The 72089-nt window shown below is 34.5% G+C and overlaps 4 protein-coding genes and 1 pseudogene across 4 annotated transcripts; 2 read left to right on the top strand and 3 right to left on the bottom strand.

Moving 5' to 3' along the window:
- Positions 1-19142: 19142 nt before the first annotated feature.
- LOC106983072 (olfactory receptor 14K1) lies at positions 19143-20087 on the top strand. The gene has a single exon (XM_015081233.3). The coding sequence runs from the start codon at positions 19143-19145 to the stop codon at positions 20085-20087; it is 945 nt and encodes a 314-aa protein (XP_014936719.3).
- Positions 20088-34233: 14146 nt separating this feature from the next.
- Positions 34234-35294, bottom strand: LOC106983068 (guanine nucleotide-binding protein G(i) subunit alpha-2-like; annotated as a pseudogene).
- Positions 35295-36902: 1608 nt separating this feature from the next.
- LOC113596275 (olfactory receptor 14K1-like) lies at positions 36903-37853 on the bottom strand. The gene has a single exon (XM_027048799.1). The coding sequence runs from the start codon at positions 37851-37853 to the stop codon at positions 36903-36905; it is 951 nt and encodes a 316-aa protein (XP_026904600.1).
- A 9315-nt stretch (positions 37854-47168) lies between these two features.
- LOC113596274 (olfactory receptor 14A16-like) lies at positions 47169-48116 on the bottom strand. The gene has a single exon (XM_027048798.1). The coding sequence runs from the start codon at positions 48114-48116 to the stop codon at positions 47169-47171; it is 948 nt and encodes a 315-aa protein (XP_026904599.1).
- An 18696-nt stretch (positions 48117-66812) lies between these two features.
- On the top strand, positions 66813-67743 carry LOC113596273 (olfactory receptor 14A16-like). The gene is given in 2 exon segments (XM_027048797.1): positions 66813-66974; positions 66976-67743. Coding segments are annotated over 2 exon segments (930 nt in total).
- Positions 67744-72089: the final 4346 nt, after the last annotated feature.

Below are 72089 nucleotides of genomic sequence, written 5' to 3'. Positions count from 1 at the left end.
CTGTATGTTTTATGCTTTTAGTGATGTCTCTGGTACTTTGTCTCACAGGATCCCCCTTAGGATCTCTTATAGGGCTGGTTTAGTGGTGACAAATTCCTTCAGTTTTTGTTTGTTTGGGAAGACCTTTATCTCTCCTTCTATTCTAAATGACAGACTTGCTGGATAAAGGATTCTCCGCTGCATATTTTTTCTGTCTAGCACACTGAAAATCTCATGCCAATTCTTTCTGGTCTGCCAAGTTTCAAAAGAGAGATCAGTCACGAGTCTTATAGGTCTCCCTTTATATGTGAGGGCACGTTTACCCCTTGCTGCTTTCAGAATTTTCTCTTTATCCTTGTATTTTGCCAGTTTCACTATGATATGTTGTGCAGAAGATCGATTCAAGTTACGTCTGAAGGGAGCTCTCTGTGCCTCTTGGAGTTCAATGCCTTTTTCCTTCCCTAGTTCAGGGAAGTTCTCAGCTATTATTTCTTCAAGTACCCCTTCAGCACCTTTCCCTCTCTCTTCCTCCTCTGGGATAACAATTATGCATATATTATTTCTTTTTAGTGTATCACTTAGTTCTCTAATTTTCCCCTCATACTCCTGGATTTTTTTATCTCTCTTTTTCTCAGCTTCCTCTTTTTCCATAACTTTATCTTCTAGTTCAGTTATTCTCTCCTCTGCCTCTTCAATCCGAGCCGTGGTGGTTTCCATTTTGTTATGCATTTCGTTTAAAGCGTTTTTCAGCTCCTCGTGACTGTTCCTTAGTCCCTTGATCTCTGTAGCAAGAGATTCTCTGCTGTCCTCTATACTGTTTTCAAGCCCAGTGATTAATTTTATGACTATTATTCTAAATTCACTTTCTGTTATATTATTTAAATCCTTTTTGATCAGCTCATTGGCTGTTGTTATTTCTTGGAGATTCTTCTGAGGGGAATTCTTCCGCTTGGTCATTTTGGATAGTCCCTGGTGTGGTGAGGACCTGCAGGGCACTTCCCCTGTGCTGTGGTGTATAACTGGAGTTGGTGGGCGGAGCCGCAGTCAGACCTGATGTCTGCCCCCAGCCCACCGCTGGGGCCACAGTCAGACTGGTGTGTGCCTTCTCTTCCCCTCTCCTAGGGGCGGGATTCACTGTGGGGTGGCGTGGCCTGTCTGAGCTACTTGCACACTGCCAGGCTTGTGATGCTGAGGATCTGGCGTATTAGCTGGGGTGGGTAGGCAAGGTGCACAGGGGCAGGAGGGGCAGGCTTAGCTAGCTTCTCCTTAGAGAGAAGGAGGGAGGGAGGGAGTCAGATCTGCTGCCGGAGGTTTGGCTCCGCAGAAGCGCAGAGTTGGGTGTTTGCGCTGAGCGAGAAAGTTCCCTGGCAGGAACTGGTCTCTTTGGGATTTTGGCTGGGGGATGGGCGGGGGAGATGGCGCTGGCGAGCGCCTTTGTTCCCCACCAAACTGAGCTCTGTCATCCGGGGGCTCAGCAGCTCTCCCTCCCTTTGTCCTCCAGCCTTCCGGCTTTCTGAGCAGAGCTGTTAACTTATGACCTCCCAGACACTAAGTCACGCTTGCTATCGGAACACAGTCCGTCCGTCCCCTCCGCTTTTGCAAGCCAGACTCGGGGGCTCTGCTTGGCCGGTGAGCCGCCCCTCTGCCCCGGCTCCCTCTTGCCAGTCCGTGGAGTGCGCACCGCCTCTCCGCCCTTCCTACTCTCTTCAGTGGGCCTCTCGTCTGCGCTTGGCTCCGGCGACTCCGTTCTGCTAATCCTCTGGCGTTTTTCTGGGTTATTTAGGTAGGTGTAGGTGGAATCTAAGTGATCAGCAGGAAGCGCGGTGAGCCCAGTGTCCTCCTATGCCGCCATCTTCCCTCCTCCTTCCTTTACATTTCTGTGGGTCCACTAACATATATCAGTTCTTCAGTGATGTGCCTGCCTTACTAAATCTGACTTGTTCTGAGGAGCATGCAACTATTAATTTCAGTGTGGCCATTGATGTCTGTTATGCATTTTCATTTTTAGTGTGCATTGTGGTCTCTTATGTATATATTTTTTACACTGTGTTAAAGATTCCAACCAGACAGAAGCAGTCCAAAACCTTTTCACCTGCTTGCCTCATCTCATTGTGGTGAGTGCATTCCTTCTAACAAGCTCTATTTGCTTATTTAAAGCCAGCCTCTAGTCAGCATGCTCTTCTGGACTTGTTTGTGTCTGTGTTCTTTTCTGTAATAGAACAAGTCCCCTAACCTTGAGGCCTGTTACCTACTATCTGAGGATCAAAGGTATTACATCACCTCTTGGTAAAGTCCTATGAAAGGCTGAAAGGAGTAGAATAATGGAAAGATAACTAAAGCTGAAGTGATGAGTAGGATTATTTATTTTGTGCCACAATTAGCTAGCTTTTGGAATTATTTGAATCACAGATGAATATATCATGGCGACTTGTTGGTAATTATCTTGGATTGTCAGTTTTAATATAAATTAATTTCTCTTATACTCCTTCACTTTCTGTTTTAATTATATAGGAATTATGAAGTTTTCCTCTTACAACTTTGATGATTTGAACTTCTGTACTGAGCTCCATATACATGAGATTTTATGATTTTTATTCTTCTGAAATTATCATGTTCCATTATAGTTTATTTATTTTGTATGTTAATCTTAGATTTTGCAGCCATATTTTATTTATTCCAGCTATACCTTTTACTTTTCGGTATCTTATGGAAATTTGATTTTAATTTAAAATGATTGGGGCACCTGGGTGGCTCAGTAAGTCAAGCGTCCAGCTTGATTTTGGCTCAGGTCATGATCTCATAGTTTTTGAGTTTGAACCCTGCATCAGGTTCCATACTGACATCGCAGAGCCTCCTTGGGGTTCTCTCTCTTTTTTTTTTTCTCTCCCTCTCTCTGCCTCTCCTATGCTTACTCTCTCTCTCACTCGCTCTCTTAACATAAATAAATAAACTTAAACAATTAAAAATAATTTTGGGGCACCTGGCTGGTTCCATCAGTAGAACATGCAATTCTGACTCACTTGGTAGAGCATGTGACTCTTGAACTCTGGGTTGTAGGTTCAAGGCCCAAGTTGGGTGTAGAGACTACTTAAAAGTAAAATATTTCAAAAAAATAAATAAAATGATTTAGCTAAGCTTTGCAGTTTAATAAAATACTTGATTTTTTCACAAGCTTCAGTAATTTGACTAATATATGTTTGATGATGGATTTTATACAATTACTCATACATTGAAGAATATGATTCTCTCACATCTTTGTTCCTTTTGATGAAATCATATTTTTTGGAATGAGATATTTTCCTCATTATAAAATAACTCCCAACAAACAAAAGTCCAGGACTAGATGACTTCACAGGGGGATTTCAGCAAACATTTAAAAAATAGTTAATAAATATTCTTTCCAAACTATCCTAAAACATAGAAGAGGAAGGAAAACTTCCAAGTTCATTCTATGAGACCAGCATTACCTTAATAATAAAGCTAGATAAAGGTATCTAACAAACTCAATTAAGACACCACACACAAAAAGAAGACCACGGGGCAATAACTCTGATGAACATAAATGCAAAATCCTCAACAAAACACTAGCAAATCAAATTAAACAACACATTTAAAAAGAAAATCTTCACCATGATTATGTAGGATTTATTCCCAGGATGCTAGTGTGGTTCAATATTTGCAACCACTCAACATAATACATCACATAAATAAAAGATATAAAGCATATAATCATTTCAATAGATGAAGAAAAAGCATTTGCCAAAGTTATTACATTTATGATAAAACCCCCAACATAGTAAGTTTAAAGGGAACATGTCTCAACAAATTAAAGACCTTATATAAAAAACCCACAGTGATATCATACTAAATAAAGAGCAACTGGAAGTTTTTCCTCTAAGGTCAGGAATAAGACAAAGATGTGCACTCTCAACATTTTTGTTGAACATAGTACTGGAAGTCATAGCCACAGAAATCACCAAAAACAAAAACAAAAACAAACACAAAAATGAAGAAATGAAAGGCTTCTGAATTCATAAGGAAGAATTAAAATTTTCACTATTTGCAGATTACATGATACTATATAGAGAAAATCCTAAAGACTCCACCAAAAAAACCCAAAAAAACAAAAACAAAAACAAAAAACAAAACAAAACCTCTACTAGAACGGATAAATAAATTCAATTTAGTCACAGGATACAAAATCAATGTACAGAAATGTGTTGACTTTTTATATACTAATAGTGAAAGTGTAGAAAGTGAAGTTAAGAAAACAATCTTATTTTTTAAATTGTATTATTTATTTTTTTGTGTTAAACTCTATAAGTTCTTTATATATTTTGGATACTAACCTTTTATCAGATGTCTCATTTGCAAATATATTCTCCCTTTTCCTAGATTGCCTTTTAGTTTTGTCGATTGTTTCTTTCACTGTGCAGAAGCTTTTTACTTTGATGAAATTCCAATTGTTTACTTTTTACAATTGCACCAAAAGGAATAAAATATCTAGGAATAAACTGAACCAAAGATGTGAAAGGCCTGTACTCTGAAAACTATAAAACACTGATGAAGTAACAGGCAACACAAAGAAATGGAAAGACATTGCATGCTCATTGGTGGAAAACAAAATTGACTAATTGGTTAAAAAATAAAAAAAATATATAATCTGCCAAAACTCAAAAAGAAAAAGAAAAAGAAAAAGAAAAACCTTCCATGCTTATGGATTAGAAGAACAAATATTGGTAAAATGTCTATATTACCCAAAGGAATCTGCACATTTAATGCAATCCCTGTTAAAATACCACAAGCATTTTTCTCAGAATTATAACAAATAATTCTAAAATTTGTATGGGACCACATCTAAACTCAAAGAGCAAAAGCAATCTTGAAAAAGAAAAGAGGGGTGCCTGGGTGGCTCAGTCAGTTAAGCATCTGACTTCGGCTCAGGTCATGATCTCATGGCTCGTGAGTTCAAACCCCGCATCAGGCTCTGTGCTGACAGCTCAGAGCCTGGAGTCTGTTTCAGATTCTGTGTCTCCCTCTCTCTCTCTGACCCTCCCCCATTCATCCTCTGTCTCTCTCTGTCTCAAAAGTAAATAAACGTTAAAAAAAATTAAAAAATGAAAAAGAAAAGAAAAGTTGGAGGCATCACAATTCCACAATTCAGATGATATTACAAAGCTGTGGTGATCAAGACATTATGCTACTGGTACAAAAACAGAAACATAGATCAATGGAGCAGAAGAGAAAATTGAGAAATTGAACCATACCCATATGGTCAACTCCTCCCTAACAAAGTAGAAAGGAATATCCCGTGGAACAAAAGGATAGTCTCTTCAACAAACAGTGTTGGGAACACTGGGCATTTAGTAACAAAAATCTATAAAGAACTGATCAAACTCAACACCCCAAAATTAAATAATCCAGTTAAAAAGTGGACAAAATCAAATGAATAGGCATTTTTCCAAAAAATATATCCAGGTAGACAACACATACATGAAAAGATGCTCAATATCATCACCAGGGAAATAAAAATCAAAACTGCAGTGAGGTATCATTCACACTAGTCAGCATGATTAGTATTAAGAGCATAGGGAGCAACAGGTGCTGACACTGATGCAGATAAAGGGGATCTATTAAACTGGTGTAATCATTGTGGAAATCAGTATGGGGTTTCCTCATTAAGTTAAAAATGGAACTACCCTATGATCTAATAATTGCATTCCTAGGTATTTACTCAAAGGATACAAAGATACTGACTTAAAGGGATACATGCTTCCTGATGTTTATAGCAGAATTATCAATAATGACCAAACCATGGAAAGAACATAAATGTCCATCAACTGGTGAATGGATAAAGATGTGGTATGTGTACACAATGAAATATTACTCACTCATAAATAAGAATGAAATCTTGTCATTTGCAATGATGTAGATGAGGTAGAGAGTATTATGCTAAGAAAAAATAGTCAGATAAAGACAAATACCACATGATTTCACTCATGTGTGGAATTTAAGTAACAGATGAAAATAGGGTATGGGAAAAAAAGAGAGAAGAAAACAAACCATTAGAGACTCTTAATGATAGAGAAAAAACAGGGTTGATGGAGGGAGGTGAGTGGGGGATGGGATAGATAGGTGATGGATACTAAGGAGGACCCTTGTTATGGTGAGCACTGGCTGATATATGTGACACATCATTCATTTCTGAAACCAATATTGCACTGTATTTTAACTAACTAGAATTTAAATAAAATCGAGACCTAAAAAAAAATCGATATTTCTATGATCCAGTGATTGCACTAATAAGTGTCCAAAGAATACAAAATACTATTTTGAAAGGATACATGCACCCCAATGTTTATAGAAGCATTATCAACAGTAGCCAAATTTTTGAAAGAGCCCAAATATCCATTGACTGATGAATGGATTAAAAAGGTGTGATATATATAGATATAGATTTAGATATAGATATAGATATAGATATAGATAGATATATATAGATATATATATATTGGAATATATATGGAATATTACTAAGTCATGAAAAAGAATGAATTTTTGCCATTTGCAACAATGTGGGTGGTGCTAGCTCTGGTATTTTGCTAAACAAAATAAGTCAGTCAGAGAAAGATTAAATATCATATTATTTCACTTTTATATGGAAATTAAGAAACAAAACAAATAAACTGGGTGTGTGTGTGTGTGTGTGTGTGTGTGTGTGTGTGTGAACGATAGGCAAAACAAGAAATAGACTCTTAACTGTAGAGAATGAAGCGATGGCTACCAGAGGGAATGTTGGGGGAGAGGCTAGAAATGGATGAAATTGGTGATGGGTATTAAGGAGGGCCCTTGTTTGGGTGAGTCCTGGGTAGTGTGTGTAAGTGTTGAATCTGTATATTCTAAACCTGAAGTTAATATTATAATGAATGTTGAGAAACTAAATTTAAATAAAAACTTGAGAAAAATAAAATATCTCTTCACTGAGTAATCACATTCGCCTACATTTTTTTTTCTCATTCCTCATTCAAGGAAGATTATGGTTTTACCAGTGTGACATTCACCACTAGCGTGAGTGCTTTGCACATTGTATGTATACTAATGGTTAAAACTGTGATGAAGTAAGTTAATTTATTAAACTCCTGTAGTCTTCTCCCTCAAGTGAGCAAGATCCTCTTTCCAGAATCTGTCAACTACTAATCATCCTGCAGTAATTTTACATAGTTACTCTTTGTATTATCTTTAGGTTTTATATTCATTTTCTTCAGAGAAGGGAAATGGTCTGAAAGTGCTATTTACTAATATATTATATGAGAAGTTAGACATCATTTTTGGCAAGAATGAACATAAATAAATTTACTATATGACCAATAAATTTTGTTTCTGAATACTTACCTATGTCCAATTAAATCCTGGATATAAATGTTATGGTAGTTATTTATACTCATCAAGATGATAGCAACTAAAGATTCCTTCAATATATGAATGAATAAAAAAAAGTATAGGTCAACCATATAATATAATACTATTTTATTATACTATATATTATACCCAGAATATAAAGGCATAAATTATTAATTCACACAACAACATGGATTAATCTTGAATGTATTTTGCTACATGGAGAAGCCAATTAAAGGTACTCTTTTTAATAAGTAAGATTATAGTCAGAAAACAGATCACTGTTTTCTGGGGTTTAAGAGTGAGTAGTTTTGGGGCATCTGGGTGGCTTAGTCAGTTGAGTGTCTGACTCTTGGTTTTGGTTCAGGTCATGATCTCGTGGTTCATGAGGTTGAGCCCCGCTTCCGTCTCTGCACTGAAGGCATGGAATCTGCTTGGGATTCTCTCTCTCCCTTTCTCTCTCTGCCCCTTCCCTGCTCATGCTCTCTTTCAAAATAAATAAACTAAAAAAAAAGTATTAAATACTGAGTAGGGTTTATTAGGTACAGTACAATACATTCATTTTTAAATAAAATATTTAAGAATAGTTTTTCCAATTATTTCAATGTGGTAAAATATATAAAATTTACTATCATAACCATTTTACTGTAGAATTCATTGCTACTTAAGTACATTCATAATTGTGCCATTATCACTACCATCCATCTCCATAACTCTTGTCATTTTGCAAAACTTAAACTGTATCTATTAAGCAATTACCTCCCAAGATCTTATCCCTCAAGCCCCTGGAAACCACCATTTACTCTTATTGTTATTATAATTCTTTACTTTTGCCTACATCCTCAACCCTGGCAACAACCACTGTACTCTCTGTTATTATGAGTTTGGCTTTCCCCACACCAGATTCTACATGTGTCAGTGATACGACTAAATCATGCAATATTTTCCCTTCTAGATATTGTTTATTTGTCTTAGCATAATATCTATCCATCCTGTTGCAAATGCCAATATTTCCTTATTTAAAATATGGAATAATATTCAATTGTATGTATTTACATATGGATATATGTATGTATGTAAGTATGTAAATCAAATATTCTTTGCTATTAACCCATTGACAGACATTTTGTTTATTTCATGTCTTGGCTTTTGTGAATAATGTGATGATAAACCTGAGAGTGAAGATATCTCTTTGACATAGAAATTGTATTTCCTTTCACTGTATACCCAGAACTGGGATTGCTGGATCATATGGTAGTTATATTTTTATTTTTTTGAGGAAACTCCATATTGTTTTTCATAATGGGTCTGTAAGTTAACCTTACCAATCAGAATGTACAGGTTTTCCTTTCCTCCACATCTTTCTCAACACTTATATCCTTAATTGTTTTTATATCCATCATAATAGGTGTGCTGTGATATCTCACTGTGGGATATTCTTGCAGTTCCCTGATGATTGGAATGCTTATTACATTTTCATATATCTATTGACCATTTGAATGTCTTTGGAAACATTTTATCCCATTTCATAGGTTGCATTTTTATTGTGTTGATTGTTTAGTTTGCAATGCATAAACTTCTTAATTTATCAGTGTTATTTTTTTTTTATTTTGTGTGTGTGTGCATTTTTTTTTGTTTTCTTTTGTTTTTGGTGATTTTTTTAATTTTGTTGTCAGTTCTTTTGGTGTTGAATTAAAAACAAAAATCAATTGAGGAGGGCACTTGCTGGGATGAGCACTGGGTGTTGTATGGAAACCAATTTGACAATAAATTTCATATTTAAAAAAATCATTTCCAAAACCAATGTCAAGAATATTTTCTTATATTTTCTTCTGCCAGGTATATAGTTTCAGATCTTATGTTTAAGTCTTTAATATATTTTGAATTAATTTTTGTGTATGGTTTAAGAAAGGAGTACAGTTTTATAATTTTTATGTGGATACTCAGTTTTGTCAGGACCACTGATGAAAAGATTATTATTTTTCCCATTGGGTATTCAAGTGGCCTTTTTCTGAAATTAGTTGAACATATATGGTTGTGTTTATTTCTGGGTTCTCTCTACTGTTCTATAGGTCTATATGACTGTTTTCATGCCAGTAACATACTGTTTGTTTACTATAGCTTTATAATGCAATTTGAAGTGTGAACATGTGATTTCTCTAGCTTTGCTCTTCTAGCTCAAAATTTTCATAGCTACTTGGGGACTTTTGGATTCCATATGAATTTTCAGATTGTTTTTATTCTAATTTTCTGAAAATTGCCATTGGAATTTTGATAGGGACGATATTGAAACTGGAAAGAATGGGTGCCGGAGACCAGCTCCAGTAACCAGGGGTTCCTGAAGGAAGAATGGCATCAGTGAAAATAAAACAAAACTAAAATTAAAAAAAAAACTAAAAATAAAAAACTAAAATAAAAAATTAAAATTAAAATTAAAATGGTCACAGACAATAGCAGTGTGTTGAACTGGCTGATTTATTGTAGCAAACGTGGCATTATATATGCTAGTGATTTACTTGTAGCATACGTCATCTATGTTTTTCTAACATTACCTAATTTTAAAAACGTTCCTATGTCTAATCAACCTTTAAGAAATAACATGGCGATTTTCTCATAATGTTCCTTCATACCCTTCGATTATAGTTTAATTTCTTACATTATTCCATTATGCATCTGTGTTTATCTATAATTGTCTATAGTCTATAAAGCATTTGCTTTGCTGTTCACATGAAAGGCCATCCATTTCTCAACACCTAAAGTGGAACAGTTACAGGAACATGGCCTCCTAACCACATGATGCCAGAAGAACAATGTGTTTGCCTCAGTCTGAGGTGCCAGAAAGGGACCAAAAGGACCGTAGAAACCCATGCCTCATACCTTCTCAGAGAGACAATGCAACTAGGAACTAATGAACCATTCTGTACCTAAACCAACTAGGTTCAGTCATCATCTGGAATGCCTCCCGGGGGCCAGGTTGGCCTCAGAGTTGAAGTCACCTGTGCCCAGAGATACACTCCTTAGTTGCTGGAGTGGGGCTTCAAATCCATATGTCTCTCCATAGTTGGCCTCCTTTGCTGGCAAATGTATGAGGCTATCCTTCCTGTAAGTAGAGAAGTCTCCATAGGGGATGGTGAGGGCTAAATGTAAGGCCGCACAATTTCTTGCGGAACCTTATTTTCTTTCCTATTGGTTCTTTTCCCAGAGGGCCTGTCAAGGGCAATTCCCCAACAGACAATACCCCAGATAGTTTTAAGGCCAAATTACCTAAAAGCGGGAGTACAAGAAGCTTCACTGTCGGTGGGCTGCCTTGCAGTCACCAATCCTTCCACAGCCTGGGCCCTGCCACTCAGGCTGGGATAGCTCAGCTTGCAGAAAATGGGCTTTTTAAATGTTTATTTATTTTGAGAGAGAGAGAGAGAGAGAACAAGTGAGCATGACGGAGGAGCAAAGAGAGGGGGAGAGAGAATCCCAAGCAGGCTCTACACTGTCAGCACAGAGCCCAATTCAGGACTCCATCTCACAAACCATGAGATCATGACACGAGCAGAAATCAAGAGTCAGATGTTTAACTGATTGAGCCACCCAGGCAATCCTGGAAAAAATGGACTTTTTAACGATACTGTTTCTTCTGATCCATGAAATGATTATCTTTCCATTTATTAATTTATTCCTCAACTTCTTTAATTAATATTCTATCCATTGTAGAGATATTTCACCTCTTTTATTACATGCATAAATGTTTTATTCTTTTTAGTGTTATTGTTAAATAAGTTGTTTTTCTTATTTTTCAGATCATTTAGCATGTAGGAATACAACAGATTTTTGGTATATTGATTTTCTGGCCCACAAATTTGCTGAATTTGTTTATTGGCTCTCACATTTTTTTTTTGGTGGAGTCTTTATTGTTTTCTGTAGGTACTCCATTCTTTCTTATTTGGATAACTGTCATTTATATCTCATGCCTAATTTCTCTAGATAAGATTTCCAGGATATTTTTTGCCCATTTTTTAATTTAAACTCTAGTTAGTTAACATATTGTATTTTTGGTTTCAGGAGTAGAATTTAGTGATTCATCCCTTACATTTAACAGCTGGTGCTCATCCCAACAAGTTCCCTCCTTCATGCCCATTACCTATTTAGCACATCCCCCATCCACCTCTCTCCATCAACTCTCAGTTTCTTCTATATCATTAAGGGTCTCTTATAGCTTGCTTCCTTCATTCTCTCTCTCTCTCTCTTTTTTTTTTTTCACTTACCATATATTTATCTGTTTTGTGTCCTAAATTCGACGCATGAGTGACATCATATGGTATTGGTCTTTCTCTGACTGAGTTTGCTTAGCATAATAAACTGTAGCTCTAATTATGTCATTGCAAATGACAGGATTTCATTCTTTTTTATGGCTGAGTAATGTTCCATTGTAGATATATACCACATATTCTTCATTCATTCATCAGGGGATGGATATTTGGTTTGTTTTTATAATTTGGCTATTATAGATAATGCTGCTATAAACACCAGTGCATGTATGTTTGAATTAGGATTTTTTTTTATTCTTTGGGTAAATACATAGTAATACAATGGGTGGATTGTATGGTAGTTCTATTTTTAATTTTCTGAAGAATTTTCATATTGTTTTCCTGAGTGAGTGGTTTCACAAATTTGCATTTCCACCAAAAAAGGGGGGTTCCCCTTTCTCTGCATGCTTCCTAGCACCTACTGTTTTTTGTTTTGTTGGTTTTAGTCATTCTAACAGGTGTAGCTTGATATTGCATTGTACTTTCAATTTGTATTTTCCTATCAGGGATGTTGAGCATCTTTTCATGTGTCAGTTGGCCATCTGGATGTCTTCTTTGGAAAAATCTCTATGGATGTCTTCTGCCCATTTTTTATTGGATTATTCATTTTTGGGGTGTGTTGAGTTTTATAAATTCTGTGTTTATTTTGGATACCAATCTTTTATCAGATTTGAAATTTGTAAATTAGTTTCTATAATTCAGTAGTTTGCTTTTTGATTATGTTGATTGTTTCCTTAGCTGTGCTGAAGCTTTTTATTTTGAAGAAGTCTCAGTTAATATACACATATATGTGAATTTTTCAAATTTCCTTTTAATACTTAATCCTATAGATCTGGAGCAAGAAAATATTATTCTATTTTGTCTTTATGGAACATTAAACTGAACATTACGGCTAGTGAAATCAAGCAAACAAAAAACAAACAAACAAACAAACAAACAAACAAATACAACATAGGACCTAAAGAAGTAAGAAGTTATTGACAGACAAAATATGTGCATCTTAAGGAATTTACAAAAAAAAACAACTACAGCTTATTATTATGTCAAAACTAATTCATAATTAAATTAGAATATTTTGTAGTAGTAAAAAAGACAAATGGAACCAGAAAGTAATAACAGTATCATTTTTATTATGTTTATTTGTATTCTCAGAAATTTCACGTTTATTGATTCTCAAGTATCACAGCATCAGAATGTGACTGTACTTAAAAGTAGGGCTTTTAAGGAATAATTAACTTTAAAAAAGGATATGTGGGTGCCTTAATCCAATCAGATTGCTGTTCTTATAAGAAGATAGTAGGACATACAGAGTGACACAGTGGGCACTGGTGCACAAAGGGATGGTCATTTGAAGAGACAGCAAGAGATCAGCCATAGGAAAACAAAATAGAGATAACTCAGAGGAAAAAACCCTGTTCACACTTTAATCTGGACTTTTAACCTCTAGAACTATGTGAAAATAAATATGTCTTGTTGAAATCACACAGGCTGTGTTATTTTCTTATGGCACCACTGGCAGACTAATACAGATTTGGATAAGAAAATGCAGTATTTAATGATGAATTGAGCAAAATATGTGAATGACTTGTGTCCTGAATCTGTAAAAATTGCTGATAGAATTTTTAAAATATTTTTAAAACTGAAGAAATATACCATCTCCATTGCTCATGGTACTCAATATTGTTGGGATAACATGTTCTCTACATTGATCTAGATTCAATTTCAATCAAAATTATTCCAAGTGGTTTTGAAATTTCTAAAATGATTCAAAAGTTAATATGACAATGATCCATATGTGTGGGATATCTTACCTTTTAGTAAAGGCCCTTATGACCTCAGAAAATAATGAGGATAAGGATAAAGATACACTCCAAAGAAATACGTGGTGAATGTGGTGGCGTTAATAAGAGATTCTTTTGATAACGTTTTGGGGTAATGGTGGGGTGGTCCAGAGCCAATGGCCATGAAAGAATTCTTGAAGACATCTTTGGTGTAAATATGTGATTTTATTAAAGCATGGGGACAGGACCCATGGGCTGGAAGAACTGCACTGGGGTCGTGACTCATTATATTCCTTCAGGTTTGAAGGGAGTCAAGGATAGAGTAAGTCTCTAAAATATTTTGGAAGCAAGGTTTTCAGGACCTTGAGGGGCTAGCTGTTGCTAGGGAAAACGCCACTTATTACTGTTTAATAAAACCTCAGTCATGAGACCCTTCAGATGTATATCAGAGAGGTTATAAGCTTGGAGTATGATTGCCAGCATATATCTTGGAAAAGTTGAGATAAAGGAAGTAGACTTATAGGATCCTCAAGGTTGCAATAATGTTAAGCTAAGATTCTCTTTTGCTCATAGCAAAGCATAATTATAGAGGCAGCTGAGCTCGTAGAGGGAGGTCACTCTGCCAGTTTCAAGGACTTGTCAATGGACTATAGGCAGTAAGGGAACTTAATTTTGTATTTGCCTTAGTTTCTCATATTACCATGGCAAGCACTTAAACTCCTTTCCTTTGTTCTTGGGTAGCCAGGAGTGTCCGAGGAATATTATACATATTCCATCTGGCGGGGTATAGTGGTGGTGTCAGCCTGTATTTTGCCCTCAGCTTGCCCCCAAGTTCTCTCATCACCTGTATGATAGAAACCAGTTACAGGAAACATGGGAATTGTGTCATCCACAATATTTGGAGAGGGAGTAGTTTAGAGCAAACATTAAACAAATGAGTAAAAATATTATCTATTTTCTAGAAAATAAAGAGAATATTACAGATCATGCTCTGCAAATAGACCCCACTTTATCCCAACAATAAGAAGACCCTGCTGTCTTTCATTATGACGCTGGCCATAAGAGAAGCCATGACTCTCACATGCTCATTTGAATGCCACTGACATTATTTGAGAACTGTTATAGATATCAGGAATTGAGTTTTGGAGGACTTTCTACCCTGGCATCTCTGTTCATTAGTGAGAACCTGAAGGAAAGTTATCCTCACTGGAGTCTGGCTTAAAACCAGAGATATAATAAAGGAAAATCAATGGAGAATTGGTGGCTCAAGGACTTAAAATCCATGTTATTAAACCCAAAATCAGAGGAGTGTGTCTCTTAGTGTTTCTCTCTATTGAAATTGAACTAAAACTATTAGAATCAGTTTAAAGATTAGTGGATGGAGACCTAAATTAAAATTGTTACATGCTTTAGAAGCAGATGAATATCTTAGAATTCAATGGTCATCTACATACAATAAATAATTGAAGCGATGCTGCACAGTTTATTCTAATGAGATCAAATGAGATCTTATCTTTTATCTCACTGGGAAAAGGTCAGTAGCATCAGATCTCAGATCAGAGATGGGACTGGAAGGCAGGGTCCCAAAGGCTTTAGAATCTGAGAAATGAAATTAGGCACAGCTAAAGTCTGACCTCCAGGGAGAATCCTATATGCTCTAAAACTCTGAAACTGTGTTAAGAACATTGCCCCTTATTGAAGAAAGAATTGCCATAGGCATAGAGCATTAAGGACACTTTTTCCTTTTTGAACTTGGAGACTGCACAAAGAAAAAAATCCTGGTGTGTAGAGGTCAGAAAAGTTCAATAAAAATCATTATAAGTGTGATGGGATAAGGAACACATGAAACAGGATCCTGGAGGAATATGGGAAAATTCTTTGCAGTTTTCTGGCTCTTCATCTGACTTGAAAGTAAGAACTTTATTTTTAAGGAGCACTGTGAAAAGAATTCCAAATTACTTAGCTATTTTATTTTTACTTGTTCTCTATTAAAATAATTTTAATTTTGAATTTTAAAAATATTTGTTAAAATCTTTCATCAGTCTTCTATGAATGATATTCTTATATTTCTTAAAGTTTTTATTCAAATTCCAGTTATTTAACAGTGTAGTACTAGTATCAGGTGTACAATTGAGTGATTCATCACTTATATACAAAACCCAGTGCTCATTGCAAATTTTCTCCTTAATACCCATCATCCATATACCCGATCCCCTCCCCACCTCTCCTCTTACAACCATCAGCTTGTTATCTGTAATTAAGAGTTCTTTCTCTCTTGATCTTTCTTTCTCTTTTCTCCTTTGCTTATTTATTTTGTTTCTTATTTTCCACATATGAATAAAGTTTTTGTCTTTCTTTGACTGGTTTATTTCACTTAACAATATACTCTCTAGGTCAATCCATATTGTTGCAAATGTTAAAATTTAATTATTTTTGAAGCCTGAACAACATTCATTATGTATTATATGTTTACTATATGTGTATATTATCCTCCACTTTTAATTAAAAATAAAATATGTCTAACATCTTATTCCCTTATTGGGTGCTCCACTCTCTCTCATTTACTCAATTTTATGTGATTAGTTACCTTTCAAAACAAAACATGAAATCAAAATATTCAAAAAAATCTTATTTTTATAAGTGATCTTGAAAGAGAGCTTAAAGTCCATGGGAGTGATAGAAATATTTGTGTTGCCTATTAGATATTTTAAAATATTTGAAATTTATGTGCACATATTTTTACATTGAAATATGACTTTATGTTTCCATTAATACAGTAATTATTTGGAAATAGGTATCTTCCTACAACTGTTTACTGTAAGATGAAAAATTATTATCATTTTTGTTTTATAAATTTAACCTAATCAATGGAAAAGTAATATTAAACTATAGGAAAATTTTTAATTGTGGAAAATACAATACTTGTGTCTGATTATGAAACCAGTAGGGGTGGCTTTCAGATGTTAAAGTAAATACCGAGTTTACTAATAAAAACTTATGTTCACATTGTGAGACATGAAACAACACTGGTGAAATTATGTGTATATGCCTCCTTTGTACTTCTTGGAATTACAGGTTAATAAGAGATCAACAAAATGGACCTTGGCTAAAGTTGAAAAACCATAACATTGAAAGTTTCAGAAACTAGTTAAAGAATCAATAGAAGGTCTGAGCCTACTTTTCCAGGTGGAAAGAAGAAACATCAAAGTAGGAACAAAGGAATCTTCAGTTTGGCTCACTGTCACATGGAGAATGTGCTCTTTTTCCAGTTGCACACTATGTAGACCTTGGATTACTCAGATAATTAAGGCACTGAAATTAAAATGATTGAGGGGCTAACCATAAGTAGAGGAATCTAACTAGAATAATGATTATCAATTCCCACAACCTTTAGCTTTTGAGAGTAACTCCTTGTCATTGTGTGTAAATTGGATGATTGGGAAAATGAATGTTAATTCAACAGAGATGGGCTCAGGGACAGGAACTTTTCAAAAGTCTGACTCAAAACAGAGAAAGGGTGATGAGAAAGATTCTAAGGATGGAGAAAATGTCCTTACAATTTCTATAGTTATTACTCAATTAGAGCTTTGTGTATCAAAAGTGTGGTTCATTTATAAAGGTTATGGAAAATTATTTTTTTAATTATTTTTTTTCTTAGAGCGTTCACTGAGAAATCCACAAATATTGGGAGAGGTTGAAAGAGGCTGCTTGGAGAACTAAATAAATTCTCACTGAAGTTATGCTAAAGTAAAATCAAAGAGAGTCTCTAAAGACTAAGATGATCTGAGGGAGAAAAATATGACCATGTATCTCCCCCATGGGGTTTGTGAGTGATCATGGATTATAACTCCGGTGTGACTTTAAGATGGGAGGACACTCAGTTTTTCTCATTAGATATAGTTGACATCTTTAATATTTGTTGGCTGTTTTTAATAATTAAGTATTTACTAGTGTTTCATGATAAATATCTGGCTTACAGTCTTAAATCTTGTTATTTTAATGAAAAAATGGTATGATACATTTGTAAACCAATTGGTCAAAATTACCACAGTAGTTTTCTAATTGTTTTCTGTTTTAGTGAATATCTGTGAAAAAATAATAGAAAATATTATTGAGGACATTTTTACCAAAACATATTTTTTTAACAAAAATATGGGATAAATCTTAATGTCCTTCAATGAGAAGTGGATAATATATTAGAATATGAAATAATATTAATGGTTATTTTCTGGGAGCCGATCCATCCAGCCTTCCTGATGGCACAGCCCAGGTGGTTGGCGGAAGGGCAAGGCACAGCGACCCTCTGAATGGGAAGCTACTGGTATCCCTCCTGTTACTCATCATGGCCATCCCCATGATCCAATTGGCACCAATGATTCAAAATAAACCCATGGGGACAGACTCAGGGATATTTCCTGGGGATGGCCCCCAGGAAAAACTCCCTCTGGGAAAAACCATGAGAGTCTGAAGATGGATAATGAAGCTTTATATCCAGCAGGTGTCACCCCACCTCCTGCTCGCTCTCTGCCCAAAGGCAGGATAGCCCCATACATTCCCCCTGCCAATGAGGGAGGCAAATGAATTCGAAATTCCTACTCTGGTAATAAGGGAATGTACTTGTGGATACAGGTTCCGACTCCTGTGTCCACCTGGCCCCCAGAAAGCATTCCAGATGATAACTGGACTTGGTGGTTCAAAGTACAAAATGGTTCTTTGGTTCCAAAACACACATTGTCTCCCTGGGAAATCTTAAAGCAAGGATTCCCATGGTGCCCTACCCCAGATCAAAAGGAGTACTTCTGTTCTTTGTATTGTAAATGATTCAAGGGAACAATCAGTAAAACATGCCCCTGTAAATGTTCCACTTGAGATGCTAAGAACTAGATAACCCTTCATAGAAATAACAAAATAGAGGTTTATAGGCTATAAGTAGACATTGTTATAATCAAGGTAACATGAGAAAAAGAGAAATTAAATCTAAAAGCAAAAGAGCATGAGGAGAAATCTCAAGGAAATAACCAAGATGTGCCCTAATGGTTGAATGCACAAGGGAATATTCTAAGCATTAGGTAATGCCAAAAAACATTGATGACGCATGCTAAGGAAATTTTCGTTAAGGAAATTGCTAACATATATATTGCCAGACTCATAACAATAAAGCGGCCAGTCTAACATACTGCTGTTGTCTGTGTCCATTTGTACCCTTGCCGGCGCCTCTCATCCTTCGGGAAACCCTGGACCTGCTGGGGCTGGACCCCGGCAATTATTTAAACAGATTGCATAACAAACAAAATTTATCTGTGACTTCTAACTCACATCAAAATTTGCATCAGGTAGGATAATACTTATGCAAACAAATATGCATTCTATTACGATTGGAATTATGGAGCCAATTCTACAATTCCCACTGGAAATACATTTAGTAAAAATAATTTGAAATGTTCACTTAGGGAGCAAAATGGAGTTCATCTTCCACAATGAATCTAAGTCCAGTTCTATTGGACTGTTATGCTAATAGTTGTTTCATTCCCAAGTCAACTATAAATATGAATATTTTGGTATTTAAAAATTTCCATCTATCTCATGATGCTAAAGTATACATACTTCAAAAATAAAGAAGTAAATAATATTTTGTTACACTGATGTATATTTTCTTTATTCAATAGGTGGCAAATAATTTTAAAATATGATGAATCAAACACTACTAATGGAATTCTCGCTCATGGGATTTACTGAGAGCCAGATGCTATTGAGGCTACATACTGTGGTCTTCTCACTGATCTACCTAGTGGCCATGATGGAGAATTTAATTATCATCCTCCTCACAGTTCTTGATCAACGCCTCCACAGTCCAATGTACTTTTTCCTAAGGCATTTGTCTTTCGTAGATCTGTGCCTCATTTCTGCCACACTACCCAAATCCATCCTCAATTCCATCACCTTCAGTGACTTCATCTCTTTTCTGGGATGTGTGTTACAGCTCTTCTGTGTGGTACTACTGTCTGGGTCAGAGATTGGCATACTCACTGCAATGTCCTATGACCGCTATATTGCCATCTGTCATCCTCTGCATTATGAGGGTGTTATGAGCAAAGGGCTCTGTGTCCAGCTAATGACTATTTCCTGGCTCAATGGAGGGGTCTTGGGAATCTTGTACTCATCTGGGACATTCTCTTTAAACTTTTGTGGGTCAACTAAGATCCATCAGTTCTTCTGTGATGTCCCTGCTCTACTAAGACTCAGTTGTTCTAAGGAATATGCAACTATTAATGTCTGTGTGGCCATTGGGATCTGTTACGCATTTTCATGTTTAGTTTGCATTGTGATCTCTTATGTACATATTTTTGCCACCGTGTTAAAGATCCCAACCAGACAGAAGCAGTCCAGAGCTTTTTCCACCTGCCTGCCTCACCTCATTGTGGTGAGTGCATTCCTTCTAACAGGTGCTATTGCTTATTTAAAGCCAGTTTCTGATGAGCCTTCTCTTCTGGACTTGTTTGTGTCTGTGTTCTATTCTGTGGTACCTCCAACCTTGAACCCTGTTATTTACTGTCTGAGAAGCAAAGATATTAAATCAGCCCTAGGGAAAATCCTAAGTAAAGTTAAAAGGAGTGGAATAATGGAAAGATGACTAAAGTTGAAGTTAGGAAGTAGGAAGTTTTGTTGTTCCACAATTAACTAGCTGTTTGGAATTATTTGTATTAGAGATTAATATATTATGGAACCTTGTTAGTAATGACCTCAGGTTATCAGGTTTTTTTAAATTAATGTTTATTTATTTTTGAGAGACAGACAGACAGAGAGAGACAGAGCGTGAGCAGGGGAGGGCAGAGAGGAGACTCAGAATCTGAAGCAGGTTCCAGGCTTTGAGCTGTCAGCATGGACCCCAAAGTGGGGCTCTAACTCATAAACTGTGAGAACATGATCTGGGCTGAAGTTGGATGCTTAACGGACTGAGCCACCCAGGCACCCCTCAGGATGTCAGTTTTAATAGAAATAAATCTTCTCTTATATTCCTTCACATTCTGTCTTAATGTTTTCCTTTTACATCTTCACTGATTTGGACTTCTGTTCTGAGCTCCATATACATGAGATTTATATATTTGTATTCCTCCAAAATTATCAACTTCCATGACATTTTATCATTTATCTTATGATGGAAATTTGATTTTAATTTAAAATGATTTTAACTAAATTTTGCATTTATTTATCTTCTGATGGAAATTTGATTTTAATGTGAAATTATTTTAATGGAATGTTGCAGTTTTAAAAAATACTTTATTTTTTCACAAGCTTCAGTTATTTTATTTTTTAAATGATTTTTTAAAATTTATTTTTGAGAGAAATAGAGAGTGGGTAAGGGGAAGAGAGAGAGAAGAAAGAGAACCCCAAGCAGGATCTACACCTTCAGTGTAAAGCCTGATGTGGGGCTTGATCCTACAAACTATAAGATATGATCTGAGCTGAAATCAAAAGTGGGATGCTTAACCAACTGAGCCACCCAGACACCCCACAAGCTTCATTTACTTGACTAATATGTGTTTGATGAGGATTTTATACAATTACTCATACATTTAAGAGAATGATTCTCTTAAATCTTTGCTTCTTTAGATTAAAATTTTATTTTTTTTGATTCAGATGCTTTTCTGTTTATAAAATTTATTTTTATCTAATGTGTTGATGCTATATGTTGCTCTAATTTTCTTTTTTTAATGTTGGAACTTAAGAAAATATCATCTGGCATTGTTTCTCACATTGTGATAAATCCCATATCCACTCTTTCCAGATTTCAGTATCATATAACATTTCCAATATCCTAAATATTCAAAATTATTTTCCACTTATTACTGCAGAAAACTATCTTGTCACTGTTATTCTTTTCAGTCTTTACTCCACATGCTCTTTCAATTCTTAAATTTATTTACTCATTCTGAGAGAGAGAGAAAAAGGGTGAGATGAGTGTGAGCAGGAGAGGGGCACAGAAAGAGGGAGAGAGAGAGAGAATCTCAAGCAAACTGCAATGTGAACGCAGAGCCTTATTCGGGGCTCCAATTATTGAACCATGAGATCATGACCTGAGTTGAAATTGAGAGTCTGACATTTAACTGACTGAGCCACCCAGGTGAGCCCATACACTTTTATGATCAAAATTAATATTTTTTGATCACTTTCACTATATCAGACACTTCTATGTGCACCATCTCTACTAATGGTGTCTAGCAATGTGAAGTGATGTGAATATAAACAGATGGGAAAACTGAGATTGAGGGAAGATGGGTAGCATGTTTTCAGTTATATGGCTCACAACATAGGGACATGGGGAAAATAACTTTCTTGTCTGTAGCAATACCTTTCATGCTCTGTAGGCTCATCATAGCATTGATGAAGCTTTATATTACCTTCCTGGTAAAAAACATCATACTTGCCCAAATTATACCCAAATTTCAAGGTGTAGCTTAAATAAGGTCTGGATATATATAATTCTCTATATCTCTAAATTACACATTTCCCCATCTCTAAAACCTTATACATAGCTGATGGAAATAGCTTTAGTATCTCTTCTAATGAGACTCATTTATATAGATAGATATAGATATAGATAGATATAGATATAGATATAGATAGATGTATATAATATATAGATGTATATATATATAGATGTATATTTATATATATAGATGTATATATATACATCTATATATATTGTTGATAAACAAACATATATATATGATATATCTCCCTTCTAATATGCAAATTGATTTAACACACAACAACTGGTTTATATGATACCTATGTGAAAGGTCCATATAGAAGTAAACTTTGGTTTATTTTTACAGTGCAAATCATAGCTCTGAGCAGAAAATAGCTATATCTCTTTTAACATACTTTGATATCAATCCATTTCTATTCATTTCAAATGCATCACAAATTTAGTTATTTGTTTTCTGAAAAATAAACATTACATCAAATGAATATATAAATTTTTGAATGAGACCCTTTTATGGAAGCAGTAAAATATGAAAAAAATGTTTATCTTAGAATCAAGGACATGAAGTAATGACTTAATTTTTAAGGAAATCATAAAGGGTAGTTTATTAATTGCACAAGTATACATATACAAACATATAAATACAACAAAATTTTCAATACAAGAAAGAATCAATGAGTAGTATAATGAAGTAGAACTGAGAAGATTATCTATTTTTACAGTTAAAGTAAAGAGAACTGTAAGAAGTCATGCATCCTTTGTTAATGTAGTGTTACAAAAATAGAGTTTATTGTTGTGGCAGTTTTTCTATGAAATCCTGTCTCCATCATCTTGGTCCTCCTTTGTCCACTTTGTGGAAATTTGTATTTGCAGTGTATTATTATGCTACATATTATTAGTATATTATATGTTATAAATATTTGCATACATTAGATGGGAATATGGCACAGCCATTGAGACCCTGCAATCTTATATGTCACCTCTTTGAGGATATCATAATTTAGGCCTACCCACCAAACTTTTCTATCACAATGATGATTCTGGCAAAAATAAATGGAAATGTTTTTTCCACCTCAGTTCAAAAGAAGCCCTTTGTGTCTAGAAAAACATTTTATTCTTCATAACTTGAACTAAAACCTATATGGTACTTTTAGAAACTTCTGCAGTTTTTAATGGGTTTGTAGAAGAGTCTGAATTTGGTATGGTATAAACAGATTTATTTATTATTTTATGACATATATTTATATCAAAATATTTATTTAAGATAAATATAAAATCAAAATATTTATTTAAGACCCCACAGTTGGAAATTGAATCAAATATCCAATACTAGCCATTTGACTGCTTCCCCACAGAATGTAGGCTTCCTAACTGTGAACCAAATGCCAGAGGATATTCAATACGATAATGCAAGTAGAGAATTAAGAAGATGACAAATAGTTGCCATTTCATTTAACAAATTTGTAAAATTCATTTGTGGGAACAATGATTTGGAACAGCATAACTTGAAAAGCACACAAGTGGAAAGAACAAGAAAAGACACAAAATGCACAGAAGTTTTAAAACAACATTTATTGAAAAATTAACAGTAGGTTCTTTAATGAGAGGAAAATCCCTGGAGTGCCTGTATGACTCAGTCAGTTGAGTGTCTGACTCTTGATTTCATCTCAGGTCATAATCTCATGGTTTGTGGGACTGGGCCCTGCATCAGGATCTGCGCTGAAGGTGTGGGGACTGCCTGGGATCTTTCTTCTCCTCTCTATCTGCCCCTTCTCCCCCCGCCCCACCCCCGTGCCTGAGAGTGCTTTCTCTGTGTGTATCTCAAAATAAATAAATAAACTTGAAATAAAAAGAGGTAAAAAAATCTGTCACTAGACATAGGCTTTAAAGTTAGGTGTCTAGAACTGTGCTATTAAATATGGTACCTATATACATATGTGGCTAAGGTGTTAAAATATGGCTAATATGGCTGAGGAACTAAAAGAATTAGTTTTAGTTAATTTAAATTTTAAAATGATACTTGAGTCAGTTATTGGAACATTTAAAAGTGTGTTTGAATGAAATTGGGTATAAGAATCTAATAAAAAACATGTGTATTTAATTGCTTTGGTAGAGATTATCTTTATTTTTACATAGATAAATGAGTGGAATCATGTGCAATGAATGAGACACAATTTGAATGGTAAATGAATATAAAGCACTATTTCGAATGATTCATTTTGAAGGGAAAGGGAGATGAGGTGTGGCTAGACTAGATGTTCAAGAAGGTTGAAATAAATATTTAAAAAATAAACATAATAGTAACTTGCAAAGCCAATGGTCAAGCCAACGTTTAGTGATTCCCAAACTCATAATATTTAACCAAGAAACTATACTGTATTTGTGATAGATATGTGGCTTTCAATGAAAGACATGATTGTAAATTTAACCCCAAATATATAAAAAATAAAATTTACCCTCATTAGCTTTTTCAGTGTGCTGGAATAGAGTTGAGTAAATTACTGTAATGGGGACTGATTTCATTTGTTTAAAATGGATATTATGAGGAAAATAAAATACTCTTCCTTTTCTTAGAAGTGTATGGTTTTAAATAACCATTGTAATACAAAATAATAGAGTAACTGTTTAATTCTTTCCTAATTCAAAAGAATTTTAGCCCATCTTTGCATAGACAAAAACAAGGTGTATGCATAAGGAGGGATGGTTTAACCTCAGATTACTCCCACCCTGGTGCTGACTGCCATTTCCCTCCACCCAACAAGACTCCCTACTTTGTGTGTGTGTGTGTGTGTGCAGATATCAAAAATGTCCATTGACAATCAAAACCGAACTTAGAATGGGAATTTCAGATAGATGAAGCAAATTTTATGAACAATTATGGACCTCAATTTGGTTAAAAATTTTGCTGAAACGATGCATGCAGCTTTGTATGGTGACCATCCATAAGACATAAGTGAGAAAAGCTAATGTCACTGCTTGGAACAGGTGATACCTAAGCACAACGCAGTGACTAAAGACTGAAGTCTGGGAGTTGCTCTTATGTGAATCCCATGCTGATCTCCTCTTCATTTCACTTTTTTTTTTTTTTTACCTAAACTAAGCTCTGACTCATAAAATGTTTTGTTCAGGCTGCTCTTGCTCCTAACATATATTTAAGTAGTTCATTTTGAATAATACAAACTAACAATGACTATTTCTCTATGCAACTGAGTGTTGTTGTTTTAATGTTTGTGTGTTATTTTGAGAGAGAGAGAGAGAGAGAGAGAGAGAGAGAGAGAGAGAGGGAGAACAAATGTAAGTTGGGCAGGGGCAGAGAGAGGAGAAGAGAGAGAATCCTAAGAAGTTTCTACACTGTCAGTGTAGAGCCAGATTCAGGGTTTGATCGCATGAACTATGAGATCATGACCTGAGACCAAATCAACAGTGAGACGCTTAACTGACTGGTGTCCTGGTAACTGAGCTTTCACCATCCTAAATCACTAGGTATCTCTAATTGATAACAAGATCTTCTGATGAGAATTTAAAGAGAAATACAGAAAACAATGTCAATAGCTATCCTCTATGCAATAAATTAATAGATAGGTAGTCTACTGTATGAAATCAGAAATTGAAGGTTTCTGTGAGTTACAAATATTTGAGTGCTTTTTCTTCTCTTTTAAGATTTTAATATAAGATATGATTATATATAGCCAGGCATTTGCATGTAAAATTCTCTACTGCCCCTGTGAACATTATACATAATGTATACATTATACAAAATACAATAATATTCCTTATATAATATACACTATATGTACTTGTTTATGCATATAGCAAACATAAAGAAAAAATGGGACTACTGGCTGGCTCAGTCAGTAGAGCATGCAACTCAATCTCAGGCTTATGAGGTCAAGCCCCATTTTGGCTGTAGAGCCTACTAAAAAACAAACAAACAAACAAACAAACAAAAACACAAAAATTGATGCATGATATAGGAAAAGATAGACAGTAGATTGATTAATATACAGACAGATCACCTGCAATTTTACTTGTATAATTTTTATCATTAAACAAAATGAGGAGAAATGATCTCACCATTTGGTTGTTTTTAGATTCCACATATAAGTGAGATCATACAGTACTTGTCTTTCTCTGTTTTATTTATTCCTAACTTTTCACTTAGCATAATGTCCTCAAGATCCACCCATGTTGTCACAAATAGAAATATTTTATTTTTATCGCTGAATAGGATTCCATTGCATTTATATACCACATTATCTTCATCCATTCATTCATCAAAATATACTTAGATAATAGACACATGGTTACATATCTTGGCTATTGTAAAACTGTTGAAATGAAAATGGGGGTGCCTTTTTGAGTTAGTGTTTTAGCTTCCTTTGGAAGTGGAATGGTTGGATAATTTCATAGTTTTATTTTGCTTCTTTTTAAGTTTTGTTGAATTTCATATTGTTTCCCATAGTGGCTGCAAAAATTTACATTTCCACCAAAAATGCACAAGGTTTCCTTTTTCTCTGAATTGTTGCCAACACAAGCTATTTCTGGAATTTTGATAAGAGCCATTTTAATAGGTCTAATAGATATAACATTGGTCTTTCTAGGAGTGTAATTATTTTTTATACGTTTTACATACCATAAAAGTAAATAATTTCAAAATGGTTTGCAACATGGTTGCATCAGCTTTCACTCTAAATCATCATTCATTGTAATTCCTGTGGCTGCAATGTTTCAGGACAACTTGGGTTGTGGTAGTCTTTATTTTAGCCATTGTAATGGGTTTGCATAGATATTTCACTTTGTTTTTTAATTTACATTTGCCTGATAATTTATGATACTAAGCTTGTTTTTAAGTGTTTGGGTTACCTCTTTTGTAAGTTGCCTATTCATATTTTTATTCTTTATTGATTCATAGTAATATATTTTTTATATGAAATTTATTGTCAAACTGGTTTCCATACAACACCTAGTGCTCATCCCAAAAGGTGCCCTCCTCAACACCCATCACCCACCCTCCCCTCCCTCCCACCCCCCATCAACCCTCAGTTTGTTCTCAGTTTTTAAGAGTCTCTTATGCTTTGGCTCTCTCCCACTCTAACCTCTTTTTTTTTTTCCTTCCCCTCCTCCATGGGTTTCTGTTAAGTTTCTCAGGATCCACATAAGAGTGAAAACATATGGTATCTGTCTTTCTCTGTATGGCTTATTTCACTTAGCATCACACTCTCCAGTTCCATCCACGTTGTTACAAAGGGCCATATTTCGTTCTTTCTCATTGCCATGTAGTACTCCATTGTGTATATAAACCACAATTTCTTTATCCATTCATCAGTTGATGGACATTTAGGCTCTTTCCATAATTTGGCTATTGTTGAGAGTACTGCTATAAACATTGGGGTACAAGTGCCCCTATGCATCAGTACTCCTGTATCCCTTGGGTAAATTCCTAGCAGTGCTATTGCTGGGTCATAGGGTAGGTCTATTTTTAATTTTCTGAGGAACCTCCACACTGTTTTCCAGAGTGGCTGCACCAATTTGCATTCCCACCAACAGTGCAAGAGTGTTCCCGTTTCTCCACATCCTCACCAGCATCTATAGTCTCCTGATTTGTTCATTTTGGCCACTCTGACTAGCATGAGGTGATATCTGAGTGTGGTTTTGATTTGTATTTCCCTGATGAGGAGCGATGTTGAGCATCTTTTCATGTGCCTGTTGGCCATCCGGATGTCTTCTTTAGAGAAGTGTCTATTCATGTTTTCTGCCCATTTCTTCACTAGATTATTTAATTTTTGGGTGTGGAGTTTGGTAAGTTCTTTATAGATTTTGAATACTAGCCCTTTGTCTGATATGTCATTTGGAAATATCTTTTCCCATTCTGTCGGTTGTCTTTTAGTTTTGTTGTTTCCTTTGCAGTTTAAACAGTCTGAATGAAATGGTTGTTGGTTGTGCATTTTGAGTATATTTTTGTTTTTTATGACTCATCCTTTCAATTGTCTTAATAATGTCTGTAAAGAGAACAGATATTCTTAAATTAGTGTGATGGACAGGCTAAAAAATTTCCTTTATTTTTGAACATTTTGTGTTCAATTAAAGGATTATTTTCCTAGTCTGAAGTCATAAATATATTGTCATATTATCTTTCAAAACTTGATATTTTTCAATTCAAATTTTTATCAATTATCTCCATGGCATTGATTTTTCATGAGTGAAGTAAAGTAGACATTACATTTTATTTTAACTATAAAGATACAGATATCCAAATGATGTTACACTTACTATTTTTCTGCATTGCTTTTTCCCTACTTATGTCATATCTATGCATTTTAGAGTTTTTGGCCTTTATTCTACTATACTTGAATAAATACCAAATTTTAAATATAATTTTATAATATGTCTTCATCTCTAAAATAAGTTATTCTTTCTTTACCCTAAAATTAACTCTTTCCATTAGATTTGTATAAATTTGTTTTCAAAAAAGTTTCAGAAAACATAAGGCAGGATTTTTTAAAAATATTGTTTTTTGTTTGTTTGTTTGTTTATTTTAAGTAATCTCTACACCCAACATAAAGCTTACCCTCACAACCACAAGATCAAGAGTCTCATGCTCTTCTGATTGAGCCAGACAAGTGTGCTAAATAGAATTTATTTGTATCTACATTTATATGAATTCTTTTAGTTGAATAAATTTTAATATTTACCAATTGTATTTTCTAACTCATAAATATTTTCACTGATCTTCTTTATTTAGTAGATACCTGACTTTTCTTCTTGTATAAATCTCATTATCTGAAGAATACTTATTTTCTTTAAGGCATGCTGCTGTGGGTTAAGTTTTTTGTTTGTTTGCTTTGTTTTTCATTAGTTTGTTGTGTTAATCTCAGTCCTCTGGTAAACAGATGCCAAGAAAGTATAGACAGGAAGACTATCTATTGTTGGAAGACCCTCCCCATAGGTTTTGTTACACCTATACCTTGCCTTATATGCAAAGAATGTAAGAACTGAGGACACTCATATGGGTTATTTTAGCATCAGGGTAAGCAGACTTGGGGACCATGGGCTTTGCGCACAAGTGCAAGAATCTTGTGTCTTCTGCCAGGATCCATGTAAGAGTAACATCTAACTTATTAATTTTCAGGTAAAATAAAGTTACATCCTAGACAATTCATCTATTGTGGGAAGGAGCCAGGAAAGTAAAGAACAGTCAGCCCCAAATGCAAATCTGACTCACATGAAACAGAGATGAAAGGAAATGCTGTAAAGCTCTACCAATGTTCTGGCAAGGCTGATGGGGAGTCCTTTATTCAAAATCACTCATCACAGGAGTTGTGTCTCTCAGGAATTAGTTTGTCTTAGCCTACCTGCTGTGCTCAGACTATCTGGGGGCAGCCCATGGATGTGTGGCATTGGGGAAACCTTGGCGATGGATTTGAAAGCACAGCACTTAGAGATGTTAGTCAGTTATGTTCCCTTCAGTGATCTGAGAGATACATCCCCATGACTGCCTCATGGAATAATATATTTATTACAAGATGGCCATTAATTTCTCTAAATTATTTGAGGTATCACACCACTTCCTTTTGGCATTCTTTGTTGTTAACTAAAAATCAATTATCTATCTAAAGACATTTGAAACAGATTTTTAAAAATTTTTTGCTATTTGCTTACTACTCCTAAGATTTAATTTCTTTTAAATTTACTTCATTTTCTCAATTTTGCTTGTCTGGATACAGATTTCTTTTTGTGTCTGCAAGAACTATTTCTGGACTAGCCCTGATATTGGTTCTCATTATTTCATTCTTCAGAATTTGACACATTGCCCAAACTAGTTGCAGAGGGGGCTGGGCGATTTTTCTCAGCTTTTTCAAAAATTGTAGGAGACCATGAAAACTGTTACAACTAGCTTTTGTTGCCTGCATCTTCTAACCATAATATACCCCATCCCCCTATTCAAACCAATATCTAAAAGAAGAGTTGTTGATACTCAGTTTCTACTTCTTGTCAATTTCATTCCTGAATCCCCTGAAATATGACTCCCATTACCAAATTTACCTTAGAGAATTATCCATGCCAAGATCATTGACATATTTTTGTCATTATATTAATCATTCACTTGCTTGACACATTGATGGCTACATTTCTATATTCAACATCATTATTTGGCTTCTAGGATTATTCACCATTGTAGGTTAGTTCGTTTACCAGTCTCTAAAGTACTGGTGTTTTTCTCATTGCATGATTTTAGACCATGTTCTCTTTACATTACACACACTTCTGGTTTAATTACTACTCACTTTCAACAATATCTGTAACCTCAAATTCCTTCTGAACTCTGAAACTAAATATATATTTTAATGTGGAGTATTTTTATGTATCAAGTTGTTCCACATGCATGCCCAAATCTGTGGTCATTATACTGCAATTAATCTTCCCCCGACTCAAGCTTACCCCCTCTCATCCTGCCCCTTGATGTTACATATCAGAGAATGTGACCAATGTCCTTTTATTAGTCTACACCTGAAATCAAGACATGAGAGTCTGTTAAGTCTCTTCACCCAATTAATCTGAAAAATCATCGTGTATTTTCCATCTATCAGCATTCAATTCTTTAATAAATACTTTCTATACCTAATATATTCAAAGAAAATTTATAGAAACTGGAGGATCATTGGGGAAAATATATATTTCCTTAATTTTATGGGGTTTCCATTCTACAGGAAATGATACAAAATAAGGAGTTGACGAGTAGGAAACACAACAATTTCAAGTAGTTATGAAGGCTTAAAGTTTAAAAATACATTTTCATCTTCATCATCCTCCATCATGATTCATATTTAGTAGTAAAGGAAAAACCTCTTAGCAATGTGAGAAGTTGAGGTCTGTTAGATAAAAGGAGTGAGTTTTTTAACCATCCTTGTATCCCTTATTCTATCTGAAGTGAGCGGCATTTATAAACCTGAAGGCTAGATAAAATTTGTTTTAGTAATGGAAAAAATACAGTGTTGGTAACGCAGAATGATAAAATAATACTAGTATTAGATGAAGTCATAAAGTTAGACAGTAATACATTCATTTAAAACTTTGAAACATACTAAGAAATTTTTACATTTTTCTTAGTAAATTTTTAAAATTTTATTTTATTTAAAAAATTAATGTATATCTTTATTTTTGAGACAGAGAGAGACAGAGCATGAGCAGGGGAGAGGCAGAGAGAGAGGAAGACAAAGAATCAGAAGTAGTCTCCAGACTCTGAGCTGTCAGCACAGAGCCCGACACAGGGCTCGAACTCGTCAACTGAGAGATCATGACCTGAGCCGAATTTGGACGCTCAACCACTGAGCCACCCAGGCACCCATAAAATTTTATTTTAAAGATTTCAAGATAGGAGGGAAGTAATTTGACATTGTTGTTGTTGTTGTTTCTTTACTTGTTTGCACTCTCTCTATATCTCTTTTTTTTTTCTTATTCGTTTTAAGATTAAATATCACTGGCCTGCACAGAAATATTTATTGAACAAGAAATAAACTTGGGAGATGGTTTAAGTGGCTTTTGTGGTAACATAACAAAGAATTGTAGTGGTGTGAACAAGTAAAGTCACAGATGATATGAACAATTCTTTTTAGATATCAGAAATATTTGGAGTAGGAGAGAATATTACTTGATATACATTATCTGAAAAAGATAACATGAAGTAGAAAATCATGACCAGATCCTTGGGTTCCACTAAAAAGTAGAAGCTGAATTAAGGAGAAATTCAATGCAGGATAAAAAAGGGGGCACTTGAGGCAGAAAATTATGAGTGTATAGTTGTCACAGATGCCTAGAGAATATCATGTTTGAAGAATGAGGAGTGGTCAATGCTGTTGAATACATAGGCAAAAGATTATTTCCTGCTAGTCATTAGTAAGAGAATTTTGCAGCTACGGTGGCTTTTGGACATTAACTTCGATGTCAGCTCTTCCCTGGATTTCCAGTGGTCAACCACTGGGCTTGAACTGACATATCAGCTCTCCCCTGGATTTCAGCCTTCTAACACACACTGTAGATTTTGCATTGCCAGATTACATAATTGCATTAGCCAGTTTCTTAAGATAAGTGTGTATTTACTTATCTACAAAGTTTGACTTTTCTTTTTATTTAATTCTACATATAGATAATAACATAGAGTGTTTTTTGCTTGTTTCACTTAGAAATATGTCCTTCTGACAACTTATCTATAGACAAAGATAGATATATAAATGATAGATAGATGATGTATAGATAGATACATAGATGATAGATAGATGGAAAGATAGAAAGATAGATAGATAGATAGATAGGTAGATGATAGATGGATAGACCTATCTATCTATACACACATCCATCCTATTTGTTCTGTTCCCTCCCTCCCTGGAGAATTTGAATATAGAGATCATCCAAGATCACTTTTGCTAGGGAAAGACATAGATTGGGAGAAGAAGGACCTGGGAAATGGATGGCAGACATTTGTGTGGACACAGACAATACTTGAAACTTTGAAGCTAAAATACTGGAACATTTTTTGATGATGTAAGAATTCCACACCATCCCCCTTACTTGCAAGAATCAACTAACACATATGCAGAATTTTTCCATTGGCTTCACCTGTGAGAATAGTTTACCAGGTGAAATTCTCTTCTTGACATGTTTCCAAACTTTCCTAATTTCTTCCAATAACATAGGGAGACTACGTTTCCAGCACAGCATTGCAGAAGCATAGAACCTGTATTGAAAAATATTGCTATGAACTAAAAATAGTCACAGGATACTGACAACCTATGGTGGAAGAAATCTGGATAACATGTATGGAAGTTGATTCTAAGTTATTAGATCAAAGAGAATGTAATATAAAACTGGATAGGACAGTACTCATTTCCACAGGTATACTCATCCAAAGTTTATAATTTATTGTGTTCTTTGAGTACCTGAGAAGTATACTAATAGTCTACGGTATTGGCTAATTGAGGTCTGAATTTAAGGGTGGCCTATAGAAAATGAGACTGAGATGCCAAAACTTCTGTCAGTCACAGTTTAGCAAGGACACAAAGGCTCAGAGAAATGGAGATATGTTACCATCAATTTCCCAAGTCATATGTTATCTGTGCCCCTTAGAAGGCCCAGAGAACATTTTTTTGTTGTTGTCCTTGTTTTGTCATAATAATATACATATTTGTAAACAGCACCAAAATCCTACAGTAGCTCATGCTGCTAATCCTCAGCAGTCCATGAATACAAGTAGGGATTCCATTTTGATTCTATTTGTTTCCCTAATTTCAAATAGTTGTAGGTATCTTAAAGTGGTTTAAAAATCAAATGTCTGCAGTGATACATTCTTCATGAAGGTTTTAGAAGTGAAATATATAAATGGATAAAGAGCTAAGAGACAGAAAAATTACTGTTCTAATTAGCAAAAGTATACTTCTAATACTTATAATATGGATTTGCAGGGATTAAAGGCAATTAAAATTCAAAGTCATATCTATTGAGAAGATCTCTCTTTGAGAAATAATCCTGCAATCTACCAAACTTGAAAATATTTATTTTTTTACATTTTATTTTTCTATTATTATAAAGTATAATTGATGAATAAAATTGAATATAACTAAAGTGTACAATGTGATGATTTTATACACATATACACTCTGAAGTGATTATAAGAATTAACATATTAACTCACATAATTATCTTTTTTTGCCACAAAAATTAAAGATCTCAGAAAATTTCCTTTTTATTATTTCAAGTTTTTATTTAAATTTTAACATAAAGTTAACATAAACTGTAATTTTGGTTTCAGCAGTAGAATTTAGTGATTCACCACTTACATATAACACCTGTGCTCATCACATCACATAGAGTGCCCTCCTTAATACCCATCACCCATTTAGCCTATCCCCCACTTAATTTCCAGCAACTCATAGTTTATTTTTTATAGTTAAGAGTCTCTTATAGTTTGCATCCCTCTCTCTCTTTTTCTTCCTTCCTCTATGTTCATCTTTTTTGTTTCTTAAATTCCACATATGAGTGAAACCATTTCTTTCTCTGACTGACTGACTTATTTTGTCAGGTATAACACACTCTAGCTCCATCCACGTCATTGCAATTGTATTGTATTGTAAATAATGCTGCAATAAACATTAGAGTACATATATCACTTCAAAATGATGATTATATTACATTGCATAAATGCTTAAATGTGACATTGCTGGATTTTACAGTGGTTCTATTTTTTTTTTTTTTTTTGAGAAACTTCCATACTGTTTTCCATTATGACTCTATGAATTCACATTCTAACCAACAGTGTATTAATGTGGCCTGCGGTCACATTCAGGTTGTTCCTGATGATGATGTGGGAGACAGCTTTAAACAGGAACCACAAGTTCTTGGTGTGGTTGGCACAGGTGAAGTGCATGTAGATCTCCTTGGTATCCTTGCTCTTGTGCAGGGTCTCAGACTTACCTTGGATGTGGCTGGCTACCTGGTCATATTTCTTGGCCCCTCTGTACTCAGGGAAACAGGTGGTATCGGGGTGTGGGTGATCTGCTCAAACAAGTTCTTGTTGAGGACAAGGATAGTGGACCAGTCTGTGACCACTGGTTGTTGGAGAAGTCATTGTCAAAGAGCTTCATGTTCTGGTGCATGTGGTGCATCTCCTCATCCTCTGCTAACACAGGTCATGCGTGCCCAAGGTTATGCAGGAGATGATGGCTGTGACACTCTCAAAGCAGTGGATCCACTTCTTTGATTCAGACCGTGGACTGCCCACATTAAATATCTTGAGGGTAAGTCCCTGAAGGTGAGGTGTGTCTCCACGATGCCAGTGGTCTTCTCTTGAGACCATGGCACGTCCTGCTCTGTGGGGATGTAGTTACTCCGTGTGATGCTCCCCAGGGCAGTGAGGTCAAAGGCAGCAGAGCGGTGGAGCTGGCACTCCAGCCAGCAGCCAGAGCCTACCTGCAGGCCAGGGTCAGACCTAAGCCTGTGGATGACACTGGGCAGACCCTCAGGAAGCACCCCCTGCCCTCAGCAGTTCAGGACAGTGAAAACAGCTGCCTGGCGTCATGTGTACAGGAAGGGCCAGCAAATTCTATCTTCAGATAGTCCGTGGCTTTGACAGTGGCCATGATGGGCTGGATGGTGATGCTGTAGAGGACTGCCTGGGACTGCCAGCCTCCTGGATGTTCTTCCTTTGCTTGACAGTGATGCTCTTCCCTGACTCCTCAGCACCCAAAAGTAGCAGCTTCACCTCCCGTATCACCTTCTCACCATCACCCAACAGGTTTTGTAGATCATCTTAGAGCCCTGGGCCACTGTCCTGTCCTGGGCACTCATGCTGCAACCCATTCCCTGTCCCCTGCCAAGCCCCACTGACACATTCCACTCCCACTGCCAACCCTCCACAGTGCTTTGGTTGTCAGTATCCAATCTTTATATATTGAGTCTCAACAACTACAGTCACATAGGAATTAAAGACATGACTATTTGAAGAATAACAACTAATTTTAAAAAAATAATAAAATAAAAAATAATAAAAATTAAATCTATTCAAATGAGATATTAAAAATCCAATCTCAGAATACTAACATTAAATATTAAAAATAGTTTATTTTAGGGGCACCTGGGGGCTCAGCAGGTTGAGCAGCCAACTTTTGCTCAGGTCATAATCTCACATTTTGTGGGTTTGAGCCTGCAGGGAGCTTGTGGCTGTGAGTGCAGAGCCCACTTCAGATCCTCTGTCCCTGTCACTTGACCCCTCCCCTGCTCCCTCTCTCTCTCTAAAAAAAATACTTTATTTATTTATAATAGTGGATAAATACACTAATATATTCCATATAAAATAAAAATAGTGTATAAAATTAGCAGATAAAGGGATAAAATCTAAATTATTCCTCAAAATTATGAACATATTGATACATTTTTGTTCTTTTCAATATGTTTTAACTTTAATTAAAACTTTTAGTTTCATAGTCTGTATACTTATTCTGAACAAATTCTGATTTAAGTGATTTTATACAGACAAATATTCAATGCTTTTGTTAAATTTTTGTTGCTGCTGTAACAAATTATCACAAACTCTGTGGTTTATCATCACCTACATGTATTATTTTATTTTATTATTTTTAATTTTTTAAGTTTATTTTTTTATTTTTTAATTTTGAGAGAGTGAGAGACAGAGCTTGCAGGAGGGGGAGAGAGAGAGAGGGAGAGAGAGACAATCTCAAGTAGGCTCTGCGCAGTCAGAACTATAGATCATGACCTGTGCCAAAACCAAGAGTTGGATGCTTTCCCAACTGAGCCACCCAGGTGCTGGTAAAGTGCTGTAATTTAGAAATCCAACACCAATCACACGGGGGGCTAAAGTGCAGGAGCAGCTGGTATGGTTGCATTATTTTCTTGGGTCTCCACTGAACTATCTGTTCCTTGCATTTTCTAGTCTTGAGGCTGCCTCTGTCTATATCTGGGCTCATGACCACCTTCCATATTCAAAGCCAATAAGGGAAGACCACTCTTCATAAACACATCTCCTTCTAACAAAGCTTTGAGAAGTTCTGCCTTTAACAGTTTATGATTAGATTAGGACCCCTTAGGTGGTCCAGGATAAACACCTTAACTAATACTCCTTAGTTGAATTACATCCACAGAGTTCCTTGTGCCACGTAAAGTACTATATTAAGTTTAAAAAAATTGGTACATGGACATCTTCAGTAAGCCACTTGAAAAACTGTCATATGTCTATAAAGCTTAATTTGCATGCACAAATTCTAGGTAATGAATATGCACTCTTGCAGGTTCTGAGATAATGACTGTTTATTCATAACCATAAACATGTCAACTTTATCCTAGCACTTTTAAATAAGGTGAATATTTTATTGTATAGATATTGAGGTCCACATTAGATTATAAGAAGCCAAAGGATTAAAAAAATGGACTTTGGCTTTATAGATACTAGTTCTATTGTTTTTCTCCATAGAATCTATAATGACTTACTTTCCACAGAAACTTCCTCAGAGATTCCTTAATTTCCTTGTTCCTTAGGCTGTAGATGATGGGGTTCAAAGATGGAGGCAATACAGAATAGAATACAGACACCAAGAAATCCACAAGATATGGGGAATCAGGAACTGGCTTTAGATAGGCCATGGTACCTGTTACAATAAATGTTGTTACAACTATGAGATGGGGGGTACAAGTGGAAAAGGTTTTTGACCACCTTTGTGATGACGGTATTCTCAACACTGTATTGAAAATGCAAATATATGAAAATCCAATGGGCACCAAACAGAAAAGTGCATACATAACCCCAATTGCCTCACTAATATCAATGGTGATATGAGTCTTTGAGCAAGAAACCTTCAGTAGGGAGGGGACATCACAGAAAAACTGAGGAAGGTTTCTAGAGCCACAAAGAGATAAAGAGAAAGTGCCAGATGAGTATAAGACCCCAAAGATACTCCCAAGAAGCCAGGCGGTGACTGTCATCCCCATACAGACTCTCCTGTTCATGATGATATTATAGTGCAGTGGACGACAGATGGCCACATAGCGGTCATAGGACATGGCTGTTAGAATGAAAAGCTCAGACCCAGCAAAGTGAATCACCAACAACACTTGTAATATGCATCCTGAGAAAGACATGGTATTCTCATGGCATAAAGTGTTCATAATACATTTTGGAACTGTAATTGAAATAAGGCAGGCATCAAAAAGTGATAAGTTCTTCAGGAAGAAGTACATGGGAGTATGAAGATACTGATCCAGAGTGATTAGGACAAAAATGAGAAGATTTCCCATAAGAGTTACCAAGTAAATAAGCAAAAACAGAAAGCCATGTATAATCTGGAGCTTCCTGGTGGCAGAGACTTCCATGAGGAAGAATTTCATCACTGCTGAGTGGTTGGCCATGTTTTCCACTCTATGCACATCCTCACTCTATATGACACAAAGGAGAGTAAAGACACAACATCAGGTACATGCTAAGCCTTCCTCCTTTCCAATACTGTTTTTGATTCCTGTAAGAATTCATCTGTTTTGTGTTTTAAGTCATGTACATTTTCAGTCTTCCTACATGCATGTCAAGGTTTATGACCTCCTCAATCTGCCACTTTTAGTATGTGTCTGAATTTGTAATAGGTTAAGTGAGCAGATCAGGAAGAATGGGAAGAAAGAATAGGAAAATTGCTTTCATTTATGGAACTTCATAAATTGGCTGATGAAACATGTATCTTTATAAAATATATCCTGAATATATTTGTTTAGCTCAATATGCTAAACAAAGCCTTTACTACAACAGAATCATTTTTAAAGCATTTCAGGCAATAGAAGGTAATCAATGAATATTATTGTAAAAGCACATGCTTTTACACATTACCTTTATCACCCCAAAAAGTAAGAAAAAATTTTGTATTTAATTTTATGATAAAGTACATCACACTACATGGTAAAAAATGAGGGGTGCTTGAGTAGCTCAATCATTTAAGTGTCTGACTCTTGATTTCAGCTCAAGTCATGATCTCATCGTTGGTGAGATTGAGCCCCACATCTGGTCTGCATTGACAGCATGGAGCCTGCTTGGGATTCTCTCCTTCTCTCTCTATCCCTCCTCCACTTGCACCTGTGTGCAATCTGTCTATCAAAATAAAAAATAAACATTTTTAAAAAAACAAATAAATGAAAAACAATGAGATTTATGGTATACAGAAAATGCAAATGTGAACAGGAAATTAATAAATATGGAGTTGTGTCATTACCATGAAATAAGCAATAGTAGTGATAGATGTAATGTGGGAGAAGGATATGGAATATGGGGGAAGGTCTACTTCTCCCAACTCACTGGCTGCTTATACATCTACTCAACCACATGTGTTCATGAACACTCACAATCTTGCAGACACTCATTCCCAGGATGTTTATCCAATGTTTTTTATCGTCAAAATGGTAGCACATTTACAGAAAAAGCGGTTGAAATAAAAGTGAATATGATAAATAGAAACAGATTAACGATGAATAACATCCCTGGCAAAAATATTTCCTTTAATGATAGGTTACTTAGTATCTGAGAAAAATACAATGTAGGAAATATTTTATAAAAACAACACAGGGGCACCTGGGTGGTTCAGTCTGTTGGGCAGTCGACTTCGGCTCAGGTCATGATCTCAGGTTCATGAGTTCAAGCCCCGCATCAGGCTCTGTGTTGACAGCTCGGAGCCTAGAGCCTGCTTGGGATTCTCTGTTTCCATCTTTCTCTGCCAGTCTCCTGCTCACGCTCTGTGTCTCTTTTAGTCAAAAATAAATTAAAAAAATAAAACAAAATTAAAAAAAAAAGCAATGCTGAATAATTAAATGGAAAAAGCTTGGAACTATTTATTAACATACAAGAAATTTAGCTGTAGACCCCTTGTGGCTTTCTACAAAATATCTACTTGTTACTAAGTTTTTAAATTATTTAAATTCAAGTTAGTTAACATATAGTGTTACTACTTCTGCAGAAGTAAAAGCCAGTGTGATTCATCTCTTACACATGACACCCAGGGCTCATCCTAAAAAGTGTCTTCCTTAATGCCCATCACCCATTTAACCTGTCCCCCACCTCCCCTACAGCAACCCTTAGTTTATCTCTGTACTTAAATGTCTCTTATGGTTTGCCTCCTTCTCTCTTTTTTTTAAAAGAAATATTTTATTTATTTTTAAGGCAGAGAGAGACAGAGCATGAGTGGGGATGGGGCAGAGAGAGAGGGAGACACAGAATTGGAAGCAGGTTCCAGGCTCTGAGCTGTGAGCACAAAGCCCCACGTGGGGCTCAAACTCACAAACGGTGAGATCGTGACCTGAGCGAAGTCGGACGCTTAACCAACTGAGCCACCCAGGCGCCCCTCCTTCTCTTTTTTTTTATCTTAGTTTTCTTTCCTTTCCCCTATGTTTATCCGTTTTTGTTTCTTAAATTCCACATATGAGTGAAATCATATGATATTTGTCTTTCTCTGACTTATAGGCATTTATTAAAAGGATACAAAAATGCCGATTCAAAGAGGCACATTTACCCCAATGTTTATAGCAGCGCTATAAGTGATAGCCAGATTATGGAAAGAGTCCAAATGTCCAACTGACAAATGGATGGAAAGATGTGGTATACATATATATATATATATATATATATATGTGTGTGTGTGTGTATATACATATATATAGAAATATATATTTCATATATATATTCATATATGAATATATATGAAATATATATGTAGAAAATGATATATATGTGTATATATATATATATGTGTATATACATATACATATTATTTTTTATACATATATATTCTTTTTTACTAATGTTTAAAAAAAGAAAGAGGATCTCAACTGAATTCTATCTGATATGTCAAGCTTTCACAGATTCTTGAAAGAGAGGAGTAAACAACTATTCTAGACAATACAGTAGCACCTTTAAAAGGCTCATGTTACATGGGTGGCATCAATATGAATTTTAGAAAATTAATGTGGAATTCAAACTAAGAAAGCTATCAACGTAATGTGTAATTTATCTCTTAGTGTAAGGACTACAGTATTTTTGTTTTTATAACATCCAGTGCTCATCACAAGAAGTTCCCTCCTTAATACCTATCACCGCTTTAGCCCATTCCCCAACCACTTCCCTCCATTAACTTTGTTCTCTATCCTTAAGAGATTTTTAAGGTTTGGTTCTCTCTCTCTCTCCCATTAGTAAACAAATATTCTAGATAATACAGTAGCACCCTTAGGTGGTTCATACTGAAAGTGTGACATCAATATGAATGCTAGAAAATTAATTTGTATTTCAAACCCATAAGACTATCAAGGTAATTTATAATTTATTTCTTCATGTAAGGACTACAATTTTTTAATTTTTCTTTTATTGAGGCATATCATAAAAATATAATGACTGCATTCATCATGAATGTAGAATTTGGTGTAAGGACCATTTTAACCTGGTACTTCTTATGGGTGATTCCCGTGAAAAAGTATAAGAAGTTGAGATGGAAGGAATCTTGTCTGCTTTGGTGTTTGGCAATTAGGAAGCAGTGAAACCTAAAAAAAATCTCACTGCTATGTTAGAGTGACTTTCTTTCCCAGCCAGATTGCACTGTTGAGTAAAAGGTTAGCAAATTTTCCCAAAATATGCAAGAAGATACAGTAGGTTTTTATTATATCTTTACTAATAAAATCATTGGATATATTTTTTTGGAATTACTTATTCCCATAAAACTCAGAACTTTTCACTGTTTTATTTATATTTTTCCAAGTAACTATCTTCTTAGAGGACACATTTAAAAAAAATTAAGTTTATTTATTTATTTGAGAAAGAGAGGGAGAGAGAGAGGAGAGAGAGAAAGTGCATAAGTGGCGGAGGGGAAGAGAGAGAGAGGGAGACAGAGAATCCCAAGCAGGCTCTGCACTCTCAGCCCTGAGCCAGAATAAGGGATCAAACTCACAAACTGTGAGATCATGACCTGAGCCAAGATAGAGTCAGATGCTTAACCAACTGAGCCACCCAGGCACCCCTGAGAGACTACATTTAGAATATACATTTTTGTGATGTAGAAAAAGAATCATTTGTCTAAGTCTTCTTTCAATATCCTATTTTTCACCCTTCTGGAAATGACAAAACTAAAAGCAATTTACTGGAAATGACTAAAAACTAAATGCATTGACAAAAGTTAAAGGAAAATGTGGAGACAGGATGGTAAAAATGACAGAAGACCAAAGAAGACATTTTTCCATTAAGCACTGTAATTAACATATTTTCTTATTGAGGACATTTGATTTTTACTGTCTGGCCCTTCTCCTTTCCACTACAAAATAGAGAGATTGGATTCATGTTTCCTGTGAAACTTTCATCTTTAACCTGGATTTATTGTTTACAGTTCATAATATATTGATGAAATTCAAGTGTGTAGCAAGCACTATCTTAATAATTTTGAATATTATATTTCAGTCCAATTTGAATGCCACAGCAACACCCTCGGTTAAGAATTGGTGTTATCACCATATTGTACAAGATAAGACAAGCTTAGGGAGCTTTAAAAATTTGTTCAGATTCACACTCATAAAAAGTGAAAGAGAGGATTCCTTTTGCTATGTAGATTTGTTTTGACTCAATATGTTTTTATTCTTTATGAAATATCATTGAACAGTTAGTGTCATCTTTTTTTAGGTCTAAGATTTCATAGAGGATGTCTAGTGAGATTTTCTTTGTGATATTATAAATATGATTCAAATTTAGTTTCATGTCCATGGTAAAATAAGGCAATACATATCTTTGATTCCTAATAATTTCCATTGGAATCATCATTTTCACAGAGCCTGAATCAGACATAACACCTCATAGATATGCTGTCTAGACAAAGACTGTGATCTTTGCTATCTTGGCCTCCTATTTAATTCTGGCCATTTTAAGGGGGGATTCTTCAAGCAATTAAAATGAATACTTAATAGGAAATGTATATAAACATTTGTATATGTCATGCTACTTACATATATCAGCTATTTGAAATGAACTTTTTCAAAGAGAAAGGCATTTTTGCACCTTTCTGGTCAAAAGTAGCCCATGGAGCCTTTTTTTTTAACCCATTTATGCTCCTACAAATTTGTGAATCCCCAATGTTTATGCTCACCTGCTGTGATTCAAAATTCTAATGTTATGTTGATTACCAAAATCTTCGGTTTCTTTCAGCTCTTCTGCTATCCATGGTATGAGAGGGAAATTAATGAAGTTCATCTTGTCTGAGGTTTTCCACTCATAGTTTCAAAGAGCATAAAATTCTTTTCAATTTGTTATATATGACCCGTTGGGGGAAACTATGGTCTTGCAGAGAAGCTATTTTCCCTTAAATACTATGAGTACATTCCTGTGTGAAACATTTCAACCAGGAGTAATCATGGGATGTAGCCCTGGCATGAATATCTGACACCTCAGAGTCTTGCTTTTGAGCCGTCATCTTGTCCCAGGTGTATCATTAGAAATATCTTATCAGGCCTCTTCAAATAGGAAAAACAGGGGATAGAGCCCAGTGCACTATATTAAATGTTAGATTTAAATCAAGAGAGAATGAAAATATATGTTCTAAATTATATAACAAGCTGAATATTGATCTGGTATATATATTTGAGGGTGCAAATAAATTTGGTTTTAATTGTTTTGTTATTTATCTTTATAGCACTGTGTATTGTTTTTCCCAAGTTTGTAAAATCTGCTTTCATTTAAAATATTTACCATGAAATCCAAGAGGAGAACACAGACAGCAACCTCTTTAACCTCAACTGTAGCAATTTCTTACTAGACATATCCCCAGAAGCAAGGGAAACAAAAGCATAAATAAACTATTGGAAGTTCACACACACACGCACACACACGTTCTGTCCAGCAGAGGAAGAAAAAATCATCAAAACAGGCTACATAAGGGGAGAAGATATTTCCAAATGACATATCTGATCAATTGTTAATATCCAAAACATATAAAGAACTTATCAAACTCAACACCCAAAAGCCAAATAACCCAGTGAAGAAATGGGAAATGGGCAGAAGACATAAATGACACTTTTCCAAAGAAGACATCCAGAAGGCTCACAGACACATGAAAAGATGCTCAGCGTGATTCATCATCAAGGAAATACAAATCAAAACCATAATGAGATACCACCTCACACCTGCCAGAATGGCTAAAATTAACAACTCAAACAACAGCAGATGTTGGTAAGGATGCAGAGAAAGGGGAACCCTCTTATACTGTTGATGGAAATGCACACTGGTGCAGCCACTCTGGGAAACAGCGAAGAAGTTTCTCAAAAAGTTGAAAATATAACTACCCTACCACCCAGCAGTCACACTACCCTGTACCAATAGAATATGAAAATACAGATTTGAAGGGGCAGATGCACTCCGATGTTTATAGCAGCACTATCAACAGTAGCCAAACTATGGAAAAAGCCCAAATGTCCATCAACTGATGAATGGATTAAGAAGAGGTGGTATAAATATATAAAAGAGACTATTACTCAGCCATCAAAAAGAAAGAAACCTTGCCATTTTCAATAATGTGGATGGAACTAGAGTGTTATGCTAAGCCAAATGGGTCAGAGAAAGATATATACCATATGTTTTCACTAATATATGGAACTTAGGAAACAAAACAAAGGAGCAAATGGAAAAAGAGAGAGATAAGGCAACCAAGAAACAGAGTCTTAACTATAGAGAACAAGCTATGGTTACAGGATGGGAGTGGGATGTAGAGATGGGTTAATAGAGGATGGGGATTAAGGAGTGAACTACTTGTGATGAGCACTGGGTGTTGTATGGAAGTGTTGAATCACTTGATTGTACACCTGAAACTTACATTACACTGTATGTTAACTAGCTGGGATTTCAATAAAACTTTTAAAAAAAGAATGAAATTAGATGTTGTATTACACCACACATGAAAGTTAACCCCAAATGGATTATGAGTTGACTTGAAAGAGTAACTAGAAGAAACATATGGAAAAAAGCTCTTTGATATCAGTCTTGGCAAAGATTTTTCAGCTATGACCAAAAGCACAAGCAACAATTGCAAAAATCAACAAATGATACTGCATCAAATTAAAAACCTTTAGTTGTTTGTGACATGGGAGAAATTATTTGTAAATCATATTTTGGATAAGGTGTTGACATGTAAAAACATTTAAAAATCATATAATTAAAATGTTTTAACTAAATATGGATATATATAAATATATATTAAAATATATACCTACATTTAATTAATTAAACATATGTAAATGCAAATAAACATATATGAAATATAGATTTATAAATAAAAGTATATAAAAATCATCAGCAAACAATTTTTAAATCCATTAAAAACTGGCAAAAGACATAAAAGTCATTCCTCTGAGGAAGACATATAAATGGTCATCAAGTATATAAAAAGGTGCTGAATATCACTAATAATCAAAGATATAGAAACTGAAATCACTATATGTCACATGATACACATTATTTGCCTTTTATCAAAATGAAAGTTGAAAATAAGTGTGGTGAGACTGTAGAGAATAGTAGATCCATGTATGTTATTGAAAGGCATGTAAATTCCAACACCCGTTATGGAAAACAGTCTGAATGTTTCCCAATATATGCATTGTATTCTATATGTGTTTTCAAAATATGTATTAACTACATTTTTTCTATCCATTTTATATCAATGAAAAACAATAACACTTTTGTACAATGATGACAACAAATGTTAGCAGCTATATGTTTATTACAGGGTTCAGATAAATGATTTACAGTAATATACAAATATTTTTAAAAACTTGCAAAAACCACTGGAAAATATTGGAAAATAATACCCACTATTGGAGAATAATATCAAAATATGTCTTTAGCTAATACAGAATAGTTTCTTTGTTAAGTTTAGATGGTTATAGTGTTAATTATTGGCTAACTGACTTAAGATTCATTTCTTACCATTTATTGATTCCAATTTTTTTGTATAAAAGTCAGTAGTAGTTACCTTTCAGAATGTTTATGCAGAAATAAAGGAAATAATTGGCAAATTCACATGTATAACTTAGATATACTCAGAAATCTCATCCTCATCATCAAGTTCTCTGTTCCAAGACTAGAACAAACTAGCATCACATCATCTCCAACATTATCACAAAGAGGAAACATAAGGAAGAAACTTATGGGTAAAAACTAGTGAGATGCCAGAGAATAAAACAACCAAATAATAAAGAAATTATGCTATAATTGATGAAAAATCTGGGAAAATTTTTAAGAAAGAAGAAAAATAAATATGAGGTAAATGAGATGGACAGAAAGAAGACATATAGAAGGTCAAAAGTGTGAAGATAGTAGGGGGACATGAAGGGAGAGATAATGGAATAAAAGCTAAGATAGTTTAAAAGTAAATTGTTTTTTTTATTCAAAGGTATTCATACACATAAGTTAACCAGAAGTACATTTAAAATAGTAAGAAATTAGGAGCGCCTGGGTCGCTAAGTCGGTTAAGCATCCGACTTCGACTCAGGTCACGATCGGTTTGTGGGTTTGAGCCCCACATCAGGCTCTGTGCTGATAGCTTAGAGCCTGGAGCCTGCTTCAGATTCTGTCTCCCTCTCTCTCTGCCCCTCCCTTGTTCATTATCTGTCTCTGTCTCTCAACAATAAATAAATGTTAAAAAAATAATAAGAAATTTAATGTTAAAAAACAAGCATAAAAAGAAATAATTAAACTAAGAAATAAGTGAAAACAAACATACTAAAATTTAGAAAGTAAATTAAACTTTACTTTCAATTTCTTGCTATACAAATTTAAATTTCTACATAAATTTATGTGAAACATAAAAAGTTCAAAAATAAATGTATGAAGAATAAGTGTAGGAATAAAACGTGTTGTCTTTTTTAATTATCCTGTTACTGGATATGTGAGATTAACATACTATTTTTTTCTGTTTGGATTGCATAATGAGTATTGTCTCCTTTACAAACCAATTTCAGTACTTTAAAAAATGTCATTATGTGACTCTCACTGACACCAGCTAACATTATACTATACTTACAAAATTTTTCAAAGCCTGTTATAACTGTAATATTTGCAAGTCTAATATTGTGAGACTAATTTAATAAATCAGTTAAAATGAGCTTGTAATATTATTCTTGCCAATACAAAGAAAGGAAAAAAATATAACAAATTTGGTATTACTGGTTTTCCATAACTACTACAAGAGTAAGTTAGAAAAAAATTGCAATCTGTGACTATACTAAATTGTGTAAAATTTGAAATTATCATAAAATATTCCCAAGTGAGAATTAACCGAGGGCTGTTTGGGTTAAATTTGAAATGAAAAACAATATTACGTTATACCAGGGGCCTATTGATGTGAACACAGAGATTGAAACATTTCCCCTGAGTTAGAAATTGCTAAGACACTCCACCAACATTCAGACCCATGTAACCATGTAAATGCAGCATCCTGTGGAGCAGTACCAATGATACAATGGATATCTAATAACTTTACAACAATTTGTATTAACCAGATATTTTGAAATTATTTGAATTTGTATTGGAAAATATTTTTATTTGTAATTATTGAATTACATGTACAAACCAATAGTTTGATGCTACCAGATCACTATTATTGATAACAATTTGAAGGTAGGTAATAATTTGAAGTTAGTAGGTATCAGAGACATTGACATTTTGCATATTTACATATTTGGTATCATTTTCTCACCCAAAAATTTTCCAAGTGCCACTTTCATATCCCTGTTTCTCAGGCTGTAAATTACAGGATTCAGGCTGGGAGGTAACAGAGAATATAACACAGACATAAAGAGGTTCAGTGATGATGGGGATTTTGAGGTTGAACCTAAATATGCAATACATCCAGAAAAGAGGAACAAGGCTACCACAGTTAGATGGGGCATGCAGGTGGAGAAGGTGTTAAACCTGCCTTGTGAAGAAGGAATTCTTAGAACTGTGGAAATAATATAAACATAGGAAGCAACCATTAAAATAAAACATACGAAAGCAAAACAACAACTAACAATAATAAACATATATTCTAGACTTTGCTCCCCAGAACAAGCAAGAGTAAGCAATGCTGGAATATCACAGAAAAATTGATGCACCACGTTTGGCCCACAGAAATGGACAGAGAATGTACCTGCAGCATGAATGGATCCATAGACACACCCACTAAACCATGATGCTGTCACCATCTGCACACAGGTACCTCTACTCATGATGGCCTCATAGCTCAGGGGACAGCAGATGGCAGCATAACGGTCATAGGACATCACTAGAAGGAGGGCAAACTCTGTGCCAGCAAAGAAAACAACAAGAAAAACCTGTGAGGCACATCCCACAAAGGAGATGGAATGACTGTTGTTCAGAGAGTTCATGATGGATTTGGGGACAGTGACAGAAATATAACAGATATCAATCAAGGACAGATTTTTCAGGAAGAAATACATAGGGGATTGGAAATGCTGGTCAATGGTAGTGATTGTGATAATGAGCAAGTTGCCCATCAGTGCTTCCAGGTATATCAGCAAGAAGAATGTGGCATATAGTCTCTGAAGCACCTCATTATCGGGAAGTCCCAGGAGCAAAAATTGTGTTACTAGGGTCACATTGGTTAGTTTCTCAGGCATGATGATTCTTTTATCTGGAAACATAAGAAAAAAAATTTTGTCATCTTCAGAATCTGTCTTTTTTTGTTGGTTCTGTTTTCAGTTTATTGTGAAGTTATTCTGAGGTAAAGCAAATCTTGCAGACTATAATTTCTTCAATGAATAGAGAAAGTATTATATTAAGACAGTCATTTAGTCAGATGAGGAATTTTTTTCATGTGATATCCTAAAATTTATGCACAAAATAGAAAATATTACCTCAGACATCCATAGATGAGGGATTTTTTTTTTTACCTTGATGGAATAGGTTAAAAGTAGCAGGAAAATTTGGAATGAAATGGGTAATTTCTTTACCCATTCTTGGAAATTTGCTTTAGTTGATTGTGAACTGTGTTCTTGGTACATTTCTGGTTTATTTATGCTTCAAGTTTGTATTTAAGATCTAGTTAGTTAACATACAGTGTAGTATTAGTTTCAGGAGTGCAATTTAGTGATTCACCACTTACATATAACATCCAATGTTCATCACAACAAGTGCCCTCTGTTATGACCATCTCCCTTCTAGCCCATCCTCCTCCTACCTTCTCTCCAAGAAAGCTCAGACTGTCCTCTATAACTAACAGTCTCTCTTATGCTTTGACGACTCAGTATGAATAATGGGGAGGTTATTTCTCTACTTATCTCTATCCTATTACAGCATAGGTAAATAAGGAGGGAAGACATGGGTAGAGCTGAATATTATCTTTGTATATTTCTCTGTGACAATGATAGAGACTGTGACAATAATATACATTTTGAGTGTAATCACGGTCACAATAAAATCACTACATTCATACCAAGACTTTAAGAAGAAAATATGAAAGATTTATTTGAAGTCAATCAAATCCAAAAAGTATTTATATATTATGAATTATGTATTTTCCTTCAATAAGGACACATGACTACTAGGCAGCTAATAAACAAAATTAAAATACAATACTATCTTATTTTCATGAAGGAAAGTGGAATGTAAACGGTGAAATAAACTTACTTACTTAGACATATCAACAGAGCTGGAATTACATTGGGATGCTTATAATGAATGCATAGAGGTTTGAAAGAAATTCACTTACCTAATACAAATCCAGTTTCCCTAATTTTAGGAGTCAATTATTTAAGACACTGTGGACCTTAAAGAGAAAAATGAAGCTAACAAAGTACACTTTCTCACTTCTGAATCAAAGTTGAAAGCTGGATCTTTAGTCCAACAGGTAAAAATTTCTGTTTAAATGCTGCTATTGCTCTGGTTTCCAGTGCATTGCTGAATGACAGTCTCCTCTCCGCTGGAGCACAGATTCAGTGGGCACTTATATGGGTCTTAGATTTTTGTGTGTATTTACAATTGACTAACTAGAATGAGAGCTAATTAACTGCATTAACCATATGCTCTGATTGTCTCATGTTGTCATCACATACAATATGAAGTTGGAAGTGCAAGCAATTAGGTCCACATTGAGATTTTTTCCCCCAGTAAGGCTGCATACCATGAAACCTTCTAATTAGTAACAATAGATTAATGTTAATAGATCTTTGTGAAACTTTACTTTGTCAGGTAACAGATTGATTTCAGTTCATAAACTAATATTTTTAAAAAATTTTAATGTTTAATTTTGAGAGAGAGAGAGAGAGAGAGAGTGAAAGAGAGAGAGAGAGAGAAAGAGAGAATGGGAGAAGGGGAGGGGCACAGGGAAAGGCAGACTCCGAATCCCAAGCAGGCTCCAGGCTCGAACTGTCAGCACAGAGCCCAACTTGGGGCTCAAGCTCGTGAACCATGAGATCATGACCTGAGCCAAGTCGGACGCTTAACTCACTGAGTCACTCAGGTGCCCCTATAAACTCATATTTGAACAAAAGTTATTGACTCTTTCTTTTTATTTTGCTAATTATTTGATTTTTAAAAATATTTGTCATAAGCAGGACATCATTCCTTACACCATATAAAATATGTAAGATATAAGATGATGGAGAAACTTAAATTCCCTTTTTTTAAAATCTCTGCTGTATTTTATTTCCTTGGGAGGAAATATCAGGTATGTTACCTGTACTCATTTTTTGCAGTTTCCTGTGCATTTGGAATATACAAATGCAAAAGGCATATACATTGATATAAGTAAGATCTTACTAGGTTTTTTTTACTGACTTTTTAAAACATTTTTCAGAAGCACATAGAATACTATTGCAATTTAAAATTGATTAATTGCATAACTAAACTCATAATTCTTCATAAAAGTCAAAATTATTCCCAATTCCAAATTTACCAATGTATGTACAGTAATTAAGTAAAATATCAGGGAGCCTGGGTGGTTCAGCTGGGTAAGTGTCTGACTTGATTTTGGCACTCCCGGTTCATGAAATCAAGCCCCTTGCCAGGCTAAGTGCTGACAGTGCGTAGCCTGCTTGAGAGTCTCTCTCTCCCTTTCTACCTGTTAAGCCCTCAAATTAAATAAATAAACATTTTTTAAAAGGTAAGTAAAATGTCATTTTTTCCCACTTAACTCTTGGCTACTATATACAATTTATTTTCAAGTCTTATACAATTTGACTGATGTTACCAAATCATGGAATCAGAGTTTTATAACATTTTACCCCCAAAAAACACCAGGTTTGACAATTACCTATGGATAAGAATGTCTTTGCTTGAGCCCAGGAATCCAGTACCAAAGGTCAAGCAAACCATTGTAGCAAAGTATCCATGACTGAATGCATTGAAGAGGGAAAGGGAATATTTCACTCTACCCATGTCACCATTTTCCTATGGCAGCACAGATCCATGTCAAGAGAGATCCTCTTGCTTTAAAATGTCTTCCAAAGAGGGAAGTAAGAGCATGTGAATAAGCACTCCTATCTCTACATTATGTGGGAAACTGCCAAAGAGACCATGCACAATACTGAGGTGATTTCCAAAGTGAGAGGTGGGGACATGCCTGAAACAGTGAGAAAGGCCAGAATGCATCAAAAGTAGATGGATCCTATTAGCCATTTCAAAGACTCCATCATGAAGCACACACAGGAGCCATTTGTTACATTACACATGCAGATCTTCCAAGTGGTTCATGGGTACCCTCCATGCTCTGCATGCTTCATTCACACACACACACACATCCTGCCTTATGGCCAAGTCCCTGTGCATTTATCAGAGGGAAACAAAAAAAAAATAATGAGTTTGCAGACAGTGAGTGAACATGTATATAAAGGTGACCCAAATCTGTGGGATTAGAATGAGTACATAAACTTAAACATTCAGCATTACAATAGGGAAAACAAATAAGAGGTTTCCAGCACTTATCTCACTTGGCAGGTGGAAGAGAAGGCATAATATCTTGATTCCTCCAAAAAAGGAAACAGGAAGTGTGGAGTCTGTATATAGAAGAAAGAGATTTGGAAAAACCTGAATACCTAGTAGGTCTGACGGATGATAGTTCTTGCTTGATGCCATCCATTAAAGACTAGAGGAAGTGACTACTTTTTCAAGTGCAAGACAGTAATATAAGACTTGAAGGAATTTGAAAAATCCATAAAATATACCACCAAAGGAATATAATGATTTTCTAGTAATTGGTCCCCTCAAGATAAAGAATTCTAGTTTGCCTCCTAAATAATTCAAAATATCTATTATAAAGAAGCTCAGTGAGAACTACAACAAATCAACAGAGACAGAAAACAATAAAGAAAAAAAATAGAATTCAAGAGAGGGAAATCATAAAAATGAACCAGATGAAAATTCTGGAGCTCTGGAGAATAGTAAATGAAATTTTTAAAAATTGCAACAGAAAAATCAAGAATAGATTTGATCAAACAAAGAAAAAAAGGTACTGCAAACTTGAAGACAGGTCATATAAAATTAACCAGTCAAGGGGAACACACAAAAAGAATGAAAAAGAGTAAAGAAAATTAACACAATTGGGCGCCTGGGTGGCTCAGTCGGTTAAGTGTCCAACTTTAGCCCAGGTCATGATCTCACGGTTTGTGAGTTCGCGCCCCACATCAGGCTCTGTGCTGACAGCTTGGAGCCTGGAGCCTGCTTTGGATTCTGTGTCTCCTTCTCTCTCTCTGCATCTCCTCAGCTCATGCTCACACTCTGTCTCTGTCAAAAATAAAATTAAAGAATTTTAATAAAAAAAGAAAAAAAGAAAACTAACACAATTAGGGAATATCATCAAGGAAATACACACACACACACACACACACACACACACACACACACATGCACACATGCACTACAGAAGCCCCAGAAGAAGAGAGAAAGTGTAAGAAAGTGTATTTAAAGTAATACTAACTGAAAATGTCCTAAATCCGGAGAGTGGATGGACATCCAAGTTATTAAAGCTCATGGTGCCCAAGATTTATAATTAAACTATATAAAACAAAGACAAAAACATAATTTTATAAAAAGAAAGAAATTCCTCACATACAAGGTAACAAATAATCTATCAGCATATTTCTCAGAAGTAAAAATACAGGCCAAATGGTCCCCTGTGGCTCAGTCTGTTAACCTCCAACTTCAGCTCAGGTCATGATCTTGCAGTTTGTGAGTTCAAGCCCTACATCTGGCTCTGCGCTGGTGGTGTAGAGCCTGCTTGGGATTCTCTCTCCCTCTTGCCTTCTCTCACTCTCTCTCTTTCTCTGCCTCTTCCCCCATTGTTTTCTCTCTCTCTCTCTCTCTCTCTCTCTCTCTCTCTCTCTCTCTCTTTCTCTCTCTCTCTCAATAAATAAACTAAAAAAAAAGAAAAGACAAAGAAAGAAACAATACAGGCCAGGAGAGGTAGGGTGATATATTGAAGGAAAGAAAGAAACAAAAATCAAAGAAATTAAAGAGAGAAAGAGAAGAAGAAAAGAAAGAGAAAGAAAGAAAGAAAGAAAGAAAGAAAGAAAGAAAGAAAGATCCAACCAAGTATTCTTTACCTATAACAGTTGTTCTTCAGAATTGAGGAAAAATAATTTCCCAAACAAACAAAAGCAGAAGTAGTTTAACATTAAATCTGAATTAAAATAAATGTTAAAATAAGTTTTACAGGCTTAAATTATTATAAAAAACACTAATACATGAAAATATATAACACATTCATAAAGGTAAGTATATAGTTTGATGCATCATTCTCTAATACTGTAATATGGTTGTGAGTTAATCACTTAGCTTTCATATAAAGGTTAGAGGGCAAAACTATTAAAATAACAATAGCTACAATAATGTGTTAATGGATACACAATATAAAACAATATATATTTCAATATCAAAACAAACGATGTGAAAGGGGAATTAAAGAAATAAAATGTTGGTATATGATCAAATTTATCAGTTAATATAGATTGTTATAACTATGTTTTAGATAAGCCCTATAGTAAACACACAGTAGACACACACACACACACACACACACACACACACACACACAGTGTATAGTAGATGAACAAATGATAAACAGAAGGAAATTAAATTATAACACCACAAAAATTATTAAATTACAAAGACAACATATGTGAAACAAAGGGATAAGTAAAATAAAAATCAGCCAAAAAATAATAAGATGATAATAATAATTCAGCATTTAATATACTTTTTTTTGATTTTTAAGTTGTGTGTTTATTTTATTTTTTTATGAAATGTATTGTCAAATTGGTTTCTTTTTTTTAAATATGAAATTTATTGTCAAATTGTCAACACCCAGTGCTGACAGCCAGTATTGTCAACACCCAGTGCTCATCCCAACAGGTGCCCTCCTCAATGCCCATCACCCACTTTCCCCTTCCTCCCACCCCCCATCAACCATCAGTTTATTCTCAGTTTTTAAGAGTCTCTTTAAATGTAAATACATTTAATACTCCAATCAAAAGACAGAGTAGCTAAATTGATTTTAAACTTGAAGACACAACTTTATCATGCCTACAAGACTTAACCTCAGCATTAAAAGTACACAGGCTAGAAAGGAGGAAATGGCAATAGTTATTCTATGCAAGTGGAAATCAAAAGTGAATAGGGTAACCATATTTATATTAAACAAAATAGGCTTTAGGACAAATATTGTAACATAGATAAGGAAAGTCATTATATAAACAGGTCAGTGTATCAAGAAGGTATAACAATAGTAAATACATGTGCACCCATTACAGAAGCACAAAACATATACAAAGGAAATATTAACATATCTGAAGAAAGAAATAGAAATACAAAAATAGTAAGGGACTTCAATATTTACTTTCAATAATGGATAGATCATCCATGTAGGAAATACATTTTAAAAATGGACTGGAGCTATACTTTAGGCCAAATAGACATATAAACATGTACCTGTTATTTTGTCAAACAATAGGAAAATAAAGATTTTTCTCAAGCCCACATGGAATATTCACCCACATAGATAATATGTTAGGCCGCAATAAATTTCTTAAAAATTTAGGAAGACTGAAATTATACCAAATAACTTTCTTTTATTAATATGTTATTTCACATTGGTTGATTTGCAAATATTGATCCATCCCTGCAGCCCAGGAATAAGTCCCACTTGATTGTGGTGAACATATCTTTAATGTACTGTTGGATTCAATTTACTAGTATTTTACTGAGAATTTTTATATCCATTTTCATCAGAGCTGTTGGCCTGTAATTTTCTCTTTTTTTTTTGTGGAGTATTTGTCTTGTTTTGGAATCAAGGTAATGCTGGCCTCAGATAATGGGTTTAGACGTTTTTCTTCTATTTCTATTTATTTGGAAGAGTTAGAGAAGAGTAAGTATTAACTCTTCTTTAAATGTTTGGTAGAATTCCCCTTGGAAGCCATTTGGCCTAGGACTGTTGTTTTGTGGGAGGTTTTTGATAACTGATTCAATTTCTTTTCTTCCTACGGGTCTGCTCACATTTTCTATTTCTTTCTGTTTCAGTTTTGGTAGTTTGTGAGTTTCTAGAAATTTGTCCATTTCTTCCAGACTGTCTCATTTGTTGGCATATGTTTTTTTTTTTTTCATAGAATTCTCTTATAACTATATTTCTGTGGTGTTAGTTGTGTTCCTTCCTCTTTCATTTGTGCTTTTATTTACTTTGATCCTTTCCTTTATCTTTCTGGTAAGTGTGGCTTTGGGTTTATCAATTTTATTAATACTTTCAAAGAACCAGCTTTTAGTTCCTTGATCTGTTCTGTTTGTTTGTTTGTGTAGCATTTATTTCTGCTCTAATCTTTATTTCCCTTCCACTGTCTGTAGGCTTCATTTACTGTTCCTTTTTTTCCTCCTTTAGGTGTAATGTTAGATCGTGTATTTTAGACTTTTCTTGCTTCTTTCCAAAAAATATTGGAATATTTTTAGAATAATAGGTACTAACTCTTCTTTAGATGTTTGGTAATAATCACCTCTGAAACCACCTGGTCCTGAACTTTTGTTTCTGGGGAGATTTTTGATTACTGCTTTAATTTCTTTGGTAGTTTTCAGTCTGTTCCATTTTTATATTTCTCCCTGCTTCAGTTTTGGCGGTTTATATGTTTCTAGGAAAGTATTTGTTTCTTCTCAGTTGGCAAATTTGTTGGTATATATGTTTTCATAATATTCTCTTTTCACTGTATATCTGTGTGTTGGTTATTTCTTCTCTCACATTTGTGATTTTATTAATTTTGGTCCTGTCTCTTTTTTCCTGGATAAGTCTGGCTAGATGTTTATAAATTTTATAGACTTTTTCAAAGAATTAGCTCCTGGTTTCATTGATCTCTCTCCCTCTCTCTCTCTCACTCTGTCTCTCTCTCTGTGTCTCTCTTTTTTCCCTAGGTCCTTTGAGAGTAAGGTTAGGTTGTTTATGTGAGATTTTTCTGTCACTTTATATAGGCCTGTATTGCTATAAACTTTCCCCATGGAACCACTTTTTTTTCCCTCATACAGAGGTTTGGGGACATTGTGTTTTCATTTTTATATGTTTCCATGTACTTTTTATTTCTTCTTTGATTTATCTGGCTGATCCATTCATTGTTTTGCAGCCTGCTATTTAACTTCTATGGATTTGTGGTCTTTCCAGCTTTTTCCTTGTGGTTGACTTCTAGTTTTATAGTATTATGTTCAGAAAATTTGCATGATATGATTTCAATCCTCTTAAGTTTGCTGAGGTTTGTTTTGTAGGCCAATATGTGATACATTCTGGAGACTATTTCTTATGAACTTGGAAAAATGTATATTTTGCTTTTTTAGGATGCATTTTTCTGAATATGTCTGTTAAATCCATTTTCCAGTGTGTACTTCAAAGTTTTGTTTTCTTCTTGACTTTAAGATTAGATTTTTCTGTTCTAGATGTTCTAGATGTAGTAGGCAGTAAAGTCCCCTTGTGTTATTGTATTTATTTTGATTAGTTCCTCTGTTTGTTATAAACAGTTTCATGTATTGGAGTACTCCCTTGCTGGGTGCATAAACATTTATTATCCTCTTGCTGGATTGTTTCCTTTATTATAAAATGTCTTTCGCTGTCTCTTTTTACAGTCATTGTTTTAAAATTTATTTCATCAAAAAACCCTATTTTTTTCTGAAGTATGTATTGTGACTTTGTCTTTCTTTTGACATTCATTTTCACGATAAATAATTCTACATCCTCTCACTTTAATTCTCCATATGACTTTAAGTCTAAAATTGCTCTCTTTCAGGCAACATATAGATGGGTCTTGTTTGGCTTTTTTTTGTTTTTTGTTTTTGTTTTTTTTTAACTCACATTCCAGAGAATTACTGATAGATATGTATACATTGACTTTTATTAGTTGTTTTGTGTTTTTTTCTGATCATTTTTTTTTCTCTCTTTCATGGTTTGCTGGATTTCTTTGACCATATATTTGGGTTTTGTTTCTTTATTCTTTGCATATCTATTATTGGTTTTTGATTTGTCATTACCATTAGGTTTGCATATAACATTTTCTGCATATAGAACTCTATAGTAATTTGATGGCTGTTTAAGTTTCAACCTGTTCTTTATTCCTCTCCTGCAAACGTTTTTGGTATGTGGTGTCATATTATTACACCCTTTTATTGTTTTCGTTCCTTGCCTGATTTATTTTACAGAAATACTTATTTTTACTGGCTTTGTGTTTCCTACTTTTATACTGTATTTTTGGTCTTTCCTTTCCTCTCAAAGAGTCTCCTTATCATTTCTTGCAGGAGTGGGTTAGTGGTCATGAACTCCTTTAGTTTTTATTTGTCTGGGAACTATCTCTCTTTCTATTTTGGATATAGAATTCTTGGCTTCAAATTTTTACCATTCAGCACCTTAAATATATCATGCCACTCCCTTCCAGCTTGCAAATTTTCTGCTGAAAAATCTATTAATAACCTTATGGGTTTTCCCCTACTATATTCCTGTCTTCTTTTGTTTTGCTGATATATATTTTCTTCTTTATCATTACATTTTGCCATCTTAATTACAATTTGTCTTGGTGTAGATCTGCTTTTGTTGATCTTGTCTGAGACTCTGTGTGCCTTGGATCTAGCTATCTAATTCCTTCCCCAAATTAGGAAAGTTTTCAGCTATTATTTTTCAAATACATTTTTTTGCCCCTCTTTTCCTCTTTCTTCTTCTTCTGGGATCCCTATAATACAAATACTATTATGTTTGATGGAGTCACTGAGTTCCCCAAGTCTATTCTCATTGTGCATACTTATTTCTCTCCTTTGTTCAGTTTGATTACCTTCCTTGACTCTAGCCCTTAGGTCATTACTTCATCCTTCTGCTTCTTCCAGCCTGGTGTTCATTCTATCAAGTGTGTTTCTCATTTTGTGTTTGAATATTTTATTTCTTTTATGTTATTCTTTATCTTTGTGTTAAGGGTCTCACTGATGCCTTCTCCTTTTTTTCTCAGGTCCAGCAAGTATCTTTATGGTCACTACTTTAAATTCTGTATCAAATATGCTACTTATATATGCTTCACTTTGATCTCTGGGCTTGGCCTTGTCCTGTTCTTTCATTTAAGAAAATTTCTTTATCTTCTCTTTATGTCTAAGTGTCTGTATCTGTTTCTGTGTGCTAGGGAAGTTAGACACAACTGCTGTTCTTGAGGGTAATGGCCTTATGAAAAAGATGTCCTTAGTGATCTGCCACATAGTGTCCTCTGTTCCCCAGCATCTCATTCATGTTTTATGTAACATCTCCAATGTGTGCTATGTGTACTCTGCTGTGTGTTCTGGTCACTTTATTGTTTTCAGGTCAGAGGATCTGCAAAGGCTCTCTTTGCCTGTTGTGGGTGATATTTTGTCCCTGGCCTGAATGGGGTGAGTTTTAACTAAGTATGCTCTGGTCTGCTTGTGAAATATGACCTTTCACCACCTTTGCCAGAAGTGAGGCCCTGCAAAACTCTTGGATCATGAAAAAGTTTTGGCAGGGGCTCATTCTTGTCTTCTATGGGAGGGAGCTCACCATGCTGAGACTGAAGCAAGTGTGACTAGCAAGGGCAGTTCTGCCAGAGCAGTAGAGGGTGGAGGCTGGGTGTAAGCAAGTGAGGTAGCAAGGGTTGGCATTGCAATGGTTCCTGCAGATAACCCTTTGCTTACACTGAGGGGTTGGGGAGAGAGAAATTGTACCTGCCAGTTTTGTTTGTTTGTTTGTTTGTTTGTTTGTTTGTTTTCTGGAGGAATATCTTCATAAATTTTACTTGTCTGGGACATGCTCTGAGATGACCAAATATCATCCCCGCCCTGTGCCCCAAGTGCTGTTTAGATTATTATTTCCATACTGTGTATGTACAGGCTGTTTGCCCTGAGTCCTCTCTAAGAGCAGCCCTATGCCTACTGGTTCCCCTCCAGGCAAACTTGCTGACTTCTGCAACACCAGGCTTTAAGCCCTGCTGGTTTTAAGTCTCACAAAATTCGACCCCTGTCACTTTTCCAGCCAATTTCTAGGGGGATTTGTGGCCCTGTGTGAGTTCTCCTGTGTGGTAGACCATCTCTCTTTCTTTTCTGACTACAGATACCTCCCCACCATGGTCTCAGGATCCATTTGTCTCCTAAACCACATCTCTGCACTTCCTATCTTCTTCAATATGGCTTCCTATTTATCTTTAATTGTGGAGTTTCTTCTGTCAGTCTTCAGGTTGATTATTGAAGTATTTAGGTATTTTTACCTAGTTGAATTCATGGGATGAGGCAAGCCTGGTGTCTTCCTATTCCTCCACCATCTTCCTTTCTCTTAACCATTTCAATCTAAATTAGATTCTATTAAATTAATTCAAAAAATTTGTGTGAATTTCTACTACCAAGTGACAAGTGTTTTCCTTTATCCTGTATCTCTAGCCATAGATAATTTGAAATCACCTTTTATTTTTTGTAAATGTCAAGACTAGAAAAAAATTACATTACATTCTTATTATAAATTTAATACCACTGAGTATCAGTTGATTCAGCACATAATTTTTTGCTAAATAAATGTTTTATTTATGTGTATTTATTTTCCTTTTTATTATTATAGGATTATATATGCATATATATGCATATATGTATATCATATATATGCAATATACGCATTCATACTGTATGCTTTATATATATATATTCAAATTATACCCTGTATACTATATATTTATTCACTGTTTAGAATGTTGAAATTTTTTTAAACCTAAAATATTTATGATTGAATTCAGTCCATGATCATATAAATATATAAAACTACCAATAAAATAAGGAATTATTAGATAATTATCCTTATAACTGGAGCAAATAAGGTTGAGAACCATCCATGTGCTCAGTATTTAATATGACAGAGTTTATAATCATTGAAATTGACAGGGAAATGATATTAAAGTTTATTTAATTGGAAAAGAGAAAATAAAGCTTCTATTCTTTACAGATGTCATATTTTCTAAATAACAAAACCCAAAATTATCTATAGTCAAACGTTATTTTATTTATTTATTTTTTAAATATTTATTTGTTTTTGAGAGAGGGAGAGAAAGACACAGAGTGCAAATGGGGGGTGGGCAGAGAGAGAGGGAGACACAGAATCTGAAGCAGTCTCCAGGCTCTGAGCTGTCAGCACAGAGTCTGACACAGTGCTCTAATTTGGAAACCTCAAGATCATGACCTGAGCTGAAGTCAGAAGTTTCACTAAGTCACCAAGGTGCCACAAAATGAGTACTCTTCTTAATACTCATCACCCATTTAACTCTTCCCTCTGTGAACCTCCCTTCCAGCACTCCTCAGTTTGTTCTCTATATTTAAGAGTCTGTTTCTTTGTTTGCCTTGCTCTTTTGTTTCCTCCATGTTCATCTATTACATTTCTTAAATTCCACATATGAGTGAAGTCCTATGATATTTGTCTTTCTCTGACTAACTTAACTTAGCATAATACTCTCTAGCTCCATCCATGCCATTGCAAATGGCAAAATTTCATTCTTTTTGATGACTAATATTTCATAGTATATATATATATTTAATATTATAATATATATAATATAATATAATATAATAATATAATACCACATCTTCTTTCCCCATTCATCGGTTGATGGACATTTGGACTCATTCCATAATTTGGCAATTGTTGATAATGTTGTTAAACATCGGGGTGCATGTTTTCTTTCAAATCAGTATTTTTGTATACTTTGGGTAAATATCTCTCAATTGCTGGATGATAGGGTAATTCTATTTTTCTATTTTTGAGGAACTTCCATACTGATTTCCAGAGTGGCTGAACCAGTTTAGATTCCCACCAACAGTATAAAAAGTCTCCTATTTGTAGACATCCTTATCAATATCTGTTATTTCCTGTGTTGTTAATTGTATCCATTCTGACAGGGGTGAGGTGATATCTCATTGTAGTTTTGATTTGCATTTCCTTGATGATGAGTTATATTGAATATCTCTTCTTGTGGCTGTTAGCCATCCCCTTGTCTTCTTTGGGAGAATGTCTATGCATGTCTTTTGCTCATTTCTAACTGGATTATTTGGGGTTTTTTTGGGGGGGGTGTTGAGTTTGATAAGTTCTTCATAGATTTTGGATACTAACTCTTTATCAGATAAGTTATTTGCAAATATTTTTTTTTCCATTCTGAAGGTTGGTTTCTAGTTTTGTTGATTGTTTCCTTCACTGTGCTTTTTATCTTGATGAAATCCTAATAGTTTGTTTTTGCTTTTATTTCTCCTGTCTCAGGAGACATATGTAGTAAGAAGTTGCTACAGTTGATGTCAAAAAGGTTACTGCCTATGTTCCCTAGGATTTTGATGATTTCCTGTTTCATATTTAGTTCTTTCATCCATTTTGAATTTACTTTTGTGTATAGTGTAACAAAGTGGTCTAGCTTCATTTTTTTTTTTTTTGCTAAGCAATTTTAAAAAAGAAGAAAAGCCTGAGGCATCTCAATGCTGTACTTCAAGTTATATTACTAAGCTGTAGTCATGAATACAGTATGCTACTGGCACAAAAACAGACACATAGTTCAGTGGGACAGAATAGAAAACCCAGAAACAGACCCACAACTATCTGGTCAACTAATATTCAACCAAGCAGTAAAGAATCTTCAAAGGAAAAAAGACAGTCTTTTAAAAAAACTGGTGTTGGGAAATATATATTATTATTATTTAAATTATAGAAATTTTAAAACAGTTGCATTTGAATGGTTTTCTTAAATTAGACTTTTGCTCATTTGTTTGTTTGTTTGTTTGTTTTACTTAATAACTGAATGATAGAGAATGTGTGAATAGGTAAAAACAATAATAATTAGACCAAATTTTACAAGAGTGCTTTAGGAGTTTCAAGCTCAAAAAGAGAAATTGAACTTTAGGCTGTTAAGAAAATCCAGCTACAGCTGATAAAAAAAAGGAAGAAAAGAAAGAAAGAAAGAAAGAAAGAAAGAAAGAAAGAAAGAAAGAAAGAAAAGATAGTGAGTCTAAATATAATGTATACACTGCATGCAATTTGGGTAATTTTGGTGTGTCTTGACTGGTCACAAAAACATAGCTTCTAGAAGGTAAATGAGAGCATCTTTGGCTAACTAAATCTGCAAAATAAATACCTATATGCAAAATAATATTTTAGATCCCAACCTTACACTAACCTCAAAAAATAATGTAAAATGAAAGCAAAAACATAAATAGCTAACAATAAAACTTAAGTTATAAAACTCTTAGAAGAAAACATAGGTATAGTTTCATGACAACTGATTTGGAAATGATTTCTTGGTTATGACAAAGCACAGGCAGCAAAATAAAGACTAGACAAGTAGGACTTCATAGAAATTATATATATATATATATATATATATATATATATATATATATATATATTTTGCAATGAACAATATTATCAACTATTTACAAATTATATTTCTGATAAGGATTGATATCAGAACACATATATTACTCCTACAGCTGAAAAACAAAAATAAAAACAATCTCATTAAAACATGGGCAAAAGACTTGTATAGAAATTTCCATAAAGAGGATATACTGATGACCTATAAGCACATAGTAAGTTATTTAATTATTAGAGAAATACAACACAAAACCACAAGTTTTTGTCATTATTTCATTATAATGAAATAAAGTACGAACAATGTATGATTTGCTTATATGAGGTACTTAGAATAATCAAATTCTTAGAGACAGAAAATGCAACAGTAGTTGTCATATGTGGAGAAAGAGTTAATGGGGAGGTATTTATTTTATTATTTTTATTTTAATATACTTGATACACAATATTACTTTAGTTTCAGGTATACAACATAGTGATTTTACAAGTTTGTAAGTTATGCTATGCTCACCACAAGTGCAGCTACCATCTGCCACCATACAAATCTATTACAATATCATTGACTTATTTCCCATGTTGTGCCTTTTATTCCTATGACCTATTCATTTCATAACTGGAAGCCTGTATCTCCCATTCCCCTTAACTATTTTTTCCCATTCCCCTCTTCACATCCCCTCTGGCAACCATTAGTTTGTTCTCTGTATTATAGATCTGATTCTTCTTTTTGTTTGTTTGTTTGCGTTCTTATTTATTTATTTATTTAGATCTATATATGAGTTAAATTATATGGTATTTGTTTTTATCAGTCTGACTTACTTCATTTAGAACAACACCTGCTAGGTCCATCCATGTTGTTGCAAATGGCAGAATCATATCCATTAAGGAAAATGATCCAAAATATAAAGAGAACTTAAAGAACTCAACACCAAGAATCCAATTAAAAATTGGACAGAATAGGGGCACCTGGGTGTCTCAGTTGGTTGGACATCCAACTTCAGCTCAGGTATGATCTTGTGGTCTGTGAGTTTGAGGCCCATGTTGGCTGTGTGTTGACAGCTTAGAGTCTGGAGACTTCTTTGAATTCTGTGTCTCCCTCTCTGCCCCTCCCTCGCTCATGCTCTGTCTCTGTCTCTGTCCCTGTCTCTCTCTCTCTCTCTCTCTCTCTCTCTCCTTCTCTCAAGAATAAATTAACATTATTGTTTTTTCAATGGACAAAATCTGTGAATAGACATTAGGCCAAGAAGTAGTATTGATGGACAACAGATACATAAAGATTTACTCAACATTACTAATCATCAGGAAATGCAAATCAAAAACCCCATGGTAGTTATTATTTTTAATGGGTATGCAGTTTTAGTTGAGGAATATGAAAGTTCTAGAGGTGGGGGGTAGTGATTGTTGCACAACATAGTAAATTTACTTAATGCCACTTATCTGTATATTAAAAATGGTTAAAACAGTAAATTTTTGTTTATGTATATTAACAAATTGAAAATGGTAATTAAAGTGTGCCTGGGTGGCTCAGTGGGTTGAGCATCTGACTTCGGCTCAGGTCATGATCTCACGGTCTGTGAGTTTGAGCCCCACATTGGGCTCTGTGCTGACAGCTCAGAGCATGGAGTCTGCTTAGGATTCTTTGTCTCCCTCTCTCTCTGCCCCTCCCCCACTAATGCTCTGTCTCTCTCTCTCTCTCTCTCTCTCTCTGTCAAAAATAAATAAACATTTTTTTAAAAATGGTAATTAAAATATTACATAGTCTGTGTGCCCCTGGGTGGCTCAGTCAGTTGAGTGTCTGGATCTTGATTTCTCCTCAAGTCATGGTCCCAAAGTCATGGGATTGAGTCTTGCAGTGAGCATGGAACCTGCTTGGGATTCTCTCCCTCTGTCCCTCTGCCCCTCTCCCAAACTTGCATGCTCTCTCATTCCTTCTCTAAAAAAATTAATGCATAAATATAAATAAAACGTGAAATAGTCTGATCTACTGTTTAATGCAAAATGCTTGAACATGTGGTAAGAATAGACACTTAAACACATTTTAAGAAACAGTTTAGTAGAATCTATTAAAAATTGATATGACCATATTGTATATATACTAATTACCTTTCAAGAGACTTAGTCAAAGAATCATGTACGTACATCCACAAGCAAAGTATATAAAATGATGTTAATCATAAGGTTACATATGATGGTGAAAATAAACTTGCCAAAATATTGAATATCCATAATATTTAATAGTATGCTATTACATAAAACAGGAAGCCATGTGAAATATTGTTGTGTGTAAAATGTAAGTTTCTAAATCATGCATGGTGAATATCAGATGTTGCATTTTTATGATTATGTATCCAAAGTCACAGGATGTGTATTGGATTCACATTCCAAATCTTGCACCTCCTATGGTCCCTGGGAAGACAAGTGGGAGTGAGATAAGTTTCACTTTAATTATGGTTTCCTACATTGCTTGGTATTTTACATGGATAACATTTGCATGTATACCTGTGTTAAAAATGAAAAACAAAAAACAAACAAACAAACAAAAAAACCAAAACATAGAACTGGAAGGAAATAAAGCAAAATAGCATCCATGACTTAATGTATGGTCCTCAATCAAAATTTCAATTCTTGAATTCAAATGTTCTCTTTCCATTAAAATCTTCATTTCATAACACATCAATATATAGAAAGGCACATCCTGAAACTATTTGTAGACTTGTTGTAATATGCTTAGCATAGAAAATTGCAAGAAGCAAATAAATTGTCTTTCTGAGTTGTCATAGGTCTGGGTTTTAAGGTTGCTTTCTGGTTCCTCACAGGATGCTCACTACAGTCAATAACTTGGTAATTTCTTCTAATTAATTCCCATTCCATTTATGCAACTACAATCTCATGTGAAAGCCATAAGATTATTAAACTTGAACAATGTTGGAGACTGAAATAAAGCTTGCAACTCAGAAATTACACATGAATTGTAGAGATAATCAAGCATGGCTGATTGTGGAAAAAGCAGCTATTATGAGTGAAAGTATCTTCTCAGAGAAGATACTTAAGACAAAATATTTCTTTCACACATATGAGAACACAGAATTAAGGGATGGAACAGAAATATGTGCCACATATCAAAGTACTTACTTGGCTCTTCTCACTTTATACTGAACTGTTACATTTAATGAATAGTAAGAAAGAAAAACGCACATACTTCTAGGGGTAAATTTGCTCAAGGTTTTTTTTTTTCCTGTGTCCTCAGGAAGAAGGAATTTTAATGTTGCTATGTATATCACCTGTAATAATTGGTGATGACATTGCTCACCATTCTGTTTCAAGAACTAAGGGGAATGGAGAATGTTCCAATTATCGAACTTGTTGTCTCTGTATCCCTAGACCACCTATGTTTTGTTTAAATGAAAGTTAGAATCAAGGAGACAACAGATTACAGAAGTAGCCTTGACTGATTATTAAGTGATTATTGAAAGACTAATTTTATGGTCATAGTCAAGACACCGTTGTGGTGTTATGTTATAGGGACTGAGTAAATAACATATTATGGGAATTGATTTATCATGAATATTCAGGATGTGACAATTTGGCACATCCAATTTGGCATTTTCTATTTTTATCATTCATGTTAATATCTAGTAGAAAAATTAACAACCCAGTTTGCTTCTCTTCTATTCTGCCTTCTGCCTGCCTATCTCATTTGACAAACACAAACATTTATATTTTTATTTTTTTACTTAAATTTCTTTCAATGTTCATTTATTTTTGAGAGACATAGCGAGACAGAGCATGAGCGAGGGAAGGGTAGAAAGTGAGGGAGACATAGAAGCCACAGCAGGCTCCAGGTTCTGAGCTGTCAGTGCAGAGCCCAATACAGGGCTCCAACACATGAACCATGAGATCATGACCTGAGCTGAAGTTGGACGCCTAACAGACTGAGTCATCCAGACACCCCTATATTTTTATTTTATTTATTTTTTGGTCAAGAGCAGTATTTGGCCAATGATCTCTAGAAGGAGTCATCATAGAAGGTAACTTTATTTTTGTTTTTTTCAGCTGCACCTGTGAAGTATGTTAGCTACTTCTTAGATTTGTCTGAAAGGATTTATGACTCTCTGTTAGACTCCTAAGGCTATATATATATATATATTTGTTCTACTAACCAACAGTCGGAACTTTACTGGATTTTCTGCCTCTTTAAATTGTCCTTAAAGCCAACCATATTTCATTGACCTCTGAGTAAATATCTCAATATGGATGGTAGGGGGCTATGTGCTCATTGACCTCTGTGTAAATATCTCAATATGGATGGTATGGGGCTATTGCTGTATGCTGTGTATCTCTATGCTGGTATTCTGATGAGCTACACCTCATTCAGAACCAAACATTGCCAAAGGTCAAGTAAAGATGATATGACAATATCTGAAAGGACTAGTTATCAGTGTCATCTTTATTTCTGCAGATAAGAATTAGCATGGCTGAGAAATAAGCCACCATGACAAACATAACAAGATTCTTGCTCATGGGATTCCCTGATGATCAGGTGCTACAGAGACTTTATGCTGCATTCCTCTTCCTGGTTTACCTAGCAGCACTAATGGGGAACCTCCTCATTTTCACCCTCACCACCATTGACCAGCATCTTCAATCCCCCATGTTTTTTTTTCCTAAAGAATTTGTCTTTGATTGATATCTGTTATATTTCTGTCACTGTCCCCAAATCTGTCATGAACTCTTTGACCAACAGCCATTCCATCTCTTTCATAGGATGTGCCTCACAAGTTTTCCTTGTTATTTTTCTTGCTGGCACAGAATATGCCCTTCTCCTAGTGATGTCCTATGACCGCTATGCTGCCATCTGCTGTCCTCTGCACTATGAGACCATCATGAATAGAGGTGCCTGTGTGCAGATGGTGACAGCATCATGGTTTAGTGGGTGTGTCTATGGATCCATTCATGCTGCAGGAACATTTTCTGTTCGTTTCTGTGGTTCCAACATAGTGCACCAATTCTTTTGTGATGTCCCATCACTGCTCACACTTGCTTGTTCTGGACAGAAAACTCTAGAATATGCATTTATAATTGGTAGTTGTTGTTTTGGGTTTATATGTTTTATTTTATTGATTGTATCCTATGTTCACATTTTTTCTACCGTTCTAAGAATCCCATCTGCAAATGGGAGAGTGAAATGTCTTTCCACCTGCCTGCCCCACCTCACCGTGGTGACACTGTTTATCCTTTCTGGAAGCATCACATATTTAGCTAAAAATTTTAAATCTTCATCTTCAGTGAAAGTGTTGATATCAGTGCTTTACACTGTGTTACCCCCCATCATGAATCCTATCATCTACAGCCTCAGAAACCAGGATGTGCAAATGGCCTTGGGCAAACTGATATCTGGGAAACTGTTCAGGATACCTTTTTAAATTTAAATATGTAAAATTTATTAAAATGAATAATTTTATTGACAATAATTATTTCCAAAGAGATGCCTCCACTTCCCTTTGCAGGTCCAAAAAAAAAAAAAAAAAAACTCTGTAATTTGTTGCCTAACAGGGTACCAGGGTAAAATTTAACTCTCTTATGTAGTGGTCTAGGGTGTTGAAATATTTTAATTAAATGGTTCTTTCCTGTTTTGATTGTATATCACAGTATTTTACTAGGGTAACATTCTAAACGATTTGTATTTATCATAGTATTCATAAGTGCATTATGATCACATAATCTTTTCAGCGTAGTCACAAAATATGGCAACTTTTACTTTTATTCTAGGAATATAGTTCATATTTAAAGTAAAAATGAGGTTTCATATTTTTTAAATTATTCGTAAGTATCCAGGTTTACTTAATAAATGGCAAGTTTGTACTCGTTGAGCATTGAAAAAATTCTTTTTTGTTTTCTCAAGTTATTTGCATAAATCTTAAAATTTGAACTTAGAGAATCTTTTTCGTTATGTTAGTTAAATATTTTTTGGTGGGTATCAGAGGAAATCCATCAAAGGAGTAGTAAAATTGCTGTGGTTACTGTTCATTCAAGAATTAAGAATATCTGAAGATGATGATGACAGCATTCATCTGAAAGACCTGGTTCAAAACAGAATTTCAATAGGAACGCTTTATTTTGTTATAAATAAATTTAAAATTACCCAACATTGAAATGATATTGAACACATCTCTTAAATCTCTTTTTTTTTCTTTTCTTCTTTTGTTCTTTTCTCATTCCTCAATCATTTTTTTTCATTCCTGTTATTTATTGTATTTGTATCATTTTTATTTTTTTCTTTATTTCTACTTTTTTTTCTTTTTTTGGTCTTTTCTTTTTCTGTTGAAAAATAAATTTATTTTTTCTTACATCTACTCAATTATGAATTCCTCTCAAACTACTTTAAAATCTACCTCTCTTCCCACTCAGATAACCCTACTACTTACAAAAAACATAATACTTCTACATTTTTTGTGATAATCTTGGTATAGAAATAAGGACCACTAAATCTGAGCCCAAGTGTTACCCTTGCCTATTCAACCTCCCTCAAGTGGATGAAAGATGGCTTAAGCTTGTTATACATTTATATGTGTATGTGTGTATAACATGTATAACAATGCTTTATTTTAATCTATATCTATCTATCTTTCTATCTAGGATATATATATATATTTATGTTATGTATGTATGTATATAATGTATAATATTAATATATTATGATATATTATATTATATCATAATATAATATAATATAATATAATGATATATTATACTTATAAATATAATATATTATATTATATTAGAGAACTATATATATATATATATTCTTTCACTTCTCTGTCATTTTAATGTAATAACTTAAAAAGCATTATTTCTTGAGCATTTTTAAACCAGATTTGGGGAGAGAATATTTAAGCAAAATACTGAGTTTTCATGTTTATTTGGAAATACATAACATTTTTTGATCATTATATATTCAATTTACTATTATTTAATTTAAAATTTTAGGCTTTCCTGATGTTGAACTCAATTTTTTTTGCTTTATGTTCACTGTATTCTTCCAGTAGTTCTGGGAGTTACTTGGTGTAATTTGGATTCGTGTGCTCTCTCTTTCAGCCATATTAAATAACTTAACAATAATTTTCTCACTTTTCGAAAAGTATATCTAGGAACTGAGCACTTCTTACAAATTACAATATTACCAATCAGAGTTGCACCCCTATCACCTGTCATTCTGATTTTGTCATAGTAGAGATATTGTGTACTGCCTTTCTCCCTCTCCTTCCTTCAGTTCATTCTAGACTTAGAGACTTAGAGCTAAGTAAGGGTAGAACCGACACTAATGTCTCCTTAGGTCACATAAGGATAAGCCAAACCCTGTGTTCTCCATTGTTTTTTTTTTTAATATATGAAATTTATGGTCAAATTGGTTTCCATACAACACCCAGTGCTCATCCCAAAAGATGCCCTCTTCAATACCCATCACCCACCCTCCCCTCCTTCCCACCCCCTATCAGCCCTCAGTTTGTTCTCATTTTTTAAGAGTCTCTTATGCTTTGGTTCTCTCCCACTCTAACCTCTCTTTTTTTTTTTTCCCTTCCCCTCCCCCATGGGTTTCTGTTAAGTTTCTCAGGATCCACATAAGAGTGAAAACATATGGTATCTGTCTTTCTCTGTATGGCTTATTTCACTTAGCATAACACTCTCCAGTTCCGTCCACGTTACTACAAAGGGCCATATTTCATTCTTTCAACAATAGCCAAATTATGGAAAGAGCCTAAATGTCCATCAACTGATGAATGGATAAAGAAATTGTGGTTTATATACACAATGTTCTCTATTGTTTTTCACCATTGGTGCTTCTCGTGTTTGAAATAGCCCGCTCAAATGTAGTGTTCCCAGGGTTCAGATGTCAAATATACCTTGTCCTTGATGCTTCCCCTGGCTGGAATGCTTTTTTCCCAGGTATGTGTTCAGCTTCATCTTCCTTTTACTAAATATTTTCCTTGCTTTGTAAATGCTGAATGAAATAGAATTCTGTGTGTGTAATTCTTGTCTGTGATCCATAGTAAAATTTGATGACTCTAAGTTCAAGTAAACACAAACCAAAGATTTAACCAACCTAACACACAATGTGATTAGTTCTGTTGAGTACAGATGAATGACTACATTACAACACAAATCTAGAACTAGTATGATTTTGTGAGTTAATTTGCACCAAATTAATAATTAGTATGTTTCCTTTGATAGTGGATTTCTGGGATTTTATTTGGAGATGCTGGCCATTTTTATAACATTGATATTGAGGGGAATATTGTTAACAATAACACTGAACCTACAACTCTATACTGACAAATTATTTAATAAATTTAATTAAAATATATTTTATGTGATTTGAAAGGAGACTATTAATTCCTCTAAACATAGTAACATAAATTCTGAACATTGGATTCATTACCTGATTAACAAATTACTTTTATGTTTGTTATTACATTTCCCCAACATGTGCTCAGATATTTCAATGTCATATGTAAGTCAATACAATTTCTTAAAAATATATATTTTACTATATAATATGGAAGTCTATACATATATCAAAGGCTATTGATATATCTATAGTCCTTAACCAACTCTTATAAAGAGATTATTTCTAGTTTATGGCTGCTATGAATAAATGCCCAAATAATTTTGTACATGTAAAATTTTATTTGTATTTCTGATGACATTTAGGACAGCTGTATAAAAGTAGAATCTTTTCCCCTCAATATCAGTTATAAAAATGGCCAGCATCTCCAAAAAAATCCCAGAAATATGCTATTAAAGGAAACATTGAAATATTCAAAATAATTGCCTTAAAACTATAGATTGTTTTGGGTAGCATTGACATTTTAACAATAATAATACTTACAATCCATGAATACAGAATAACTTTTATTCGTGTTTGATTTAACTTCTTATATCAATGTCGCAGTTTCAGTCTGGAAGTCTTTCAGGTCCTTGGTTAAATTTATTCCTAGATATTTTATTCTTGTTGATGCAATTGTGAAATTGTTTTATTAATTTCCCTCTCTGACAGGTGATTGTTATGGTATAGAAACACACTAAAACTTCACATATTGTGTGCTGCAGTTACACTGAATTTAATTATTAGTTCTACTAATATTTGTATAATCTTTAAAGTTTTCTATAATAATGTCATGTTATTTGCAAATAGTGAAAGTTTGTTTCCTTTCAGATTTAAATACGTTTATTTTTTCTTTACTAATTTGTGTAAGATTGCCAGGTCATGTGAATGAAAGTGATGAGAGTGGTGAATATGATGTTAGCTGAAGCCTTGTAATATGTAGCCTTTATTACTTACAGGAATCTTCCTTCTATACCAAATATATTGACTTTTTATCATGAATGGATGTCGAATTTTGTCAATTATGTTTTTCTGCATCTATTTAAATAATCGTATGATTTACATACTTGTGTTACTGTGGTGTATCACACTGATTGGTTTGATGATGTTGAATCATCCTTGCATCCCTGGAATAAATCCCCTTGATCATGGTACATGATTATTTTAATTCACTGTTGAAAGTTTTGTTAATATTCGATTTAGCAATGTGTCTATTAATTCCACTGTCCATTTTGCAAGTGGATTTTTTTTGCTTTTGAGTTGTATGAATTTTGTACATATTTTGGATATTAACATTTTATCAGATAACATGATATGCAAATATTTTCTCCCATTTTGTAGGTCATTCTTTCATTTCATTGATTACTTGCCATACAAAATCTTTTT

The sequence above is a fragment of the Acinonyx jubatus genome, chromosome A1 (assembly GCF_027475565.1).
Source record: "Acinonyx jubatus isolate Ajub_Pintada_27869175 chromosome A1, VMU_Ajub_asm_v1.0, whole genome shotgun sequence".
NCBI classification, from domain to species: domain Eukaryota; kingdom Metazoa; phylum Chordata; class Mammalia; order Carnivora; family Felidae; genus Acinonyx; species Acinonyx jubatus.
The sequence above is the reverse complement of the archived record's forward strand: the minus strand, read 5'-3'. Positions and strand labels throughout refer to the sequence as shown.

Excerpts from the sequence above, each read along its gene's own strand:
- LOC113596275 (XM_027048799.1), bottom strand. The coding sequence starts at position 37,853 with ATGGCCAACCACTCAGCAGTGATGAAATTCTTCCTCATGGAAGTCTCT.
- LOC106983072 (XM_015081233.3), top strand. The coding sequence starts at position 19,143 with ATGATGAATCAAACACTACTAATGGAATTCTCGCTCATGGGATTTACT.
- LOC113596274 (XM_027048798.1), bottom strand. The coding sequence starts at position 48,116 with ATGCCTGAGAAACTAACCAATGTGACCCTAGTAACACAATTTTTGCTC.